We start from the raw sequence: 72,089 nt of genomic DNA, 5'->3' as shown, positions 1-72,089 counted from the left end.
CAACAGTGTCACCATCAAGATTAGGTAAAGCTTCACATTCATATTCTTTAAAAATATACTTATCTCGAAAGCTCTTGTCTTCTCTTTCTAACCTTTTAAATACCTTCTCATATGGAATGGCAGCTTCAAGCATTATATATGTAGCATTCCATCGGGTCTTCACATCCAAGAAAACCATCTTCTTACAATCAATCTTCTCAAGAGCAGCACATTCTTTGAATTTGGTCAACCTAGAGGGAGATCCAGTGACATACTTGACAACTGATATGATCCTGCTAATTGACTTGTGATGCAGCAACACAACATCTCTAACAACAAGCGCGAGAACATGCGCAACACACCTTATCTGATGAAAGAATGAAACAAGGAAATATAAACATGTTGCATATACAGAAAGCATGAAACAAGGAAATACAAAGTGTACAAGCAATGCTACTGATAATTTGTAACAGTAATATAAACATGTTGCATACTGATTATCTAAGTACTCATGCTTTCTAAAGCTACATTCAGGATAAAATAACACTACAACTTAAGTACAAATGCAAACATATTCTCCATTCCATACAACATGACTAAGAAAAATAACATCAAAATATTCAAAAAATACTCTACAACTTTACATAATTAATACATTTCATGGTTGAAATGATCAGTACTCAAATGGCTAAATGAAACAATTAAACTAACAACAAGAAGAAAAACAATCTAACATGCATGTATTCAGCTCTAACTGTTGCTCCAATCCAATTAATGACACTGGTTTGAAGATACTCGATCGCCACATTATTTGCACTAACATTGTCCAAAGTCACACCAAAAATATCTTCTAGCCCCCAATCCAACAAACATTTCTCAAGTGTTTTCCCAATATCCACTCCAGTATGACCCTTGATCTGGCAGAACAAGATGATTCTCTTTTGGAGCTTCCAATGAATATCAATGAAGTGCACAGTCACACACATGTAGTTGAAGTTGTTTGGAGAGGTCCATGTATCAGTTGTGAGAGAGACTTTTTGTTTACTTTCCTTGAAATATTTCTTCAACTTATCTTTCTCATCTTTGTAGATTGTTAAGAGATCTCTGTATATGGTCATCCTTCTTGGCACCTTGAATCTAGGCTCCAACTGTTCACTGTATCTTCTAAACCCTTCTTCTTCTACAGTTCTAAATGGCAGTTCATCTATTATGACAAACTCAACCAATCTCCTTCTACACATATCCTTGTCATAGCTAACATCAGCCAATTGGGATGACTATCCTGGTCTTGGTGGTGGAAACAATAAACTTTGTTGACCCTTCAGCTTCTTGTTTGGATTCTCAGGACATGTGCATAAATGTGTCTCCATGCTGGAGGTGCCATTTCCTCGACTATCTGCTTGAAACTTTTTCTTGCAGTGCTTACATTGGGCTTGTTTGTCATTGAGCCTTGTAAAATCATTCCATACTTTCGACCTCAATTTTCCCTTATTCTTTGGTTCAGTTTCAGCTGCAGGGTCATGTCTAACCTGCTGAGTTTCTTGTGTAGCATCAACTTGAGGTGCTGGTGTTGCAGAAATTGTCACTTTAGTAGACTCAGCTGCAGGGGATTGAGAGGCTCGAGATGCACCTTCCATCTTGCAGCTCGATAATGAAATTGAACTTGATCCAAGCATTACCACCTGCAACAAACATCATTTCCAACACTTAGTTCAAGAAGCAACAATACAATTAGCATTACAATCATAAAATACAATCAACATTACAATCATGGATTTCATCATCAAACTCTAGCCACTAAACTAATCAGCATCATAATTTGTAACTCTAACAACTCAGTTACCAAAATCTCACTTCACAGTATTACACAAATAGTTCCAACAACAATTTCTCAAAGAATAATTCATATAACAACAATACCTAATAGATTTAAACACCCATTAAAACCCTTTTGCTCATAGATTCATAGTCACAGACTCACAGGTCATAAATCACTTCAAGGGTTTTACATCAAAAAAACCTTTTTCATAATCAACACTGAAGATTGAACTCAAATCAAACAGAACAAGTCAAGTGAAGGGTTTTACCTGTTTGATCTGACAATACTCTTTTAATGAATAACTCCAGCTGCTGGTAATTCAATATTCTTCAAGTTCTGAGAATATAAAACCAAAAATAAAATAAAATTATAACCCTAAATTGATTGATAAACAGTAATCGATTGACTTAAAAAATCGATTGATTAAACATATTTCAAACCATCTCGAGTATCAAAAGAAACCCTAAAATAAATAAAAAAAACCCTAAAAATTGATTAAAAAAAATCAATCGAAGAGAAAACAACTTACTAGATCATAGTGATAGAGGTGGTGGTGCTCTTAAGTCTTGAATCTTGATGGAGGTGGAGGAGGCGAATCAGGCGAATATATGCAGGAAGAGAAGATTCTGGTAATGGAGGTGACTGGAGAGAGACGGAGTCGGAGAGGGAGAGAAAAAGAAATGAAATGGCTGCAGAAATAGTTTAGGGTTTCCAGTTTTTATACTCTAGGGTTACCCGATTTTAGACGGTTAGGATTAATCCTAATAGAAATAAATCAACGGCCTATAATAATTGGTTATCAGTTCGGTTAGGGTGCGGTTAGTAGTGGAACCGATATCCGAACCGAATATCCAGCGGTTACCCAAATTAAAACTGACACCGACCGTTGGATTATCGGTTCGGTGCGGTTACGGTTCGGTTAGTGCGGTTATCGGTTCGGTTCTGTGCAGGCCTAATCAAGAGAAAAATGAGAGAGTAGGTCATGTGTGCGATGGTCCCATGAGAGGGCAGTAGGGAAGCACGTGAGAAGCTTGGAATTCTTTATATCACGATGCTGCCCTTAGTGCTATACCTCTACTAAAAAAAAATATCTAAATTTAATGAGGCTAAAATGGTAAAAGTAAATAAAACAAATTAGCAGACAAGAAAAAGAGGTAGAGCGGGTTACGTGTAACAGGGCCCATCAAAGAGTAAAAGAAAAGCACGTGCGAAGCGTGTGCAGGTATTCTAGCACAATAAAAAATATTAAGTACCCTGTTTAGAATGTAACAATGTAGATATAAATGGTATAAATTCCAAAATGATTTACATCGCGGTCTAATCCCGCGGGTTGTACCGCTATCTCACACGAGGTGGGATCCAAACAAAATCCACCCCTTACAAATCCGCCGGGTTATTAGGGTTTTGTTTTTTTGTCTCTTACGGGACAACCCGTGGGATTGGGTTCACGGGATGTCTATCATTTCCGGTATAAATTACTTAAAATTCAAGAGAGTTTAGGTGAATTGGATTACAATGTCAAGAACATGGCAAGGTTTAGTTACTTAAGATTCAGATTCATGAGAACCACCCCTGGTTCTGGTCTAGAGTCGTGACTAGCATTAGACCGAGTGACCACTGATTTTCTTTTGATTTCGGAAGGACTGTATTTAAGCCTGGTTTCGGACTGCTTCTCTTTCAACAAAAATATGTCTGAAAAAAAAATCTCTTTCAACAAAAATATGTCTGCAAAAAAAAAAGTGTTTAGTGAACTTTTAGGAATAAACTATGTAAGAAAAAAATATTTGTTTGGGAATACTTTTTCAAAGTGATTTCTCCACGACCATATACAATTTTAATGAATTAATTTTCTAATTTAACCTCGTTATTATATTGAAATGATAAAATTTACCCTTGAGCATCAAGTTATGAGCAAATAGGGTTTTGATAAGAAATCTAACATAGGGGCGTCACATTTCAGTAGAGGGGATTCACTTAATAGGACAAAAACGGATCACCCGTCAATAATTCCAAAAACCTCTTATCTAAAATATTTTCATAATGATAAAACAAACCTTATTTAGCTAATGTTAATTTTATTTAATTAGCTCATGATTAAATTAACAAATTTGTTATATACTTTGGTGAATTTGGGAGTAAGTTTTGGTGGAAAGATAAACTAGAGAGAAGAAAAAAAAGAAATTTTTTGGAGATTTCTTTTCAAAACCTAGATTTTGATTGACTCCACCAAAATGAGTGAATCCAGTTGCCAATTCGAGGTGGGCAAATCTTTATAAGAAAAAAAATTCCGCCTTACAGATAGATTACGCTTGGGTTATCCCTTCGTTACCAACGGTAACCCTTATTTAGAGTTAGGTTTGGATGAGCTCCAAACCGTAACTGGTACAAAACTGGAAAAACCCAGTCGGAGAAATATTATGGTTTGGTTTCCGGCATTCCGAACCCAACCGTAAGCTATCATGTGCATGGGTATCTATTGCACTTTCTATGTGGTTGGGTTTTTCCATGATTCCAATCGTAATTTATTTTACGGTTAGTTCCATTTGTGAACATTTCCAACTGTAAATAATCTTGTGTTTTAGAGTTTGTTCCTACGGTTGGAAACGTAAAGTTTATGACTGGGAATCTGACCTAAGGTTGGGTCCGTGGATCTTAAAACCTGGACGTAAGTGTAGTTTTCCAGTCTTCATTTGGACTAATGATGTGACATTTTGGTTGATAGATCGTGCTTCCACCTAGCCCAATGCCCAATTCCTGCTCAACCTGATGCAAACGAAATTATAACTGAAGATTATTCCCATCATTATTCGAATGACTTGGTAGGGTTTTTTTTTTTTTGAAACTAATGGAAAGATATGTTGCTCATTCAATTGGAAAATATTACTATATTTTTTTGACTAACTTTGAGTTCTTGGACCATGTAGACATGGGAATCCAAAGAGGATGCAAAGAAATGGGATAGAAAATGTGGCAAGTTAATTATGTGTGTCATAGTTTGTAATGGATCAACAAATGAACACCACTTTCAAATGGTTTGCGAGTGTAGTGGAGAGCATAAAAGTCATGCGAAAAAGGGTACCGAATATAAAGAAAAGACGAAAAGGAATAATACTACTTTCGTTAAGAAGATTAAATGTCCTTTCAAGCTTTAATTTAAAGTCAACTCGCAAAAAAGGTGGTTTTTGGAGAAAGTTGTATGCGGTCGTCATAACCACCTAATACCCGAGACTTTGCTAACCCATCCTTATGCGGCACGACTTAATGATGAAGAAATAATGATTGTAAGTTCCATGACGCGAAAACGTATGAAACCCATTGATATACTCGGTCATATAAAGCGCCTAAACCCATTGAATGTTTCTACTTTTCCAACCATCTACAACGCCAAAGCGAAATTGAAAAATGAGCAATGGGAAAATAGGAATCAAATGCAACAATTAAGGCATCTGGGGGAGAGGTATAATTACTCGGTTTTCCATGATGGAGATGAGGATAAACAAGTAAAGCATCTCATATTGGCTCATCTCGAGTTTATAAAGTTGGCATGGTGCTGCAATCAGGTACTTCTAGTGGATTGCACGTACAAGACCAACAAGTATGAGATGCCGGTGTTGAACATTGTTCGATAAACTTCCACCAACTCTTCTTTTAGTGTCGTGTTTTGCTTCTTGCAAGACGAGCTCGAAGATATTTATGCGTGCGCACTAGAACGAGTGAAGTTATTCTATTTGGAGGGATATACTCAAAAGGTGATTGTTACTTACCGACAAGGAACAAGCATTGTTGAATACAATAGCGAGGGTTTTCCCGGATGCTCATAACCTTCTTTGCATATTCCACCTATAGAATAATATTGAAAATAAATGTAAGACCATCATTTGTCTAATAAAGAAAAGTGAAATGGAGAGAATAAAGAAACTCAAACTAATTCTAAATTTTCTAAACTTAGAATATGGTTTTCCCGGATGCTGATAACTGGAGCAGTTTTCTCTTTGAGATAGAATTAGAAAAGTTTAGGTTTTAAGTTTTTATTTTAGGTAAAGGGTAATTTAGATATTTTGTATTTATATCAGGATTTCCCATAACCACTTTTTTGGTCAACATGAATCCAAGTGAAGTCCCTCCATTGGAATATGACTCCCCTATATTAGGGTTTCTTTGATAAGGTTCCTTGTTTTTCGGTTCTACAACCTTCTTTTGTACCCACTTTTACACCATGTTTGATTCTTGATGATTTCATGTTTTTTGTGAGAAACAGCCCTTCAATTCTTTATCGGAATGGATTTTGTACAGTTTGGAATATCATATCTATCTAGATCAGAGTTATTAGCGATCTTGCTCACAAAAAGTATATCGTAACAACATTGACTGGATGTTGTTTTCTTAGAGTTTGAACAACTAAAAAATTTCTTAGTTAGTTGTTTACATTTATTTAGAATATGGCTTTCAATTCCAGAATGAAAACATCTTTTTTGATAATGTTGTGGAACACTCTGATGTCTAGAAGTGTTGTAGTTTTTTTTATAGGAGTAAGTGGAACTCGAGCTTCCATTGAAGGTAACAATATTTTTCTTGGTGTGTCTATGTAAATATATTTCCTTTTTGAGAATAAAATCATATTATCAGATTCTGTTTCTCTTAGATTTATCCTGAAGGTTGTTTCTCTTAGATTTATCCTGAAGGGATGATACTAGATGAATTTGACATAATATACGACTTTCATCTTCCAACCTTTTGACATGCTCGGATAAAGTCTTTATATCATATTCAAATGAGATTTTTAAGATGTTGTATTTATCAGTTACTAATATTCTTAAAAGATCAGTCTCTTTCTCCTGATGAATATTTTTTCTAAGTCTCTTCAAGAGATTGTATCATCAAAAAAGGAACATTCTTATGAGAAAAGAGCTTTGCTTTTAAGGAGGATAAATCAAGAATGAGTTGATTATTTTACACTTGCTTTGAATCTAAGCAGTTTGAAGTTTTCCTTCTCTTTCTAGTGCAAGATTAAGTTCCTTCGCACAAAAGAGAAATTGTTCGCTTAATATTTTAGGTCAGATGTTTTTATATTCATATGATCAATGAATATTTCATCTCCTAGAAAATGATTTTCAATGTCAGAATCATTGATCATGAATCACTACACCATTTCGTCATTTTTGCAACGTCTATAAATGTCTCACTGATTTTAAGCAACGTTTACATCTATTGCAATAATGGTGTAGCAAATTTTTGTTATGTACTCTAAAATTTATATATACATTGCTAGATTTAGTTAAAGTAACGTATGCATACTGTAACACCCACACTCTCCGCATGCTCATGCACAAATGTGCGCCATGGTATGAGATGAAGCTTCACATCAAGCTTCGGGATGCAGGTTAAGAGGAACATTGGCCAATATCGCGTCAAAGTGGCGCATTATGTTGGGCATATTGGCCAATGATACTATCGCACCAAAAGGGTAAAATTTATGAGTTATACTTTCCAAAAAGCCAATATCGCATTACTATGGCGCATTACGAAATTTATATTTGCCGATGGATAATCTCACATCAAAATGGTGCACTGGGACATTTGGGTAGACGGCCTTGAGAAAACTAGCGCTAGCACGGTTCATTACGTCGACTATTGGCTAAGAGCCAATATCGCGCTGTCATGGCGCATTATCCCATAGCAGGCTGGCCGAAGGAATATAGCGCTACCACAACGCAATATTAAAGTTGGCATATGGGTCATAACGGAAACACAACCATAATAGCCGGTTATTCAGAAATATATGCCAACGACCATGAATAGTGAAGCAAGCACGTCTAAGTTGTTATAGCACTGCTCGGTTGAACCTTTAAGTTTTGCTATTTTAAGCTTTTTATCAATATTAGGTAATCAACACTATTTCTTGATTTCTAGTCTATGAAGTCAAGTTTCGGATATGATAGAATCGTAATTGAGTATTAGAGATCACCCTTGAAGACAGAAGATCGACGAAAACATTTGGAGAACTTCTGTATCAGTTAAGACTGAATTATTCTATTTTACTCACCACATCATCATTCTATCTATTGATACTATGTCGTACGACTTATAGCAGATTAACAAAGAAGATGTTTCGAGTCAAGCTTGTCTTATGAAAAATCTCGAAATATGATTTAGCGATTTGATGTTCAAAAGTCCTTAATAATATAAGTTATATGAATTAATTTGTGGATCAATTGAAAATTTTCATGCAAATGATAATATCACTTGGGAATGTTTTAATCATCAAAAGAAAGATATATGAACTTACTGAATTTCTACTCAGGGTAGGTTGAACTTAATTTGCAAAACATAGATATCCGAGATTCATAAATACAAGAAGGTTGGCAAACTAGTTCGAAAACCATAATTCAGTTGAGAACAGTTCACGAACTTGGTTGGCGAACCTTGGTGAACTGAATTTTTAGGTTGGATTAATTGGCTAGTAGTTGGCGAACCCAGTTCACGAATTATGGTCAACTAAGTTCCGGAGTCTAGTAGGGTTGGCGAACTCGGTTCACGAATTGTTGCACCCTGACTCGTGAACAAGCTTTATGGTTCACGAACTGTTGTATCAACTATCCTGACAATGTTTAGCAGATGCTCAAAGACTTATTATTTTAATATGTTTAGCATTGTTATAACTCTCTTAAACACTTCTAAGCCTTCATTGATTTGTTAAAACACTTAGGTGTTTGAATCATGATTAATTTCTTAGGTGTTTATATGAGAATCAAGTATCTTTTAGTTCTTTGGCTAACTTGCAAAACCGAACAGTTATTATACACGGTTACTGAACTCGGTATAACCGAACTTATTGTATAATCTTCTATCATGGTTTTAAGACCTTTTTTGTTTGCTTGATTCTCAAGTTATCTTAGCTTGAATTCTAAGTTAACCACGGTATTTGAAAAACTATAAATAAATCATCTCAATCAACTAGGAAAATCATTCATGATACTTTATGTCCTGGTTGATTCTAGAGTCGCCTCTATTAACCTTTAGGTCTACGACTAAAAAGACTTCGCTTGGGGATTCGTGAAGCCAGGTACGACTACCTTTACCTTGATAGTTCGTGAATCCCGATCTTGCTTTTCTTTTATCGAGGTTTTCGTAATCTCTTTAAAGCAAGATAGATAGTAGTAACAAAGTTTCTTCGTCTCGGACTTTATGATTCCTCAAGATAGATATATAAAGACTGATGTTAGTTGATCTTTCGACGATTTTTATTTAGAGGTGGTTAAGAATCTAGGATGCTCTTCGGGAGTCGTAAGATCCGGATTCGTGAGGTTTGCTGGCTTGCTATTGCAAACGTATTTCCACACCTTGATCTTTGATCTAAACGAGAATCAAATAGGCTTATCTGTTAGAGGAAGATTGGTACCAAAAGTCTTTACTTCAGCTGAGCAACTCTTCGGCTGTAAAGGACGTCAGCTAAGGGAATCAAATGCGTAAAACCTTGCGAGGTTCAAGAGACGTAAGGAGCGCGACTGTAACTGAATCGCTTGGAGGGTGGATTCGGTCTCAACTATATTTAATTCTGAAGTCTGATAATAGGCTAGTGTCTGTAGCGGCTTAATTAATAAAGTGTGGTGTTCAATCTGGACGAGGTCCGGGGTTTTTCTGCTATTGTGGTTTTCTCGTTAACAAAACTTTTGGTGTCTTGTGTTTTTCCTTTTCCGTATTATATTTTTTATATTTATAATTGGATTTACACGGTTTGTACGTATTCAATCTACGTAGATAAGTCCTTTTAATTATAATCGACTCCGAGACTAGTTTCTTGTAGAATTCATATCTTGAAAAATAGATAACAAGTTTAACAAGTTGGTAGAATTCCTATTGAATTATTTGGATACTGCTAGATTGATCTTGGATATTGTTTTCTTAGATCGTCCAACTACTCTTCTTAACAATCAGGTTCATGGACCTTGTGTCTATATATATCCTGATTGAGTAGAGGTTGAGATATTAACTCTATACATATTCTCAAGGATCATTAAGTTGGTGTTCTTGAAATTGTGTTAAGTTTTGTCTATACGGGTTGTCGAACGAAAAAGTTAGGTGTATTTGGTATCCCGTATATTTTCAATTGGTACCAGAGCAGGAAAATACTGTTGACATAATAAGTATGTGATTGTATTGATCCTATAAAAATCATATCCTACGTGGAACGGCTTGGAAGGTTTCCTTTTTATACCTATAACTTACACCGGAGAGTGTTTGAATTTCTTCAGAAACTCCTTTGTAGAATATCGTCCTCGATTTGTCTAGAAAGTCGTAATTTCATTGAGACCTCCAATATCGAAACTGAGTCTGAAGAATTCAAAGAAAAATATATTACTCCCCAGCTGGCAAGAGTCAAAATCAAGGATACGTCCATCAAGAGAGTCAGGTTTCGCAGTCTTAAAAAATTGTCTATATATCAAACTCTTTAAGGAATGCAACAGAGGAAGATCTATAGACGAAGATCTCTTCTTGGATATAAAAAACACTCTCGAATTCTTGCACTATCTTTCTATGATCATGAACAAAGATGATGTCTCTCATTGTTTGTACTCTAAAAATTTGTGTTTCAATTGTAGACAGGCCGGGCATGTCAAAAAATCTTGTGTTTTTACTAAAAGGAAAATCGTCAAGACGATGACAACTTCCACTTGTCAAGAAACCAAACTTGTTGATCACTTCAAAAGAAGGACTTGTTTTAATAACAACTAGATGAACAAGAAATCAAACTCTTTTGATTATGCCTCAGGTACAAGAGATAACAACTATCATTCTGAAAATATTTGTGAGCATCATGTTGCTCACACAACTTCTTTATACTAAGAAGTAGAATCACCCCTTTTGTATATAGCTTGAGTTGGGGCAAGCATCATATAAGTAATTTTTTGTGTGTTTGGTTTTATCTGTGATCTCTCTTATTGTCTCTTCACTGATCTGTGTTATTTTCTAATATATTTTGGATAATTAAAAAAAAAAGATTTATTTTTATGTTGAGTTTTACTCCATAATTATATTATTCATACATGAGGAAAGCCATGGGGTATCATGAGTTATCTAATTGAGATATTTTTAATACACATATCACTTAATTAAAGGGTCGAGTATGTATATGTTTTCAAATCTATCATTTTTTTTTACTTTATAGTGTTTCAGGAACTGTTCAATCCCTTTTAGGCTTTTTAAGGTTCGGTTCCCGGACTTTCTTATTTTCTCATACTGTTAGCGAACAACTAGAGATAAAAGCTAGGGTTACGGAACCATATTTCCTTTCTTGTATATCTCTTGGTTAAATAATCTCTATAATTTCATGGTTCAAGGAAGTTAAAGATTCAATTGAGGAAGGGTTTTCATCCTAGGTGTTGTTAAGTAAGTTTTCTTTCTCATCCTCTTCAATTTTTTAATCATGGTTAGGATTAGAGATAATAAGAAATACAAGAGAACTCCTAAATATTTGTCTCAAGTTATTAAAAAGCATAATCACAAGGAGATTTGTGAATCTAGTATTCAATTTTCGTGTAGAATAGTCTTTGTGAATAATAATTGTTCTAATGCTTATGGCAAAATTCTTTCAAGAGGTTTTCTTCTTGATAGAAATTGGTCAAGGATCAATTGCATGCTAGAGAACTATCTTGTTTTGAGAAGTATAATCTTGGTGACATCTTTGATGGTTATGGTGAAGGATTTGATGTTCTTACAAGAGTATTTTATGCAAATGTTCAGGATTTTTACTTTGAAAATTCTCTTTTAAAACCATGATTGGAAGAGATGTGATAGAAATGAATAGGGAAGACTGGGTTAGCATTACTAATCTTTCTATGAGATATTTATCCCTTCTTAGACCTAAGGAAGAAAAGCCATCTTGTGAGACTATCTCTAATCAACTTAGTGGAAGTAGTCTTTGTTGTAATAATTGGAAATTTCCTACCAAGGATCTTTCTATTGGTTTAAAAGTTTTTGAAAAGATTGGTATTCCAAATCTTTGTCCTTCTATTATTGAGCATGATCGTTGAGACCGTGAATTTGCGAAATTCCTATATTTCCTTGATGTGGGAGCTCGTGATCTTGATGTTTGTGGCTGGATCATTCAAAAAATGACGACTATGAAACTCTATAATAAGAAGTTAGGTTTTACTTGTCTTGTTTATAGGATTTGTCAAAATTTTGGTATTGAACCTTTTGGCACTTCCTTTGTAACTCCCATTCCCATTCTCAAAAATTCACTTAAACGTATGGGAGGTAATGCTCTCAAACGAAGAAGAAGTCTTTCTCCTTCCTCAATCAGTGCTTGTGATTCTACTCCCTTGGAACTTCTACACAAAATTCTTGGCAAGGTTTAAAAAGTAGACAATAAGGTAAAATGTGTACGTGAACAAATGTGTTTACTTGCTATAAAATTTCCTGAGATTAAGGATGATATGGAGATAATTCAAGCTTCATGGAGTGATTCGGAGAGTGATGATGAAGATCGATCTTGCCTAGATTCTTCATGTTTTTACTAGTTAACTCCTTGTAGGAATTTTGTTCTTATTGGTTAATGACGAACTCTAGTTTTTGGAGTAGTTTTATGTGTTACATTAGCTATTCCAAATATCAAAATCTTGCATAGTTAAAGTTTATTAATTAAAATTTATTTTGGAAGATGACTTGCAATACCTGATCTTCATGGTTATATGCATTGCTTATTTTCTGAGATTTGTTTTATGCGATCATTATTGGTGGTTGGAACATATATCTCATATATTTTCTCATAGGTTCAGCTCTTTCACTCTTGCAAAAGAGGAGTAAACTATTTTGAGAACTACAGCTTTAATCTTCATGGTTACACTGTTTGTGAATAAACTACTACATGATTTCGTAAGATGTTCTTTAGGGATCGACTTATCTCCTTGATTGTGTCAGCACCAGGGAATAAGTGGTGAACTTTAATCTCTACGCTCGTACATGGATAGAGAAGTTATAATTCTTATGTTGAGTCATATCGCACTAGTTTTTCTCTTGTTCATAGCTGGCGTAGATAATAGTTTGTATTGATGATTTTACTCATAAAAACATTGTATCTTAGTGCCTCTAACAATAAGATTGCTATTTTTAACTTCTTTGCTCGTCACTCGCGATAAGAGAAAAAGAATATTGTCTACAAATTTAATTTGTTCGTAACTAGTTTATTAAATTTAAAGTCCAAGAAAATCCTTCTCTTGTGACTAGAGTAAGGTTGCTTCATTCTTTCAGTAATGACATAAGCGGGGGCAAGTTCTTTTTGAACATGTGTTTAATGGTAATATCTTTGTGGGAAGTGTGGATATGGAACTGTAAGAGATGCTTGTGCCTTATGTCTCCTTGACACAAAACGAGATTTCTTGGTTGAAATCGTCTAAACTAAAGGGTGGTTTGTGTTTTCTTGACTTGAAACTCTTTTGAATTAATTCATGATAATCCATATTTTTAAACTTTGCTAATTTTGTTGATAAAAAGGGGGGGAACTATTAAGTAGTATCTTAATTACTACATACATATGGCGCTTTACGAAGCATCATGTAAGAATGAGTGAATTATTATCTATGGGTTTTACCTATTTTGCAAAAGTAACATGTATTGACAAAGGATGAGAACATGTCACCATAGTATTGCTTCAAAATTGTGATGGAATTGAATTTTGAGGAAGGTAATAATACTATGTTTCTGTATAAAAACTAATGAGTAAAGTGTATTTACCTCATTCTATAAAAGATCTAACGAATAATCTTATAAGTTGTTATTGCTACGGATCTTCAACAAAAATGCTGAATGAACACATGCAAAACATTAGAAGAACTTGAAGTATGAAGAATTCAATATGTGTGTTGAAGAACCAAGGAAATCAAGCATAGTGGATTGAGCTGAAAATTTTATTTATTGTATCCATATGTATTGAATAGTTTTGTAACTAAAATTGGCAAAGGGAGAGATTGCTAGAGCATTGCTCGGTTGAACCTACAAGTTTTGCTATCTTAAGCTTATTGTCAATATTAGGTGACCAAAACTATATATGGATTTCTAGTCTGCTAAGTAAAGTTTCGGATAGGTTAGAATTATAGTTGAGTATCAAAGATCACACTTGAAAATTGAAGATCGACAAAGAAATTTTGGAGAACTTATGTATAGTATCAGGTATGTGAAGACTGAACCATTATATTTTACTCGATATACCATCATTCTATCTACTGAGACTATATGGTATGACTTATAGTAGATTAACAAAAAAGATGTTTCGAGTCAAGCTTGTCTTGTAAAAAATCTCGAAATATGATTTAGCGATTGGATGTTCAAAGGTCCTTAGCAATATTAGTTATATGAATTAATTTGTGGATCAATTGAAAATTGTCCATGCAAATGATAAAATCACTTGGGAATGTTTCAATCATCAAAAGAGAGACATATGAACTTACTAAATTTCTACTCAGTAGGTTGGCGATCTTAGTTTGCAAACCGTAGAAATCTGAGATTCAGAAATATAGGAAGGTTGGGTAACCAGTTGTAAACCATAAGTTCAGCCGGGAACAGTTTATGAACCTGGTTGGCGAACCATGATGATTAACTGAATTTTTAGGTTGGATTAATTGGATAGCAGTTGGCGAACTCATTTCACGAGTTGTGGTCAACCGATTTCCGGAGTCTAGTAGGGTTGGCGAACCCGGTTCACGAACCTTTGCACCCCGACTCGTGAACAAGCCTTGCGGTTCATGAACCGTTGTACTAACTACCCTGACAATGTTTAGTAGATGCTCAAAGACTTATTGTTTTAATATTTCAGCATTGCTAGAAATCTTTTAAACACTTTTAAGACTTCATTAATTTATTAAAACACTTAGGTTTTTGAATCATGATTAATTTCGTAGGTGTTTAAATGAACATCAAGTAGATTTTTTAGTTCTTTGGCTAACTTGCCAAATCGAACAGTAAATATGCACAGTTACTGAACTCGGTCTAACTGAACCTATGTGTATAGTCTTCTATTATAGTTTGAAGATCTATTGTGTTTGCTTGATTCTCAATTTATCTTAGATTGAATCCTAAGCTAACCCTGGTCTTTGAAAAACTAGTAAATAGAGAATCTCTATCAACTAGGAAAATCAATCACTGACACTTTTTGTCCTAATTAATTATAGAGTCGCCTCCATTGACCTTTAGATCTACGACTAAAAATACTTCGTTGGGGATTCGTGAAGCTAGGTACGACTATCTTTAGCTTGATAGTTCGTGGATCCTGATCTTGCTTTTCTGTTATCGATATTTTCGTAATCTCTTTCAGGAAAGGTAGATAGTAATCATAAAGTTTCTTCGTCTTTGACTTTGTGATTCCTCAAGATAGATATCTAAATACCTATCTTAGTTGATCTTTCGATGATTGCTCTTGAGAGGTGGTTAAGAATATATGTTGTTCTTCGGGAGTCATAAGTTTCATATTTGTGAGTTTTGCTAGCTTGTTATTGCCAACAGATTTCCACACCTTGATCTTTGATCTAAATGGAAATTAAATAGGGTTATCTGTTAGTGACAAATTGGTGTCAAAAGTCATCATTTCGGCTGAAGCAACTCGTAGGCTGTAAAGGATGCTAGCCAAGGGAATCAAGTGCGTAGAACCCTGTGAGGTTCAAGAGACGTAAGGAGTGACATTGTAACTGAATCGCTTGAAGAGTGGAAACGGTCTCAACCACATTCCTTTCCGAAGTACGATAGCAGGATAGTGTATGTAGCGTCTTAATACAATATGGTGTTCAATCTGGACGAAGTCCCGAAATTTTTCTGCTAGTGTGGTTTCCTCATTAACAAAATTTTCGGTGTCTTTTGTTTTTCCTTTTTCGCATTATATTGTTTATCTTTATAATTGGATTTACTTAGGTTCATACTTATTCAATCTACGTAGATAAGTCCTCTTAATTATACTCGATTACGAGACTAGTTTCTACTATAACTCGTATCTTGAAAGATAGATAACAAGTTTAACAAATTGGAATAATTCCGATTAAATTATTTGGATATGACTAGAATGATTTTGGATATTGATTTTTGAGATCGTCTAAGTACTCTGCTTAACAATCAGGTTCATGGACCTTGTGTCTATATATATACTAATTGAGTAGAGGTTGAGATATTAACCTTATACATATTGTCAAGGATCATTAAGTTGGTGTTCTTGCAATTGTGTTAAGTTTTGTCTATACAGGTTGTCGAACGAAAAAGTTTGGTGTATTTGGTATCCCCTGCGTTTTCAAAAAATCTTCCTAAGTTGAAGTTGTAAAAATATCCTAAACACATATATAGAGAGGGGGTAGTTGGTTGAAGATGCATATGCGGACTATGCACAAGTAAGCTCTATGGCTTAGCCGAAAGAGTATAAATGATGCTTATGTGTTATTTATAGCTACGTAGCTTTGCCAGTGGAGCATATTATGCATGGGAATTACTGTGCCATGTCACTGACTAAAGTATGCATCACCTTGATGCATTTTTACGGAACAACCTATAAGGACTAGGCATTGCTTGGCCATATCCTCGCAAAACGAGTTGGCTTAAGTTGCTTATCCCTTCGATGATGAAATAGGGTCAGTAGTTAATCCCATTGGAGTAGGGAAGGGTACGTAGGTAACCGTAATGAGTTGCAGCACCATCGGTTCAGTACATTGTCGCTCATATCATCTAATTGCGAGAAGTGATTGAGGCATATTGGCCTCTCATATCGTCTGTCTCGCTGATGCGATGCAAGAGATGATTGTGGCCACATTTGATGTGGTAAGTTTCGTACCATTACTGGGATGCTCATATTTCATATCAAGGTGTTCAATGTGGGCATGCACCAATGACGCATTAGATTAAGCTAATTGGTAAGCGAAGTAAGATAATATCCAACAGGCTCAAAATGGCCTATACGCAAGTTCAAGGAATGCCTTATGCATGGACGGTGTCTGGAATCCAATGATGCATGCAAGAGGCATTGGTCTTAGCTTTCAAGGCTTTATACCTTTGTTCCGTGGTAGGTTGGAACGGTGTAGAATTATGCATAATGCTTGTTAAGCATGCTTGCAAAGAAAAATGAATGTGCATCTGCCTAGCACGAAGAGAAGCTTTAAGTCCCGGTTACTAGCATCAGAATGACGCATCGGGGAGTTATGTCCTGCACGCGCTGGCACATTCAGGTATAATTTTCCGGTTTGTCACACATATGTTTCTTAAATAGCTTTGTATCCGCCGCTTAATTTAATTAAAGCAATTAGTAACTTACTTTAAAAAAATAATATATCCTTTTTAAAACATGTAAAATATATATATTATAAAATTCCATATTATGTAATTTCAATTTCAGTATTTTCAGTATTACAAAATCCTACACCTTCAGCCTCCAACCAAATAACTGATCTTGACACAACATTTGTTCTTTTCGACATTGGTCTGTACACTAAATAAAAAAGTTCACAATGTACATTGTGCTAATGTTGTCAAAACTTTGAATACATACCATTTTATTCCCCCGACATGCCATTACTTACAAAGAATCATGACATATTTTAGCCCATACCTTTCTCTTGACTTGTCGAGTAGTTAGTATGAATGCGGGTTCAGTAGTAGATCCCAAACTTCTATTGCAATATCACCTGAAAAGACGCGAGTACATTTAGTCACCATTCTGCTTTATCTCGGCTTTATCATCACCACTCTCAGGAAATCTTTCCAATGCCCCTTCCAAATCATTTTCAAATGAATGTACAACAACAACTAAAGATCCACCTTTCTTAATTTTCATTTTTTGAAAGTCACATCGATCAGAAAAATAAAAACAAGACAAAATAAGTATTTATTGTGATACAATGCCCAAATGGTAAAGCCTTACCAGGTTTGCACTCTTATGGGATAATTTGATCTCGCTTCTTGGCAATGACATCTACTAATTGTATGTCCGTAGCCGCTTTCTAATCTATATTTTAAAACTGTGGGAAGAATACAATAAAACTCATCTCAAAATATGTGTAAATTCTTGAAAACCCATCGCAAGCTTGTTCTCTTTAATTTCTAACCTTAGGATTACATTATACTAAAAATTCACCTAGTCTGAAGCGGATATAAAAAAACTGGAAAGTCCAATGGTGTATCTTGGTAATTATTACGGAACCAACCAAGATACATTAACACCAGAGATGTAAATATCAACAAATCATCATGCTACTGGTCTTCTAGTAGTTTGAGTTAGACGAACCTGCAACACGTACACAATGTTCAATATGCATCTGACAACCAATATGAATCATGGCCAAGGACTCTATCAGTAGAAGTATCAACATCTTTACAATCTTAGATTATTCACTTATTTATATGAAAAAACGCATTGGAATTTAGCTAAAAAAAGCCATGAATCTGAGTACGTGGATATTATGTTTAATTAGTGTATTTTTGTAGAACCGATGAATACTGTACTAGGTTCAATTAATTAGTTTCTCTATACTAGAAGACAATCTGTCTAGGATCAATTAATTGATTCAGATATGAGTCGACAGCCATCATATTAATTCTGGATATTATTTTGGGGAAATTTTCAGACACCAAAGACATCTTTCGAACGACTTTTCGATATATTTTTCTAGGAATTCATCTAATGAACGTACATTACTAGATTCAATGAATTAGTCGCTTTATATTAGCAAGCAATCTGTATATGAGCGTTTAATTTATTCAGATATGAGTTAACAATCATCATATTTGTTATGAATATTGTTCTTTTGGGAAAGTTCACACACCATAGATGAATTCTGAATTCAAAAGAAATGGTGAATCTTTCAGTTTAATCGTAAAATATATGGAATATTGAAAGTTCTACTTCTGCTCCCGAATATTACAGTCATATATTATTAAATTTGATGGTGTTACAGAACTGCAACTCACCTCTCCTGCAAAAGGCGAAAACATGAATTTATTATGATTTTGATATCGATCAGAGATACATAATTTCCGATGTGATGCGATTTTTACGAACATGACCTTCGTCAAAAATCCACTATTAAGATATTATAAAAATATTCATTTTTTTAATAAATAGGGATTTGATATTATCAAAATATCCTTTTATAAAAAAATGGGTCCCACTAGACTATAAAAGTGTTTTTTTATATAAAACGGATCCCATTAGGTTAGTTTAGGCATTTTCTCACTATAAAAAATCAGTTTTCCGGTCCACGCCCCAGTGTAAGAAATTAGTTTTCCGATCCACGCAAAATTTGAAAATCTCATTGGAGTAACACTAAGAGAAAGAGAAAAAAGAAAATCTCATTGGAGTAACACTAAGAGAAAGAGAAAAAATAAGAAGAAAATGAATTTCTCTTAGCTTATTATTATTATCGCCAGTATGATGAGTAAGGATATACTGGTAATTGGACATTTAAGGACCATAATAAATCTAATTTCTGACTGGATCCTGCAACAACTATATATTTGGGATCAGGACCAAATGGGAGTTGATTTAAAATACTAAAATGAAAAAGAATTCTCCTTACAGATCCAAAGAGAGAGTGAAGGAATATATATGACCAGATACACGCACTCTCCTTACACACTTACACAGACTCACACAATACACATGACAGAGTGTAAACAAAGTGTAAGGGAAACTAAATACTATTAATGACCAAATGAGAAATCTCTCTATAAAGTACTGAGTGAACTCTCTCGGTCTCTTACTTTCCTTCTTCACCAAACCCCAATTTCCAGAGATGAAGAATTCTGGGGAGAAAACTGGAAATGGAAATAAGAAGATTGTCGAAAAGCGAAGACCGTCTACTGCTGGTAGACGCAATAATAAAAAATGGATGCCGGAAGAGGAAGAAGCTGTGTTAGATGGTGTTGAGAAGTTTAGAAAGGGTCAATGGATATTTAAATGCGTCCGAACTTGATCTGGAGCCCGTCATCAGGTTTTAGGTGGGGAAGATATCTTATTTTCATGCCTAGATTGATTAGTTCCCTCCTAAAAATCATTAAAATAAAATGACTTAGATACATAAGATCCAAAAATAAAAATAAAAATTCATATGTTGCATACAGTCAGAAGACTCATAACCATTTATGTTTTAATGGGGGTTTACTCAAAAAATATTTTCAGTGATTTCTAAAGACTTTAACGGATTTACAAAGATTGTGTTATTGGTTTTATATGTTTAAAATCTCTTTCAATGTTTAATTTACTGGTTGTAGATTGTATATATTTTGCATACTTACCTATTTTCAAGACTTTGAGTGACTTTTATGTATATATTTACCTTGATTAAAGTCTTGTAAAATATGTAAAATTTTGGAAGACTTCCAAAAAATTTAAAAATATTTTGTATTCACTTTCATAAATATACAATCATGAAAACATATGATAAATGTATATAAATTACTCCATGAAATGATTGCTAATAATATTTTTTTGTATTAAAAGTCTCTTTCAAACATTTTTTATTTATTTGAATTATTATGTGTAAATATATATTTTCACTTTTATTTTTTATTGTATTTTATTAAACTAAAGGAGGATGTTATATATACAATAATAATTTATTTATTTAATTAGTATATATTAGTATAATAATAAGCTATGATGGAGAAAACAAAATGTATTGAACCGATTGGATAAGAAAAAAGATCATCAATAAATGTTGTAAAGAAAATCAAACAATGAAAAACTGATCAAAGAAGTCATTAGATTAAGGAACAAAAAGATGATGAAATTTTCAAGAGAAAACAAGATCTAAAAAACACATAAATAAGAATTTGACAGCCAATGATTTTGATGAAATTAAAATAAAATAAAAAAACATCGCTACAAAATTGAAATTAAAATCGATAATAAGATATATCAAGAAATTCTTAGGGTTTACCTTGATATCTACTTCTAATATTTTCTCTAACATATCGGAGTAAAGTAGCAGGATTTCCTCCCAGTTACCATCACCACTTTTGTCCACACCCTTAAGAACATCATCTTCTTCTTTCTTCGACCACTTCTCATTCTTACGTTTACCAGAGGCTGAAGTTTCTCTTTTAATCTTAGCGGCTTTCTTCTTATACGCTCTCTTTTTCTTAACTTCTCCATATTTATCTCGGCGTTTTTCATTTCTGGAATTGGGGTTACCAGAAGAAAGTTAGAGTTTACTGTATTTATACTAAGGGAGATACGCCAAATTAATTGTTGGATACCTGAGTCCGAGCCCAGCCCAGCCCAAAACCTTCCCAACTTTTTATTTTCCGGTTTTTTCTAGTTATATGCTCACTTTTTGGGCCGAAAATCTAAGAAAAACTCCAGTAGAAAAAGGCAAAACAACATATTATCTATGCTACGTGGACGGGCAAACCATTTTTGGAATTGGAAAAAGGGTTTATCGAGGCTGATGGAAAGTTGCTCAAATGTCAAACTTTTAGCACGAAAAAAACGTTTAGTTTATCAAACTCCATAAATTCAAGTGGTATGATGGCTGGCATGCTCCCTCCCACTACAGAGGTAGGGTTCAAACCCCGTAATTTTCAGAAAGAACTCCTTATAAGGAGTTAAGGATGTAGCACAAGACCATCCTTCCAAACCATCAAAAAAAACAACAACAACAACTTCATTTAACATCTGTACTCACAACATATTCACTTTTCTCTAAATATTTTCACCACCAAAAATCCTTTTACTTCTCTAACTTTTTCAAAACTACCACCATATCTCAATCTCAAGATATTATTCGAAGACGAAATGGAAAATAACCTAGGACTAAACACAGTCAACCTATACCAACCACACAAGACGGGTCAGATAAAGAGAACAATCTCAATCTACTTTCTGGTCAAGAACTATCCACAACTCAAGGTCATCTGACGACAAAAGCAGAGCGAAATAGTGCTTTTCGAAAACCAATAAGTGGTTGGTACAAGTTATCAAAGTTTACGGAAAGGAACCTCATTGTGCTAGATTTATTGTTGATATATTTCCTTGGATTGATCTGTACTATATTAATGCGAAGAAACATTCGAACTAATTGTTGTTTACATTGATGGTAGTATACTACACACACGTTTCTTTTCAAGACTTCCAAATATAGGTATATCAATTATTTTTAGTTTTCATGCAATTAATATGAAAATTATATGAAATTAATAGTTTTAATGTTTTTAGATGATTTAACACCACTAGATTGTATTTCTTACTTGGGATACCTTCTGGTGTGGGAGATGCTTCCATTTTGTCAAGAAAGTTGGTGGTAGAAGACAAATATAAAAATGAATATCCTTTGAACTTTGTTGACACGGGACACGAGAACTTAAGAAGCAGTGAAATTCCTAATTCTCGTTTAAATGCATTTGTATTCAACCAATTGCATGAGAATAACGATTCTAAAAAGTCAACATATGACCAAAAACATACAAGACATTTATTTTATGGTTACTTGGTTCATGTTTTTTTCCCAACTCAAGAATTCGTACTCATATATGATGACTAGAGGCGTTGCGAGATATAGAAAAGTTTGTCACTTATGATTGTGGAACCCTTATAATAGCCAAGTTGCACATTTATCTCGATATCGCATACTTGGGTTCTCAAGCATCAAGGGTTTATGTGAGCCTCCTTGGATACATATGGCAATATATTCTTTTGGCTGTGTACTAGTTAAACAAAACTTTAGCAAGTTAAGCTAATTGTATGTTGTTTACTTCAGCTTTGTTGGTATACATATTCCAATGTTCATTTACCAAGACTTTATGACTACACCAAAAAAGAATCCCAATTATCATAAAGTATGAAGGCGGTAAATGGCATTCAAAGCAAAACAAGTCAGATTGAGGTAATACGTATATATGGAGATACCAACTCACTCTTAGAAACAAAGTTATTTGGATGTGATACGAAGATTTTGAGAAGTTTAGCGGCATTAATGCTCAAAGGATCATTGATTTTTCACTTCAGTACTCTACTATCTTGTCGGAGATCTTGGTGTTTATTATTTTGGGGAAAGACAGTGCTAGATAATTTGTTTTCATCTTCTGATATCTTTTGGACTTTGCTGTTTTTTTCCTTGTCTTTCTTATCGCCATTTGGATAAACTTCTTTTTTTCTTTTGATACGCGAAAGTCGGACCCATGCCTCCTATCCAAACCCAATCAGTTGGATTGACCCCACTACCAAACCAAACATCGCTAAACCCACTATACAACTAATCTATTACAATCCTTTACGGCGATGGAAATGGGATACCACTGGCTATGCTAGTGGACCCTATTTGGATAACTTTGTTTGCCTTCTTTGGGTGAAGAAAAGGAAAAACAACAAAAGAAGTCGTCCATTATTTATAGCCTTCCTCTAAGAACCGGACCCGGAACGTCCAGAACCCGTTTGGCTTAAAATCGGTAAAATCAGAAGGAATGAAAAATTAGATTGACGCCCCAAACGCTCCAACCCAACAACAGAAAGAGGAGGAAAAAAGAGGAGGAATCGAGAAATCCAACAACCCTAATAATCCCGCAGAGAAAAAAAATCATGGATCTTCCATCTCTCACAGAAGCTCAACAGCAACAAATTCAACAATTACATCAACAATTTCAAGAACATCAAATTCAGCGGCAGAAACAACAACAAGAATCAGCAGCAGCATATTCATATTCATCTTACGATCCTTCTTCCCAGCATCATTTTCAATCCTACAATCAATCAATCCAACAATCTTACGATCAATCATATCATCACCCATCATACTCACATTACCCACAACCCCAGCAACAACACCACCCCCACCACCAACACCACCACCACCACCACCAACAACAACAACAACAGCACTACCCTTCTTACTACCACCATGATAATTCAAATGCTTACCATCATCATCCCCAATCATATTCTCGGACAGACAATACTCCTCCTATCCACCCACCAGGAGTTTCCTATGAAGCAGCAGCAGTGGCTAGTCAAAATGTGTATTATCATCCTCACACTCAACCACTTGATAACCACCCATCAACATCTTCTGCTTATCCAGGTTTGAACCCTGCTGCAGCTGCTGCTGTTGAGGCGTTATCAGAATTGACACACTTTGCTGGTAATATGGATGCAGCTGAGAGAGCAATGGCTGCTGGAGTGCAAGACATACATTGGAATCCTAACAATGAACTAGGAGGAGGAGGAGGAGGAGGAGGAGGAGGAATGTACAATCAAATGCCAATGCCTCTTCAGCATGCTCCCTATCCGGTTCATTTTGGGGTATGTGGTTTTGTCTTTTGACTGTTACTAGTTTTCTTTACAGATGAATGTTAAGATCATTTTATTGCCTGTATTTAATCAAACTATGCATATTTCTGAAATTGGATTGTTCTATTGTGGTTTAATCATTCTTAGACTTGTTGTTACCTCTAGGTACATACCGTTTTTTTCTTCTTTCAAGTTGGCACCTAGTTATGGATTTCGCTTGCCTAGTGACTTATGCTGCTTAGATGGTTAATAGGGAAATTTTTTGAGAATCCACTTGCCTAGTGACTTATGCTGCTTACTGCTTAGATCCTTAATAGGAAAACTTTTCGAGGATCCGCTTGCCTAGTCACTTATGCTGCTTAGATTTTTAATAGGGAAACTTTTTGAGGATTCGCTTGCCTAGTGACTTCTGCTGCTTAGATGGTTAATAGGGAAACTTTTTGAGGTTCGCTTGCCTAGTGACTTATGCTGCTTAGATGGTTTATAGGGAAACTTTTCGAGGGTTCGCTTGCCTAGTGATTTGTGCTGCTTAGATGGTTAATAGGGAAACTTTTCGAGGATTTGCTTGCCTAGTGACTTATGCTGCTTATATTGTTAATAGGGAAATTTTTCGAGGTTTGGATATATGAGTAAATGAATCTTTTCATATACATTTACGTTCCTTTAGAGGGTTTCCTAGTTTTTGTTGTTATAAAGTATTGATTTCTGAAAACTATGTTGTTCTGATTTTGGTGCATTTTCTTAAAAAAAACTGGTCTGCAAGTGGTTAGTTCTTGAGATGCTGAACTAATTGTTTATATTGATGCATGCACCAGTTAGGGTTAAGCAGATGTGGTTATGATGTACAAACTTCATATGTGGGTTTTCAGTATTTAGGATTGTAAATTGTGAATTTCCGTGTGGTTTCTTGCATTGCAATGGTGTATCCTTGTTTGTAACCATAGACGGATAAAGATTTAGTATTTCTGGTGCGTAATCTGTATAATATATTGACCCCTTTGTTTCTACATCTATGAACATAGGTATGTCATATTTCTGCATGCATCAACATTGTTGGTGTCCATGGGTGGAACTTTCTACCAGGGGAAAGGGTGCTAGTCGTTATATGTCTATATACAATGTGGCAGCTGATCAGCCTCTAGTGTCAAATACTGTAGTATTAGTAGCTTTATATCTTACCTAAGCGCACTACATGGGCAAGTTGGTACACCTGTTTTTGATGATCACTTCTGAGTTAAATGAGATCCTCATTTTTGACGTTTTTGTTGGATATTCTACCTGAACCAGTATTCTTACTTCTTGGATATTGCAACCTCGAATTTGCTTGAACATTAGGATCGTCAGAAAATCAGATGTGTGGACCTTGTTCTTGAATAATTCTCAAATCCTTAACTTCGTATGCTGCTGATTATTTTCCTAAATCACACCCTACAACCAAATTTTTTTCTGCCGTTTGCATTATTGATTATGTATTGAGGAGCTAGGTGCTGGTATCCAGCAAACCTTTAGCGGTGGTAGTTATAAAAGTGCATTAAGCCATGTTTCTGCTTCTACTTCCCTGACTTCTATGTTTAAGACCACACACATTGAACAAATCTCAGTGGGGTTGAACTGATTGGCTGCAAATTTTTTGGACCAAGCTGGGAGTTTATAAGGGTGCATTTGTGTCAGATTTATTGCAGTGTTAAGATAACAAGGAAAACTGCACGTCCAGACTAGACACATGTTCCAATCAGGCTAGCATTAGTCATTCCATTTTCTGACAAAAAAGTCTCCATTTGCAAGATTGTTGGATGTTGACGTTGTGATTCAGTCAGTTGAAAATACTGTTCAAGTTCGACATGTAAGGAATTTTTGCATAATGTCAGGGAATGAGTGATCCTGTCTTGGAGAACTAGAATTTTGAGCAATGGCCTAATATCCTGAAATTTTTATTCCATATTTTTCTTATTAAATGATGATCATCAAGAATTACCCCTGACCTTATGGAGCAAGAAATACGTTACTAGAAATGCTAAATTTCATCATTTTCCACTAGGAAAGTTGATTGTGGGGCCCAAGTTTTGACTACCATCATTGGCTTCATCATCACCATTCCCTTGTTGGAGTTGGATTCTTGGAATGGGTATGCATCTCTCTCTCTCTCATCTATATTTTTCTCTCTAGGTACCACAATTGCCAAAATGGTTATCACCTTGGGATTTGTCAGAGTTTACTTTCTGACTAATTCCAGTGTATGTTGTATTAGGCCCTAGACGAGCCTAAAGCGCCCAGAAAAAAATTTAAAAAATAAATTTGCTCTCACTTTGGCGCCTTGGGCGTTCTATTGTCTAGGCGCCCCTTGCACGACTCGTGCACCTAGGCGCCTTTTACAACATAGGTTGTTATTCATGCCTGCAATGGCTGCAAATCAACACACCTTTGGTTAATTAGTTGTCTTTTGCCAAATGGCTTAGTTCATGAGTCTTAGTCATGTTATGAAATTGAAGAAACAAATTGTTGTGTTGCTTTGCAGAATAAATTTTTTGACATGATTAATTGTTTTTGATCAGTAACATCTGATTGATGTTCCGTGATTATGTTATCTTTATCTAAATGAGATGAGATGTTTAATTACGTATTTTGCTATGCTGTTTCAATATACATTTACATGTGCCCTGCAATATTTTTTGATTCCAATTGCGCCTGAGGCAATTAAATCCAGCGGCAGATGTGTGTTTACGTAACTTAGTTCCATTATTAAACTTTTATGTACTTCTTTTAAGACACTATAATTGAAAATTCAGCTTTCAACTCATCACTTTAGCCTTAAAGCAAGATTACGAGTTTTACCTTATGGGCTTATGCAGGAGCTTGGTATAATACAAAAGATCACGTTATACAACTTCACTTAAAACAATAACTATGAAATTACAAAACATTTAGTCCTGTGTAGATACGAATCAAAATTAGATTTCGGACTAGGACTTTCACTTCTCATGCTTAATTTATGCAAGTGGCTAGAATAGGATCCGTGTCATGCTTATCATGTGGCCTCCAAACTTACCATAACGAGTTGAAGAGACTCCTCATCTAGAAGGGTTTATGCCACCTTTTGGTATCTTTAATCTATTTTAAACTTAATGTAGCAATAACGAAGATCAGGCTTAAGTACATGTTTAGGAACCTCAACCATCCTAAACATGTACTTAATGTAGAAATAAACACATGTTTCTATACCTTAAATATAGCCAAATGTCAGTCACCTGTGTTTATTTCCATAGTGTTTGCCTCTGAATGAAAAAGCTTTAATTGCATGATGAAGCAATGCTGATTTCCTTGTACCATAAGTTGGTTCCTCCTCTGTCTCTTCGAAGACAGTCATTCTTATCTTACCAATGAATTTCCTGTGGTGTTTTAACTTTTTAATCTCTGTTGTTTGAAATTAGCTTATTCATAATAATCAAACTAATGTTGTGTTGCAATAGTTCATAGTTCAGGTTTTGATATTTCTTGATTTGAAGTCTTGTTGTTGTTTCATGCCATTGTAAGTGGTTTTATCTGAAATTTGGGCAGACATAATTTTTATTAACTTGTTTGTACATTTCGTGAATCATACATCAGCATGCATGTGTGGAACAAGTGTGGTTTTCTTGGTCATTATTATATCTTATATACATAACTGACTGTCAAGGAGTTCACATGGGGCTCTCATATACGATTTCAAACTTTTTACTCAACATCCCATGTCATCTTTCCCTTTCCTCAAAATTAGTTTGAAACCTTTCTTCAATCTAAGACAGATACGGTACTCTTGTCTCACAGACCCATTAAAAGACCTTGCAGGCTGGGAGATCTTCGTATAACAGAGGTGGGGTTAAAAGAGGTGCAAGGACATTCAGAGGCAGCAGCCGAGCGAATTTGGGGAACAGACACTCAAGGCCAGATGGGCCAGTACCTTATTTTCACGGAAGGGGACGTGGTGGTCGTCGCCGTTTCCCATCACAGTGTGATTCATTATCAGCGTTCCCAGAAGCTTCGGCTCAGAAATCAGATGAAGCATCCACACATGTCAAGACAGGTGCGGATGAGCTACCACAAGCCACTCCAGCATCAGCGTCGTCTACAGCAGCAACTACTACAACATCAGTACAAGCAACCCGATCAACTAAACGGCCTCCAGGGATTACGTGGTGTGAGATTTGTAGATTGGATTGCACCACTCCAGATAACCTCCATCAGCACAAAAAGGGGAAGAAACATAATAAAAAACTGCTAAGGTTTGAGGAGGTGCAGAATTCCCGAAACCATACGTCAAACCCAACTTCCTCCCACGATTTGCCCAGGATACAAAGTGAGAAGATAACCACAGGAGGTCAAGAAGCTACAGCACAACTCGAGAATATTCATCCGAATGAAAGCGTCAACCAACCGGATCTAAAATCTTTGGCAACTGAAACTACTACTCCTGATGACCACGCAATGGATTCTGAGCAACAGAATAAAGTGCAGGAGCTGGCTGAGGTCCCAGAGGTGGATAAAGATGAAGGAACCACCGAAGGGCAGAAAGTGGATCAGTTTGACACGAGGAAACGTGGTCCCAAGAGGAATCTGAGAGATGGTCGGGGTGGTAAGCGTACAAGGATGGCCGAGAATAAGATAAGCAGGGTGATAAAGCCTCCCAAACAGGTTTTACCTTTTAGTTGTGATTTGTGCAATGTGAAATGTGATACACAGGCTGTTTTGAAGTTTCATTTGGTTGGTAAAAAGCACCTGTCAAAGGTGAGGCGCTTCCAAGGTCACCAAGCTGTATATGGGCCAGTTGGGCTTCAAGCGCTTTACCCTCCTAACCCTAATACCCAGCCTGTCTTCGTCCCTCAAGAGCATCAACAACAACAACAACAAGCCCATGTTAACATATCTCAGCAGCCGATTGTGGCTAACGGCATGCCTCTAGATGGTCAAGCAGTTGCAGAAATGCAGCAAGGACTCTAGGTTGTTACAAGCTGATGGAATGATGCAAGTATTTTGAATGGTTTTTGGATTATAATTCCTTTTTGGTGTAGGTAATCTGTATTCAAGATGTCAGATAGCTAAAAAAAAATTGTTAACAAAAATAAATCACGTAATAGAGATACGGAAAAGGGAGACAGTTATAGTATTTGTTCCTTTACATCATTTTTAGTGTCATGATATCCTTTTAGCAAGTAAATGCAGTCTTAAGCAGAAGAAAAGTAAAAAATGGAGAACAACAAGGAAAGAATTTGTGGTAGCTGGTTTACATAGATGGGCTGCCTACGCGTAGATATGCACAAATACAAATAATTGATTGATCTGTTTATGAAATGGATCTTTTTTTTCTACTCGATCAACAAAACAGATCTGATTGATGAATATCATCTTGAATCTGAAAATGCGTATGCACTTTCTTTGTCTACATCACTATGTATATCTGGTCGTGTGCGTTTTTAATACAACTTGTTAAATCCAGAAAGCTGCGGAGATTCACCCAGTCTTGGTAAGAAGGCTTCTCTCTCAAGAGATACCTGCAAGCACGTAACTACTTTCACCAGTGATCCCCACAAGAATGGTGCACAGCAGAAGGCGTATGCAAAAACAAAGAGTGCTCTTGCAACCCCATTGGTGTACCAAGGGAATGCCATCACCAGTAGGGAACAGAAAATTCCTAGCCAAGGTGTTAAAACATGAACTGCTGGAAGAAGGAAAGTATTGATAGCAACTGATGCAAGTGATGAAGAGCCGAGCAGGTAGAGTGACCAGCCAAGTAGTGGATGAACTGTCCGAGGGATGAGGAACACAGGAAGTATGTAGGCCACTAAGATGGACCACATTGCTATAAACTTGAGCCCTGTTTGTAAGAATGTGAGATTTTTGTGTGGGCGGTAGCAAAGCTTGGACAAGTTGGGTCGTGCAAGCCGAGCAGCTGCCATCACTCCTAGGTACATTAAAGCCTGGATCACGACTACTGGTATCTCAGCACCATACCTGTTTCAAATCATCCATCACCACATTAAGAAAAATAAAACCAAGCAGATAAAAACTATACAGGAGAGTGAAATGCGGAGCAACAAAATTTTAGACCGAAATAATAGTGAATATACCATTTACAGAAAGAACAACATTAACAGCACTAGATATGCTTTAGAATTGGAAATTGTCAGTAGAGAAAGCTTAAAAGTTCAAATTTACCCAAGTGTTTCTCGGCGTGCCTCGTGCCATGAGAAGCCTAATGGAAGGACAGGCCATGACCACCAATACCAGGGTTTCATCCATGGGGCGCTCGGGAAGGTGATAACACTGTTAGGCCCACAAGGAATTCGCCATGCGAGTTTCAGATCTGAATAACAAAGAGGAAGACATGAAAATCAATTTTCAGAGTTTGGATTCTTACGGAACAGTGAATAAGCAGGAATGAACTTACAAATTGATCGGAGTGTTTAGTTTACTTACAGAAGTAAGAAGCATCCATCTGATAACCTAAAGGAAGCCTGTAATGACCATCTAGTTTGGTTCCATTCAGAGGTGGATGGAACATTGGCTCGTCAAGTAAGTTTGAGAAATATCCAGTGAGAAAACCCTGGTCAGCACCGTCAGGATTGTCTCTCCCGATCTCTATTTCATGAAGCATGTTCTTAAACACCTCCGCCGATGGCTTTTAATATCAAGAACAAGCAAAGTTAGAACTATACTTTTCTATTACTAAACATTATGTTAACAGAACAACAAGAAAATCATATGAATGGGTAAGTTTTTGAGGCATAACAAACAACAGCAGTACTGCAGCAGCGTAATATAAATCATACGAGAGTTCAGTATGGACTATTCATTTGTCTTCACTAATGACTGGAATTACCCCATCAAAGCTTCTAAAAATACTGAATTAAGTGGAAAAAACTAGGGACCTGAGGGGTCATTTATATGCTCCTAAGCACATACAATAACTGCCCCGTCATGATCTCTGTTTCCTAGAGCGTCCTACAGCCTTTGTTACTTCAGAGATTTAATGTTAGTGTTGGGCCATGCCAACCAGCATAGGGAGCAGTTTGAGAATAACTCTGGTATTATTGAAAGTATTCGCTTTATATTTAATCATCAGAATTTTAAAAATAAAAAGGATATGCAGAAGGTGGAGTAAAATAGATAAAGCTGGATGGATATAGCCAGGCATGCTTTTTAAGGAAAACAAGTGGTTCTTAAAAGGTTAACATTTTAAAATCTAAACATTCAGCACCGACATGATGTTGAAAAAGCAATGTGAACAACTAATCAATTCTATGAACGATTGATGGTATTGAAATTAGTTATAGTAGGAGTAGAAATACATACCTGCAGGACAAAAAGGCCGGTATGGAAGATACAAGGGTTAATGAAGACAGCACAGAATTGACCACATTGGAATAACTCGTCCGTCTTCTGTATAAACATATTGTCTGAATCAAGCATAACAACCCTTTCATACTCCACTAGACTCCACGCGTAAAGCTTGTTCAATGTCAGCTTAAACCTGTTGTCAAAATTTTGTTGCTTTTGATATGGATTCTCTACATTTTTAACTATCACCACCTTCGCCCCATCTTCCTGCTCCCTGTAATAATCAACATTAAACACTTTGATTAGTTTATTAGTTAATTAGGATAAGTCGTATGTTTTCTTAATAATATAGTACTCAAAGACACGTTATACCACAATAATCAAGAAATGGAGTTATGTCATCATCTTGATAATGGAAAAAAAACAATTGCGGTGGATGGTATCGGGTAATGGTATTCACAATCAAACAAAACAAACAACATTAGCTGGATTTGAGCAAAGAAAAAAAATAGAACAACAACAACTATGGGGTTATGGGTTTATTGTCTTTTTTCTCTAATAAGCACCTACATGTTTTTCTACAACTATGGAGGGAGGTGTCTTTTAGTACTCTTTTCTTAATTTCCTGGAATTGTTGTTGGTGGGTTTTTACAAAGATAAGATGACTTTCCAAAAACCAAAGAACATTGATGATAACCCATTAACCCATGAATCAACCAGGTTTTAGAGAAAAACAAATCAAAATCAATTAAACTAATTGATGAAAAGTAAACAAAGTGATGACCAGATCAGAGAGAGCAAAGACAGATAATACCAACACACAGACTTGACTAGACCACCAGACAAGACCAAGACCAAATACAACAACCAACCAACTGAGTAATGACACCTTTGCTTTTCTCTATTTCTATTGCAATTTTCTTCCTCATGTGGCTCCCCACCACCATTGTTGACCCAAGAATAACTGGAAGTGTTCTTTCTTCATTCATGTCAAGGAGCATATGTTAATCACCTAACTAGACAGATGGAAAGAAATTGTGATTGATGATGGATTTTCTATGCAAAAGTCCCTAAATCTGTTGAATGCTTGGATTCAATGATTCAAATAAAAGTGAAATGGGGGTTGTGTGTTTTGGTTAATTTGAATCCCCCTTTTGATTAGTAAAGTTAGTAGTAGGGTAACAAAAACCAAAAGGTAAAGTAGAATTAGAGAGACAGGGGGAGAGTACTTACATAGCTTGAATCCATTTGACAGGAACATCAGGAGAAGCAAGGACAACAAGATCTGCTTCAACTTTCAATTTAGTTAAAGATTTAAGCATGACACGAGTTGCAACATAAAACTCATAATCTCTTGGTGTTCCCATATACATCATTGCCACATATGCATTCTTATGCTTAGTCCTGTAAGCAGTAGCAGACGAAGATAATGAAGCCAACGAAGAAGAAGATGACTCCATTACTCCTCCATCAGCAACAGCTGCAGTTGTTGATAATAATACTACTAATAATGTCAGAGTCAACGAAACTAATAAGCCAATCTTCATCTTCTTCATCACAAAACCACCTAATTTCATCTTCATCATCTCCGTGTTAGATCATCAATCTTTTTATACAAGAACTAACAATAACAAGAAGCCAGATAACTTAGGCGGCGTTTTCTAGCTTCTTCTCCGCTCCTCCTTGATTATAACAAAAAAAAAGAAGAAATTCTTCAGCCGGCGGAGGACGGAGGAGGAGGAGGAGGACTCCTTTTAGAGAAAGAGATGGATGCTTTTTTTTTCTTCTTCTTTTTTCTAGAGATGGAATCGGAATCGAAGGGAATGAAAAATGGAATCAATAATACAAAGAAAAAAACAGCTGAGTTGAGAGATTATTAGCTGCTGCTGCTTGTGTTTTGTTAACGTTTAATAATGTATTAATTGATAGACTGGATCAAGCAGGAGATAATAAATAAAGAAAAACTTATTAAATTTTTTTAATTAATGGAGATTTTTATAGTGGACAGAGAGAGTGATGAGGACCCACCCACAGGTCAAGCCGCTAGCGACGGGACCGCGTCCTTCCCAGGACACCAAATGAGAAGAAGAAAACATACCAAAAGCCAAGTGGACTCGGTTACTACTTGCTGGCTGGGCAATGGGAACTGGGAAGGAGAAGAAGGTTCAGCAGCCGCCAAGGCACAAGCCAAACGAACAGCCTCTTTCTTTCCTCCTCTTCTTGGTGAAATATAGGTTTTAGAAACGGGAGATGTCTCACTAGCAGTTTTTTTCCTTTCAAAAAATCGGATGGGTAGATAGATTATGGACTCCATTTCTAGGTGCACCTCACCGTAATTGTCTAATAAATCGACCCCGCGGTTTCTTTTCTTCTTTTTTTCTAACTCTGATCTATCGGAATTTGAATCCGAATCATTACGTCTGATTTAAAATTGTTAAATTATAACAAAATTATAAGTTTTTTTTCTTTTGAATCCAATCAGATGTGTATCAAACGAGACAGGTATAAAATACTGCGAGACTCAAATAATTTCGGAGTCAGATATACCGTATACGGGTCGAATCAAATCTCGAGTCAGACATCATACACATGAAAATATAAACGATCTAGCATCTGATTCTGACTGACTTTATTGCCGAGTCAGATCCAAATAAACAAGATGAAAGCTTCTCTCCTAAGCAGGTTTAGTTTATATATCATTTTATTTGACAACGTATCTCATTGAAGTTCCACCTACTAACCATACGGGGAGGAGTTTGTTTGTTAAAATTGCACTGACTTGAACGAGGGTGATTTCTCTATCATCTTTACTTTAAACCATCCCGTGTAACTACAAAAAACCATTATCTAACCGGAAAACTGGATAAAAGACATGAATCTGACCAAAATCTCTACAAATTTTGCAAATCTTGTTCTTTTCTCTGGGAAACCCATGCATTAACCCGACTTCCATTTCTCTTATTTATTCTTTATTTTTGTTCTGCTAATGATTATGTCTGTTATTAAGCTAATGAAATAGAATTGGACCTTGTTACTTTAGATCAGGAAGATTTCAAAATTCCTTAACACGATCGATACTAAGACACAGATACAGTGGTTATATCAAGTTACCAAGACACCATATTTAGCAATTCAAATTCGTTATTTGACGCTTAAAATACCTTGTTTAATTTAAGACACTAGCTAGACTCTATTAAAGATATCAAGACTCATCTTTTACCGAAGACACAATCATTTACCACTCCGAAAAATTCTATATAAAGCTTGTTTAAGTTCTCCTTAGGATCTTTATTTTATTTTGGAATTTATGTAATCCAACCTAAAGTGGTTTTTGCATCAGTCAATTAACAGTTTATTATAAGACTATCCTTTTGCTTGTTGTATGACTCGTTTGCTGTCATTTCAGGATGATATAATAGCTGCAGACTCGTGATTAAAGAGTTTGTTTTCTTGGTGGTACTAAAGATCAACATAAGACCTTCATCAATATCATTTCTAAAGTCCATGATATAAGGATAAATTTCTCAAAATAAGATTTTTATGTTTGATACAACATAGGTACCCCTGAAATAAGCTCGGTGATGATTGTTGGAACATGAGTATTTTAAGTTGGAACTGCCGTGATTTCGAAAAATCATAGGCAGTTCGAGAACTCCAAAAACTAATTAAAATGAAGTCCACTGATGTTATTTTTTATCTGTGAAATTATGTGTAATACTGACTCTACCACAAGAAATTTTGGTCCCTATGATACCATAATTCCTTTGTTCTTCACTCCAGGGATGAAGGGAGGCCCGTGCTTAACTTGAAATGATAGTTTTGATTTAAATGTCATGTTAGCCAGCAAAACACTTGTTGTTCCTGAAATTCGATTAAGGCTAACACTAAAGTGCAATATCTACTTTGTGTATGGGGAACCTAATAAATTTTTAGAGATAATAGCTAGGAAAGTTTCATGGCTTGGAGTTATGGTTCCACATTGGTGATTGGTGACCTAAACTGCATACTCACATCAAGAAAAATAAGAGACATGTTGCTAACAAAGACACTAAAAAGTTAGAATAACTCATGGAAGAATGAAAGTTGAAAGACATGCCATTATCTTGTCCATCCTTCACATAGACTAATATCTTAGTTTTGGAGAAAATTGATTGTGTCGTGGTTAATGATGTGTGGGAAACTACCTTCCCACACATCATACCCTCTACTTTCCTCGAATTATCTCATACCATTTCATGTCAATATGGAAAAAGGATCCTTCATGCAAAACTGTCATTGAGCAGGTCTGGTTCATTCATGTTAGAGGTTCCAAATCCTTACTACTGAAGCAAAGATTAAATGATGTTAAGGAGAAATTGAGAAAGTTGAATAAATAATCTTTCGTGAACCTAAACCCCTCTTTACTTGAAACAAAAAACAAGATTAAAAGTATCCAAACTCTCTCACTTGGGGATACTTTTTTTTTATTGAACTTAATTAAGGATAAAATAACCTACTTATATTCTTCGGAAGAAATTATATAAAAAGAAAAATCTAGATAGTTATGGCTCAATGAAAGTGATATATACATGCCATTCTTTCACAAACCTACAATGTTTCGAAGAAAGAGAAATCACATCTCTTAGATCAAATCTAGAGATGAAACCTGTTTAAATACCATAGATGTTATAGGGGAAGAATTTATATCCTATTTCCAGCAACTCTATGGTACCTCTAACTCTAATACCAAGATCCAGTTGTTGATACCGTAAAAGTTAAGGTAAATGACCGTAATGATACGCTTTTGGCTCCTATTTGATGAAATAAAGGCGGATGCTTTTCAAGTGAGAGCTAAAAAAGCACATGGGATGATGGGTTTACATGTCTCTTATACTAGACTTATTGGGATATAATCGTAGAGAGTGTTATTCTAATGGCAAAGCAATTTTTTGTGGCCGGACATCTATTAACCTAATTCAACCATACTAATATCGCTATAGTCTTGGAAACTCCTATGACAAAATTTGTGGATCAATTTAAAGTTATTAGATTACAAGATAATCTTTAAGACTTTGGAGAATAAGATAAAGTATTTGATGGATAAAGTGATATCCCGAATCAAAGTGCTTTCATTCGAAAGAGACAAATGATAATGTAGTCCTATCCCATGAACTCATCCATTACATAAAAAGTACCAAGGTAGATTGGGATGTGATGCCATTAAGCTGGACATGTCGAAGGCCTATGATATAATGAAATGTTCCTCTTTAACCAATGTTGATTCCATCATAATTGGGTAAACCTTATTTTGAGCTCTCTAAAATGTGTCTCGTATTCCATTCTCCTTAATGCCAGTCTTTTGGGTCACTTTCAGCCTGAAAGAGGCCTAAGGCAAGGGGACTCCATGTCCCCATATCTTTATTTATTTTCGGAGCAGAGGATTTTTCAACATACATAAAACACTTGGAAGAGTATCAACTAGTTAATGGTCTTAGATGTGTAAAAATAGCTCATGTCATCAGCATCTCCTTTTTTCTGATAATAGTCTCCTATTTACCTAAGACATCATCCCTAATTTTCATCCTATTAAAGAATGTTTGCATAAGTATTGCAAAGCAAGTTGCCAAGAAATATTATTTTTTTCAAGTCTGGATTATTCTTTAGTGGGAAGGTATATCTGAAACATAAGATAGTTCTTAATAAGGTTTTGGACATATCTAATCTAAGTTAGGGGATAATTTATTTGGGCGCCCTAATTACAATCCCCAAACCTAAAACCCAGACTCATATCTATCTTTTTAAATTATATGGAACAACGGATTAATAGTTGGATGACTCGGTTGTTTGCTCAAGCATGACGATCTACTTTTGATTCTAATGCAGGATTATGGAAGGTATTGTGGAAACAAAAGATTCATGTAAGAGTACGAATCTTTATTAGGAAGTCGTGAAAGGTGCCTTACCTGTGAAACAAATCCTACATAATCGTATCCATATCTTGGAGTATGTCTGTCCTATATGCTACTGGAATCAGAATCAATTATGTACTCTCTGGTTAACTTCAAAACCCTCTCAAGAGTCTAGTTTCTGATAGATATTCAAACCTAACGGTTTTTGATCATACCTTTCAACAATGTATTAGATTATGGCTCGAACTTTGGCCATTCAATGACTCTTCTGGAAGAAATGAGAATTTCCCATTAATTGCTTTCCACTTATGGTCGATATGGACCAATCCAAATCAGATTGTCCATGGTTATAGATTCGAAGAACCAATGGCTATTATGGCTAGAGAAAAGTCGATATTACTAACTGTCAGTAAAGCTTCTCTAATTGATCGTATTGCTGCAACCACTGGGAAACAATATGACTCTTTATGGGAGACCCCACCAGAAGGATAAAAATAGCTAAAATTTAATATTAATGGGGATTGGAACCCAAACTCACAGATAGGGGGAAAATGAGTAATTATAAGAGATTCTAAGAATTTATTTATTCATACCGAATCAACTAACTTGACTGGTTTATCTGCAGATGAAGCAAAAGTGCATGCAATTGGGACGTGCTGAAACTAGCTTGGGAAAGGAAAGATGACAAGATCCTGATAGAAAGTGATGTTGCTGAAATTATTACTCAAATTGATAGAAAATATTTTTTGGAGACCAAAGAACAAAACACCTCTTCCAAGAAATCAAAAACCTAATACTTAAATTCAAGTTATTGTCTTTTAGTTTTGGTAATCGAATGGCTAATAATGTGGATCATGGACTTATTCAACTGGCTAAGACTAATGCCGGCCATATGATGTTAGAGCAATGCTCGGTCGAACTCGCAAGTGTTTCTATCTCAAGCTTATTTGTCAAGTTTAGTTGATCAACACTATATACTTGATTTCTAGTTCACCTATAGCTATGTCTCGGATTAGGATATAATGTGTAGTTGAGCTTTAAGACTTCACGGCGTTCACCAATTGAAGAAGAAGATCTACTAAGGAGCTTGGAGGAACTTCATCAACAAAAGGTATGTGGAGACTCTAACTTATCTATCACTCAGAAGTCTATTCTTTTCTATCTTCTAATGAGACAAAGTCGTATAGCTATATAGAATTTTACATTATACACATTTGATATTTCGAGCCGAGTTTATCTCTCTTATCTATTTCTCGAAATATATGTTGAAAGATTTTTGTGTTAGCTATGTTCATCGTATTCTTTATGAGTTTAGTTGGAAACAATCTATTTGTTGGAAATTAAATATTAAGTCAGAAGATGATCATGTGAAAATTACCTTGAACATCTTATATGATTTGTGTGAGACAATCATTTGATGTTAGCTCGGGAATTTTCGTATTGATCATTCGATCACTTGAAAATTACTTGAAGCTAATGCTATGTGTGAGACTACCATTATCGTCTTCCAAGGACGTTTCAATGATTGAAATGAGATTTTAGAACAATTACCCATGTCTGGATACAACACGGTACGCATACCTAGTATGCGAACTGTATTGTGATGATTCGGGTCCGGAAGTCTTGTTTGCGTACCTAGTATGCGAACGGATTTACCCGAGAAGGTCCGAAACTCTAGTTTGCATACCTAGTATGCGAAAGGGTTTACCTGAGTTGGATCCGGAACAGTTGTTCGTGAACCGGGTTTGCGAACGAATTGACTAGGCCAAGGTCCGGAGCTGATGTTCTCTTACCTAGTTTGCGAACATAGTGGTGAATTTCTAAAATCGGTTCTGTATGATGAAAAAGAGGGGGTCAACAACGACACCCAATATTTCGTTCGACAATCTGTATGGACTAACTCCAATATAATTCAAAGAGAATCAACTAGACAGTCATACTCAATCAAGGAAATATATCCAAGAGTTGCATCTCTATTTCTCAATACAATCTGTAATCGAACAGATAGGAATCTGTGTGCCCGATTGATATGATAAATAACTTGAACGGTATCAAAAACCAATGTTCAAGTGTCAATCAATTACTACCCAATAAACAAGGTCGGATTTCCTAATTGATTGAACTACGCACAACCTGTGATATTTCAATTATATAAAATATAATACGGAAAAAAAAAACACATACACCAGAAGTTTTGTTAACGAGACCGAAAATGCAGAAAAAACCCTGGGACCTAGTCCAGTTTTAAACACCACACTATATTAAGACGCGACAAACACTAGCAGACTACAAATTAACTTCGACTGGAATGTAGTTGAGCCCTAACCAATCTCACACTGATCAAGGTACAGCCGCGTTCCTTACGCCTATGAATCCCAACATGACTATACGCACTTGATTCCCTTAGCTAATCTCACCCACAACTAAGAGTTGCTACGACCCAAATTCGAAGACTTATAAACAAATCTGTTTCCCACATAAATGTCTAATCTCATAGATAAATCTGTCTCCCACATAAATACCTATGAGTTTTTGTTCTGTCTTATGATAAATCAAGGTGCACATGAACCAATTGATAATCTGGTCTTATATTCCCGAAGAACAGCCAAAAATTATCAATCACCTCACAATAACTTAACTATATGGTAGTAGAACAAGTTATTGTGGATCACAAAGAATGAGACGAAGAGCTTTATGATTACTTTTAATATCTTACCTATCCGAGATAAATCTCGAGCAAATCTTAAAGAAGATAGTACTCAACACGATAGAACAAGTAAGATCAGAATATGCAACTACAAATAAAATAGTTGGATCTGGCTTCAGAATCCCAATAAAGTCTTTAAGTCATTAACCTATAATGGTTTTAGGAAAAACCTAGGTTAAAGAAGAATGGACTCTAGTCGCAACTAGTATCACACAGGAGGTGTGGGGATTAGGTTTCCCAGTTGCTATAGTTCTCCTTTATATAGCCTTTCAAATCAGGGTTTGCTAAGTTAGCTTAGAAAGAAAACATTCCATATTCACCGTTAGATGAAAATCTAATTTAAGATAAAAGCTAAGTCTGTTTGAAACCAAATCAATATCTCTCCACCGTTAAATGGTCTTAGCTTGTCACACACAAATGAAATATACTTTCATTTAGATATAGGTAACTGTACCTAAACGTGTATATTGAGTTGGCTCAATAACAATTAATCAAAGTTATCCATATGAACACTTTTATCTTAACCACATTCATCTAACACATCTAGATAAACTATCATGATCAATCACTCATTAAATATAATCAAATGAATTTAATTGTGTTTCATAGAGTTGCTCAATTGTTGACAATCACATAGAAGTATATATGATCGAATTGAAGCAAAATCAGAATGATTCATAATGTACAAAGTACAAGATCAGTTCATGAACATTAAGCCACGGTTTGCAAAGATTGCATTCCTTATTTAATAAATATATTTGTTCATGAGTATGTAAACATACTAAACCGATTTTAGAACTTTGAACCCTAAGTTTGCAAATGGGAACGCAAACTTTAGTTCCGGACTTTTGGCCTTGTCCAACAGTTTGCAAATGGGTACGCAAACTATCGTCCCGAACCCAACTCAGGTAGAACCATTCGCATACTGGTATGCAAACTTGGTTCCTGGACTTCAACATTTAAAACCGTTCACATACTGGTATGAAAACTTGGTTTCCGGACCTAAATCATACCAACAAAGTTTGTTCACTAAGTACACATGCTGTGATGTTTTCCAGATATGGGTTTTAGTTCTAAATTCTCATTTCAATTATTGAAACATTCTTAGAAGACTACAATAGTTGTCTCACACAAACCATTAGCTTATTAGCAATTTTCAACTGATCGTATGATCATTACGAAACTTTTCAAGTCGACATCAAATGACTGTCTCACACAAATCATGTAAGATGTTTCAAGGAAATTTCCACATGATCATATTTTGATTCATTATTTAGTTTCCAGCAAATAAATTGTTTCCAACTAAAATCATCAAGAATAATGATGAATGTAGCTAAAGGAAATGCTACCAACACATATTTCGAATCAGCTCGAAATAACAAATGTGTATGATATGAAAGTCTATATCGCTATATGACTTTTGTCTCAATAGGATATAGAATAGAATAAAACATACTTTTGAGTGATAATTAAGTTTTAGTCTCCACGTACCTTTTGTTGATGAAGTTCCTCCGAGTTCTTCGGTAGATATTCTTCTTCAGTTGTAAGCGTCGTGAAGTCTAAATCTAAACTACACAATCTATCCTATTCCGAAATTCATATAAGTTGACTAGAAATCAAGAATATAGTTTTGATCAACTAGATTTGACAAACAAGCTTGAGATAGCAACGCTCGCGAGTTTGACCGAGCAGTGGTCTACTAATCTCCCCCTTTGTCAATTTTAGTGACAAAACTATCAATACATATGGATTACAAAATAAATAAAATTTGTAGCTTCTCATCCATCATGCTTGATTTCCCGGTTCTTCAACATTCCTTGAATTCTTCACCACTCCAAGTATTCCAGTGATTCTGAATGTGTTTGACATTATTGTTGTTAAAGATCCATAGCCAAAACAATACTAAAACAGTTGTTCTCAAATATTGTTATACAGTGTCATAGTATTATTACACAACATCAAAGTCCAATTGCATCACAGCTTTGACAATAATACTATGGTGATATGTATCACTCCCCCTTAGTCAATACTTCATTTCACAATAAAAACCACTCCCCGTTACATAGTGATTCGTAAACCATATGTGAGTAGTGTGAATTACAAAATGATTCTCCCCCTTTTTGTCAATATAAATTGGCAAAGGTACGAAAACTACAGGATCATAATGAAATTCTCATATAGATACTTCATGACTAAAAGAGAACATATCAACTTTGTTTCGATGATTTCACATAGTCGAAACTTAATTAGTGTATTCATCAAGGAGTTAATAAAGATACAAGATAACTCCTACAATATTCCACAACCGCGCTCTCCTCAAAGATTTGGCAGTTAAGCACAAGTTCAATTAAGAACTCTCCCATATAGTATGTCATTCCCTCGAGAGCAACAAGAGCGACCTTACTTTTAACAAGAAAAGAAGGATTTCTTTGGACATTAACAAATTACATGAAACATGAATTTGTATCCAGAAAACTCGAATAAATTAATCCACAAGAGACCTTATTGATTAATTTAATCAGAAATACTCAACATAAGAAAACTTATGGAGCCATATAGTATTTTCACATAAAAGTGGATTAGGGAAAGATCAATACTGCAGAATATTCAAAGTTCATTATATTTTCTATCAATTATTTGCATAATAACACAATAGACTTAACTTTTGACATATATGAGATAATCATAGTTCACGGACGTAAACAAACATATCCCATAACATATTTTTGAAATATATAAAACACAAAATCATCTTCCAAATAACTTAGAATCTAAATAAATAAATCTAAAAACATTGCAAAATGAAAAACCGTTGGCAATAACTATGTGTAATCACAATATTTGATATTCCAAACCATAGTTATCCTTCTTAAAACAAAACAATAAATTCTCAGAAGAAGTTTCCTAGACATTAAGATTCTTGAAAAATTATTTATCGTCCCCGAACTCCTTGTCCTCAAAAGACATTGAGACATAAGTTTCATGAAGAAAGGATTCGATTCCAACAAACCTTTTTGACTGATGTCGAACCAGCTCCTTCTGAATTTCAAGAGTTCTTAAAAAAATGGTCTTTATTTGCTGCATCTCCATACTTGTTTCTTTCAACTCTTCAAGAACACCAGAAAACTTCTAAAGATTTGAGGGGTTAGCCCTTGATTTCTACATATTCTTCAGTTTTCTCTTTAAAGTTGTAAAGGGATGAGATTTACATTTTTCCTTCATGATTGATGGCTTAACAATCATATTAACATCATTTCCATTAGAAGACATGATGCTTGTAGTCTCTATTCAACTATGGGATTGTGAGAGAAATACACAAAACTAGCACCACAAGCAATATTTTGATAAAGAGAGTTTTCAGGGAAGGAAAAAGAATGTAGGGTTACGGAAACTATATACAAAGTAAGTAGGATTCACGTACAAGCAACTATCAACCCTAGGAAGGGTATAATTGACGAATTTATCCCTCTTTTAATGATCAAACATGGTAAACCTTTTCAATACACTTTGAATATGAAAAGGTTTACAGAAAAACAGAAGACAAAAAGAAAAACATAAACAATAAATTTTCTTTTCCTAAAGCCTGATTGTGCATAAACTTTTGTCTCTTGAATTCGGGCATATGAGACAAGATGCACCTTCAACACAGTTAGACTCTGTTGGGATGGACAATAATTTGTCCACTATTTGATTCCTGTACGGAAATTTTCGTCCCCCTTTTCATGGATCGTTTAGACCTAGTTCTTTGTAGAGGTCTAGTTTTTTCTTTAGAAATTAACTTCTTCGAAGATGAGCTAAATGTACATACCTCAGATTGATTTGATTTTAGCACAAGTTTGAGCTTGTTTGCTAGCCGATTTTCTCTCCGTTGCAGTTTGTTGACATATTTTAGTTTATGTTTGTATTTAAAACACATGGAGAGTTAGTTTCCATTTAAAGTACAATAACAACATGTCAACGTAGAGGAAGGTTCCGGCATGGTAGCGGAACATGCTGCTAAACACAGTGAAGTACCTGAAACTTGTGAGAAAAAGTTTTTGTTAAACAAACTAATATCCATTTCATCTTCCAAGGTGGTCGAAGAAGCTTCTCCATAAAGAATATCAAGATTGATATGAGTATTGCTGCAATCATCAAAATTGATATTTTCACAAAGGAGTACTACAGTTGTTTTTTTGTCTTCAGTCGAATCATAGTGATCATACGTTTCATCTAGAGTTACAACGAACCCTTTGATTCCAGTGTATTTTCTACGATTTGGAAACTCATTGGAAAAATGACCAAAACCTTTACATTTGAAGCACTGTGGCATATCCTCGTCATCAGTATCGACAATATCCCTGTTTTTAGGAGGAATGCGATCGTGGGGATTGACTGATGTTCTGGGTTTATACCTGGTGAAACGTTTACTCCTCTTTAACAGAAGATCTTTAAACTGTTTGTGATCAGAGAGATTGATTTTTCAAGATCTTCATCTGATGATTCAGTCTCAATCTGATCATTCACTGGGTTGCCAACACTTTTACTTTTATCAAGTAGTTTAGTGTTCTTTTATTTTTTGAAAGCAATATCCTTTCCAGCATTGGATGTATGCTCATGATCAAAGATCTTTAACTTTCCAACAAGTGTATTCCTGGAAAGTGTTTCAAGGTTATTTCCTTTAACGATGGCATGTATATTAGAATCGTATTTGGTTGGTAACGGTCTGAGGATTTTCATCACAATGTCCTTTTGAGGAATAGTCTTACCCAATGCAAAAGATGCATTTACAATTTCAGACACTTTGTGATTAAACTCATCAAATGAATCTTCATCAACCATACAACGGTTTTCCCAGTCAGAATTTAGGTTTTGAAGCCTAGCTTCCTTTTCAGAGGTATTCCCTTCAAATACAGTTTCTAAGATATCTCAAGCATCTATAGACTTAGTGCACGTAGTCATATGGTGCTGAAGATCTGGGGTAATGGCATGGATGATTGCGTTGAATCAGTCAGAATTTTTCTTTGCAGCGAGAATCTCGACAGGTGCATACTCACCAATATCCTTTGGTACAGTTACATTTCCCACTGTAACTGACCGAGGATCATATCCATTTACAACATGAACCCATGATTGAAAATCACGTGCTTGGAGAAAGGCAGGCATAACAAATTTCCACCATAAGCAATTCAAGCCATCGAAGACTGGCGGTATGTTTACAGAGATAACGCTTCTGTCCATAGAGTCAGATTGCTACAAACACAAACTTATAAGGTCTTTAATGTGTTTTCTTGCTCTGATACCAATTGAAAAAGTGGGGGTCAACAACCACATCCAACATTTCGTTCGACAATCTGTATGGACTAACTCCAATATAGTTCCAAGAGAATAAACTAGACAGTCAGACTCAATCAAGGAAATATATCCAAGAGATGTATCTTTATTTCTCAATATAATGTGCAATCGAACAGATAGGAATCTGTAAGCCCGATTGATATGAGAAATAACTTTAACGATATCAAAAACCAATGTTCAAGTGTCAATCAATTACTACCCAACAAACAAGGTCAGATTTCCAAATTGATTGAACTATGCACAACCTATGATATTTCAATTATATAAAATATAATACGGAAAAAAAAATAACACACACACCAGAAGTTTTGTTAACGAGGAAACCGCAAATGCAGAAAAACCCCGGGACCTAGTCAAGTTTTGAACACCACACTGTATTAAGCCGCTACAGACATTAGCCTACTACAAATTAACTTCGAACTGTAATGTAGTTGGGCCCTAACCAATATCACACTGATCAAGGTACAGTCGCGTTCCTTACGCCTCTGAATCCTAGCCGGACTTTATGCACTTGATTCCCTTAGCAGATCTCACCCACAACTAAGTTGCTACGACCCAAAGTCGAAGACTTATAAACAAATTTTTCTCCCACAGAAATGTCTATTCTGATAGATAAATCTGTCTCTCACAAAAATACCTATGTGGTTTTGTTCCGTCTTATGATAAATCAAGGTGCACAGGAACCAAGTGATAATCCGGTTTATATTCCCGAAGAACAACCTAGAAATATCAATCATCCCACAATTGGTAGTAGAACAAGTTATTGTGGAATCACAAAGAATGAGACGAAGAGCTTTGTTATTACTTTTTACTCCCTCCGTTCCAGTTTAAATGATGTTATAGGAGTTTTCACGCAGATTAAGAAATAGAGAGAGGTAATAAAAAGTTTCATCAATTCCCTTGAGAAAAGTCTTTAAATATTAATTGTTATTAGTGCGTTTGAAAATAAATTTATAGTTCCAAGATAAAAAGTAAGGGTGTTGTTGGTAGTTTTTTGGAAAAATATGAAAACCTTCAAGTATTGTGGAACAAAAATATAACCCTAAAAAATCACCTAAAGTGGAACGGAGGGAGTATATCTTACATATCGGAGATAAATCTCGAGCAAATCTTAAATAAGATAGTACTCAACACGATAAAACAAGTAAGGTCAGAATACGCAACTACAAGGAAAATAGTTGGATATGGCTTCAGAAGCCCAATGAAGTCATTAAGTCGTTAACCTATAATGGGTTTAGGAAAAACCTAGGTTAAAGGGGAATCGACTCACATGAGGTGTGGGGATTAGGTTTCCCAGTTGCTAGAGTTTTCCTTTATATAGCCTTTCAAATCAGGGTTTGCTAAGTTAGCTTAGATATAAAGAATTCCATATTCACCGTTAGATGAAAATCTGATTTAAGATACAAGCTAAGTTTGCTTGAAACCAAATCAATATCTCTCCACCGTTAGATGGTCTTAGCTTATCACACACAAATGAAACATACTTTCATTTAGATATGGGTAACCGTACCTAAACGTGTATATTGAGTTGGCTCAATAATAGTTAACCAAAGTTAGCCATATGAAAACACTTTTTTCTTAACCACATTCATCTAACACATCTAGATCAACTATCATGATCAATCACTCATGAAAGATAATCAAATGAATCTAAATGTGTTTCATAGAGTTGCTCAATTGTTGACAATCACATAGAAGTATATATGATCCAATTGAAGAAAAATCAAAATGATTCATAATGTACAAAGTACAAGAATCAGTTCATGAACATTAAGCCACGGTTTACAAAAATTGCATTCCTTATTTAATAAATATATTTGTTCATGAGTATGTAAACATACTAAACCGATTTTATAACTTTGACCCCTAAATTTGCAAACGAGAACGCAAACTTTAGTTCTGGACTTTTGTTCTTGTCCAACAGTTTGCAAACGGGTACGCAAACTGTCGTCCAGGACCTAACTCAGGTAGAACCGTTCGTATACTGGTATGCAAACTTGGTTTCCGGACTTTAATAGTTAAAACCGTTCGCATACTGGTATGCAAACTTGGTTTCCGGACCTGCATCATACCAACACAGTTTGTTCACTAAGTACGCATGTTATGATATTTTCCAGACATGGGTTTTAGTTCTAAACTCCTATTTCAATCATTGAAACATTCTTAGAGGACTACAATGGCTGTCTCACAAACTATTAGCTTATAAGCAATTTTCAAGTGATCGAATGATCAAAACTTTCCAAGTCGACATCAAATGACTGTCTCACACAAATCATGTAAGATGTTTCAAGGAAATTTCCACATGATCATCTTTTGAATCATTATTTAGTTTCCAACAAATAAATTGTTTCCAACAAAACTCGTCAAGAATAATGATGAATGTAGCTAAAGGAAATGCTACCAATACATATTTCGAGAAATAGATATGCGAGTTATACTCAGATCGAAATAAAAAATGTGTATGATATGAAAGTCTATATCGCTATACGACTTTTGTCTCAATAGGAGATAGAATAGAATAGAATATACTTCTGAGTGATAGATAAGTTTTAGTCTCCACATTCCTTTTGTTAATGAAGTTCCTCTGATTTCTTCAGTAGATCTTCGTCTTCGGTAGTAAGCGCCGTGAAGTCTAAAGCTCAAATACACAATCTATCCTTGTCTGAAACTCCTATAAGTAGACTATAAATTAAGACTATAGTTTTGATCAACTAAACTTGAAAAACAAGCTTGAGATAACAACGGTTGCGAGTTCGACCGAGCAGTGCTCTAACTTATGATTCTCATACTCATGAACTAAAACATTTATGATTTAAGAAATGCAAATTAACTTTGAAAATCGTGGCTTAATATTCATGAATTGATTCTTGTATAAGTATTTTGTACGATTACGAATCAAACCGATTTTGATTCAATTTATTCATATATATTTCTATGAGATAGTGAAAAATAGACCAACTCTATTTGAAACAAAATTAGATTTAGTTGATTATCTATCATGATTGATTGATATTCATTCTTGATCTATAAGTGTTAGATGAATACGGCTAAGACGAAAGTGTTCATATGGCTAACTTAGGTTAACTGTTACTGAGCCAACTCAATATACACATTTGGGTACCGTAACCCATATCTAAATATAAGTATATTTTATTTGTGTGTAATAAGCTAATACCATTTAACGGTGGAGATTAATTGATTTATTTATAATCAGACTTAGCTTGACTTTTAAATCAGGAGTTCATCTGACGGTGAATGTTGAATGCTTTGTTACTAAGCTATCTTAGCTTTGATCGAAACAAACCATGATTTGAAAGACTATATAAGGGAGAACTCTAGCAGCTGGAAAACCTAATCCGGACACTTTCCAGTATCCTAGTTGCAAACTAGAGTTGATTCTCCTTTAACTTAGGTTTTCCAAAACCATTATTAGGTTAACGACTTGAAAACTTCATTTGGGATTCGTGAAGCCAGATCCAACTATTTTCTCTGTAGTTGCGTATTCAGATCTTACTTGTTCTATCATATTGAGTTTTATCTCCTCTAAGATTTACTTGAAATTTATCTCCGATAGGTAAGATATAAAAAGTAATCACAACAGTTCTTCGTCTCAGACTCTTGTGATTCCGCAATAAATTCTTATGTTAATCAGTTAGGTTATTGTGAGGTGACTAATATTTATAGGTTGCTCTTCGAGAGTATAAGACCGGATTATTGGTTGGTTCCTGTTCACCTTGATCTTTGTATCAAAAGGGAACAAAAACAGAATAAAGAATAAACACATCTGCGGGAGACAAATTTCTTTATACGTCTTCGACTTTGGATCGTAGCAACTCTTAGTTGTGGGTGATATCATCCAAGGGAATCAAGTGCGCAATATCCGGCGTGGTTTTAGAGGCGTAAGGAACGCGAGTGTACCTTAATCGGTGTGAGACTTGGTTAGGGCTCAAGTACATTCCAGTCCGAAGCTAACTTGTAGTATGATAGAGTCTGTAGCGGCTTAATATAGTGTGGTGTTCAAATCTGGACTAGGTCTCGGGGTTTTTCTGCATTTGCGGTTTACTCGTTAACAAAATTTCGGGTGTTTATGTTATTTCTTTCCCGCATTATATTCGTTTATATAATTGAAATATCACAGGTTGTGCGTGGTTCAATTAGTTGATAAATACGACCTTGATTGTTGGATAGAACTTGATTGAAAATTGGGCATTGGTCTTTGGTACAGTCCAAGTTAGTTCTCATATCAATCAGGATCGAATATTTCTATCTGTTTGATTTTTTGTTTGTATTGAGAAAGAGATAAAAACTCTTTGAATTGATTCTTGATTGAGTCTCACTTTTAAGTTGATTCTTGATTGAGTCTCACTTTTAAGTTGGTGATCTCGAAATTAAATTGGAGTGTACTCCATACTGATTTCCGAACGAATTATTGGGTGTGGTTGTTATACCCCCGTTTTTTCAATTGGTATCAGAGCAGGCAAACACACTAAGACCTCATAAGTTTGTGTTTATACCAACCTGACTTTATGGACAGAAGTGTCATCTCTATAAACGTATCGCCAGTCTTCGATGACTCGAATTACTTATGGTAGAAAATTGTTATGCGTGCCTTTACTAAAGCGCGTGATTTTCAATCATGGGTTCGTGTTGTAAATGACTATAATCCTCCATTAGTTACAATAGACGTTGTACCTGTTGCAAAGGATATTGGTGAGTATGATCTTGTCGAGATTCTTGCCGCAAAGCAAAATTCTGACGGATTAAATGCTATCATACATGGCATTACCCCAGATCTTCAACACCATGTTGACTGCGTGCACTCGGTCTAGAGATGCTTGGAATATCTTAGAAACCGTATTTGAAGAGAATACCTCTGAAAAAGATGCTAGGCTTCAAAACCTAAATTCTAACTGGAAAACCTTCGTATGGATGATGAGGAGTCATTTGATGAGTTAACTCACAAAGTGTCTGAAATTGTTAATGCATCTTTTGCATTGGGTAATACTATTCCTGAAAAGGACATTGTGATGAAAATTCTCACATCACTACCAGCTAGATACGATTCTAAGAAACATGCCATCATTGTGGGAAATAACCTTGATAGACTTTCCAGAAATACACTTGTTGAAAAGTTAAAGATCTTTGATCACGAGCATTCATCCAAAGTTAGAAAATATACTGCTTTCAAAGCACAAAAGGACACTAAACTACTTGATAAAAGTAAGAGTATTGGCAACTCTGTGGATGATCCTATTGAGACTGAATCATCAGATGAAGATCTTGACAACTCAGTTTCTTTGATCGCAAGATAGTTTAGAGATCTTATTTTGAAGAGAATTAAACGATTCACCAGAGATAAACCTAGATCATCAGTTAAGCCTCATGATCATGTTCCTCCTAAAAACAGGGATACCATCGACACTGATGATGAGGATATGCCACAATGCTTCAAGTGTAAAGTTTTTGGTCATTTTTCCAATGAATGTCCAAATCGGAGATAATACAATGGGAACAAAGGTCTTGCTGCAACTCTTGATGAAACGTCTGATCACTATGATTCGACTGAAGAAAAATAAAGTGCTGCACTCCCTGGTGAAAATATTAATTTTGATAACTATAGTAATACTCCCATCAACCTTGATATTTTTCCTGGCGAAATCACATCGACCACATTGGAGGATGAATGGATTTTTCTATTACTAATGAAAAATTTATCTCACATGTTTCAAGTACTTCACTTTGTTTTGCAGCATGTTCGGCTATGGTGCTTGAACCATCCTCCCCATTGACATGTTCTTATTGTACTATTAAGGGTCATGGAATTTATAATTGTTTCAAGTACAAACATAAAATAAGATAAGTCAACAAACTGCAACAGAGAGCTAATCGATTAGCAAACAAGCTCAAACTTGTTCTAAAATCAAATCCATCTGAGGTATGTTTTTTTAACTCTTCTGCTAAGAAGTTGATTTCTAAAGAAAAAGTTAGAACACTATAGAAAAGAACTAGGTCTAAACGACCTATAAAAGGGGAGGTTGAAAATTCCGTGCATGAACCATGTGGTGGACAGATTATTGTTCACACCAACACAGTCTAATTGTGTTGAAAGTGCATCTTATCTCATGTTCCCGCATTTTGAAAGGAGATAAGTGTTGTACACAGTCGGGCTATAAGATCAAAAACTTTTCTAGTCTGGTTTTTGAGTTTTGTTTTCTGAATTGGTTATTCATTTCATATTGTCAAATAGTTGTATTGAAAATATTTCTCAGTATTTGAATAAAAAAGGGGTCAAAATCGACATTCCTACCCTCTTTAGGGCTGTCTGTGTTGATGGTACGTGAACCCTATTGCCGTATATATATAGGTTCCATTACCCTACATTCTTTTCTTTCTCTAAAACTCTTTCATCAGAAGGTTGCTTGTGGAGATATTGTTTTTGTGTTCCTTTTCACAAATTCCATACTTTAATTGTATGGAGACTCCAAGCAGCATCTCTTCTGATGGAAAATGTATTAATATGATTGTTAAGCTATCAGTCATGAAGGAAAAAGACAAATCCCATTCCTCTACAACTTTGAAGAGAAAAAGGAAGAATATGAAGAAACCAAGGGCTAACACCTCAAATCTTCAGAAATTTTCTGTTGTTCTTGAAGAGTTAAAATAAACAAGGATGGAGATTCAACAAATAAAGGCTATTGTTCTAAGATCTCTTGAAATTCAGAAGGCCCTGATTCGGCAACAATCAAGAAGGTTTGTTGGAATTGACCCCTTTCTTCATGAACCTTATGTTTCAATGTATGTTGACGACAAGGAGTTCGGGAACGGAAAAGAATTTTTCAAGAATCTTAATGTATAGGAAACTTCTTATGAGAATTTATTCTTATGTTTAAGAAGGATAACTAGGGTTTGGAATAGCATTATTTTTGATTACACATAGCTATTTCAACGATTTTCATCTTGCAATGTTTTTTAGATTTATTTATTTAAATTCTAAAGTTATTTGGAAGATGATTTTTGCAGTATTTAATCTTTTTTTATTTCATATATTGCAATTGCTTATGAGATATATATGTGTTCGCGTTCGTGAACTATGCTTATCTCATATATGCTCAAAAGTTAAGTCTATTATGTCTTTATGCAAATATTAATGAAAGATAGAATGAACTTTTGAAAAATTCCGCAGTATTGATCTTTCCCTGATCTACTTTTATGTGAAAGTACTGTATGGCTCCGTAAGTTTTCTTATGTTGAGTGTTTCCGATTAAATTAATCAATAAGATCTTCTTGTGGTTAATTTATTCGAGTTTACTGGATACAAATCCATGTGGTTTGTTAATGTCCAAATAAATCCTTTTTTTTCTCTCGTAAAAGTAAGGTCGCTCTTGTTGTTCTCTTGGGAATGATATCAAATGAGGGAGAGTTCTTAATTGAACCCGTGCTTAATTGCCAAATCTTTGTGGGGAGTGCGGCTGTGGAATATTGTAGGAGTTATCTTGTATATTTATAAACTCCTTGATGAATACATTAAATTTCGACTATGTGAAATCATCGAAACAATGTTGATATGTTCTCTTTTAGTCATAAATTATCTTTTTGAAAATTTCATTATGATCCCGTAGTTTTCGTACCTTTGCCAATTTATATTGACAAAAATGGGATTATTTTGTAGTTCACTCTACATACATATGGTTTACGAATTATTATGTAAGGGGGAGTTGTTTTCATTGTAAGATGGAAGTATTGGCTAAGGGGGAGTGATACATATCACCATAGTATTATTTCAAAGTTGTGATACAATTGGAATTTGATTCTATATAATAATACTATGACACTGTATGAAAATTATTGAGAAAATCTATTTTCTTATTTTTATGGCTACAAATCTTCAACAACAATGATGCTGAGTTGAACACGTTCAGAATTGTTGGAGTACTTGGAGTAGCAAGGAATTTAAGGAATATTGAAGAGCCAAGGAAATCAAGCATGATGGATAAGAAGCTACAAAGTTTATTTATTTTGTAACCCATATGTATGTTTGTCACAAAAATTGACAAAGGGGGAGATTGTTAGAGCACTGCTCGGTCGAACTCTCAAGCGTTGCAATCTCAAGCTTGTTTTTCAAGTTTAGTTGATCAAAACTATGTACTTGATTTCTAGTCTGCTCATAGCTATGTCTCGGATTAGGATATAATGTGTAGATGAGCTTTAGACTTCACGACGTTCACCAATTGAAGAAGAAGATCTACTGAGGAGCTTGGAGGAACTTCATCAACAAAAGGTATGTGGAGACCAAAAATTATATATCACTAAGAAGTCTATTCAATTCTATCTTCTAATGAGACTAAGTCATATAGCTATATATACTTTTACATTATACACATTTGATATTTCGAGCCAAGTTTATCACGCTTATCTATTTCTCCAAATATGTGTTGGAAGATTTTTACTTTAGCTATGTTCATCGTATTCATGACGAGTTTAGTTGGAAACAATCTATTTGTTGGAACTAAATATTAAGTCAAAAGACGATCATGTGAAAATTACCTTGAACATCTTATATGATTTGTGTGAGATAGTCATTTGATGTTAGCTCGGGAAATTTCGTATTGATCGTTCGATCACTTGAAAATGACTTGAAGCTAATGATATGTGTGAGACTACCATTTTCGTCTTCCAAGGATGTTTCAATGATTGGAATGAGAATTTAGAACAATTACCCATGTCCGGATACAACACGGTATGCATACTTAGTATGCGAATTGTATTGTGATGATTCAAGTTCGGAACTCTTGTTTGCGTACCTAGTATGCGAATGGATTTATCCGAGAAGGTCCAGAACTCTTATTTGCGTACCTAATATGCGAAAGAGTTTACCTGAGTTGGGTCCGGAACAGTTGTTCGCGAATCGGGTTTGCGAACGGCTTGACTAGGCCAAGGTCCGGAAATGCTGTTCGCGTACCTAGTTTGTGAACACAGTGGTGAAGTTCTAAAATCTGTTATGTATGACTCTCATACTCATGAAGTAAAACATTTATGATTAAGCAAATTAACTTTGGAAACCGTGGCTTAATGTTCATGAATTGATTCTTCTATAAGTACTTTGTACGATTACGAATCAAATCGTTTTCGATTCAATTTGTTCATATATATTTCTATGAGATAGTTAACAATTGAACAACTCTATTTGAAACACAATTAAATTCATCTGATTATATATCATGATTAATTGATCTTCATTCTTGATCTAGAAGTGTTACATGAATACGGCTAAGGCAAAAGTGTTGATATGTCTAACTTCGGTTAACTTTTATTGAGCCAACTCAATATACACGTTAACGTACGGTAACCCATATCCAAATATAAGTATATTTCATTTGTATGTAACAACTATTTTTTATAATTTTTCTTGCCTTACTCATAACAATTTATTTTTTTTTGTTAAAGGGAGATCAAAAATGGGTCAGAGGAAAGCGAAAATTGTAATTAACTCGCTATACATGACCTAGTCGATACACCTCTCTAACTCTGACAAAACTACCCAAGCTAAATACACACATTGACAAAACAACTCATGCTAAATAGCGAGTCAAATACTGTATTTGCTCTCCTCGGATACATTTTTATTCCCCCTCTAACAAAAAAATCTTATTCAGACCTAACACCGTCTCTGAAACAGATGGATAACGAATTTTATTGTTTATTCAATGTTATTTATCAGTTTAAGTGACATTTTAGAGCTTTGTGAAAATAGTTTAAAAATGACAGGAGTTGTTTTTTTATTCTTTTTGTGCTTTTGATAGTTTAGTTTTTTCCATGAAGTTTTGTTAAAATGGTATTTAAGCAGCTGTTTAAGATAAAACATGATGGAGTTAGTTAAATATTTTGGTGAAAGCTGCATATAACTTGTTTGGTTACAAAGATTATTTTTTTTTTCCCATTGACGGAGGGAGTAAGTGACAACGGTCATAATTTATTGCAAATGCTTCTGATTGAGGAAAAAAACAGTCCTCCACGAGTCCATGACCTAAAACCTATCATGAGTCCATGACCTAAAACCTATAGCAATATTAGAGCAAATCCTATGGGTAGTGTAACCCTTTTATTTTGAAAGAGTGACTACCAATTTGGTCTAATTAGAGACTGTTGTGGGTAGTTTTGGATCTTCTTTTCTCCCAAAACCGTTCATGCACTCGTTCATTTGGTTGGGAGTGGAACACTAGATAGGGGACTATCCCCGTCAGGAAAAATAAGGCTATACGGGGACTGTCTCCCGTCTAGCAAATTTTTTTTTGCACCAAACGGGAAACAGTCCCCCGTTTTCTAAGTTTTTTAGTCCCAAACGGGAGATAGTCTCCCGTTTAGATAATTTTTTTTTTTGACGGGGGACAGTCCCCGTCTAACAAAAATTCCAAATTTTCTTACTGCACTGGAGACTGTCTCCAGTGTAGTGTCTCTTTTTATCTTTGCCCATAATGGATTCTCTCGTTCATTTGATTGGGTGGTCTTTCATATGGGCGAGTTAGTCTCCGAATAGAGACTACCCATAGAATATGATCTTATGTTCTTTATCTCACAGAAGGAAAATTACAACAAAACATTTAAAGGAAAAAAAATTAATCTGCCACCACTACCACTGTAAAAGCCTGTTGGATCATTAACTTCTACCTTCCTTCACAAATTCAATTACCTCTTATCACTTTCAAGAAAGACGAATACGGAATCTCTTTTTCTTGGAGAAGCTCTACGAAATTAAGACAGTTCGATTGATAGGACAAATTAAATAAAATATCGCGGTGGTCATAATCTTGTTGGTTTTACCTTGTGCCGAGTCTGCTACGCGAGTTGGCGAGGCTCCAAAGTCCAAACTATATAATTCTGATCTTCTTCTAGGATATGGACCATATTGGTCCGCTTGTTGACTTGGCCACTTGGGCTATGATCAAGGTTGTTATTTTCGTCCACGCCATAATCCACAAAGTCATATTAAGTGTGCAGTTTGTTTGCACGGTGAGAAAAATGAGTTAATGATGGCGCAGCTGCAGAACGGACGAACTAACCTAGTCATTGGGGAGAAGATGGAATGTTGATTTGTTCAGAGTTGCTTCTGAAATTTTCTTTGTCGTGTCAGGGTAAACTTCTGCACATTTGTGATTATAGGGTAAATTTCGGATCACAAGTTGAATTAGTACTAAAAAGTAGTAGATTGCAAGTCATAGGTAAGTTTGGGTGCAAATAAAAGGTAGATTTTGCACAATACCACCCTTTTAGGTTTAGATCTCAGAAGATACTTTCATTTTTTCAGTTTGGCCTATTTTTAGGTTAAAATGAAAAAGTGAAAGTATCTTTTTTCCAAAAACAGAGGAAATATATCAGAAAGCTTCTCGCAGCGTTTTCGCTTGTTCCGAGCCATGGGGTGTCAACGATACACGTTTGGGACTTTACAAATAGCCTTTTCAAAATAACATGTGACCTTGTACGTAGCCCATATGCAAATTGTTGCAAGATAATTGGTTATTATGGCAATCTCCAAACTCATTATAAAACTCCACCGTTAAAGAACAACATTGTTATTTTAGTTCATTCTAACGTCCCAAGGATTAATTTCTAAATTTATAATTTAGAAGCAAAATTAAGAGAAAAATTAGTCAAAAAAAAGGTGTCTGGGTTTGGATTTGGCCTTCGGAGAAACTTCTAGGAAATGGCCGGGGGATGATATATCTGAACACTGTAAGTCTTTTTGATCACAATTTAACTTTTAATTTTTTTACTTCCTGAAGTTCAAAAAGTTATTTTTCATTGTGTTTCCAAACAAGATCTTAGAAGAAACTTTTAGGAAGTGGGGTGATAACATAATTCAACACTGCCAGTAGGATAATAGTCTGATCACTCCATGTGAACTACACCATTTGTAGTAACATTAGGAAACCAAGTAAAGCCTATTCTAAGAAGGTAATTATCATGATCATGATGACTTCCTCCTCCTCAACATTAGCTTAACATTGATGAAAGTAGATGAATTCAAATTCATGCGAAAATAAATTGAAATGAATTTTTTGTTAGCTAGGCATCACCATCTCTATTTATACATGGCCATTACTAGCTAGTATTCAGTACACCCTTCACCTTCTCTCAATTTGCAAATTTTGTTGGAAAATAATTAATAAAAAATAATTTTTTAAAGTTTTAATAAAAATTATAATTTATTGTTTTCTTTTGTGAATGAAACTTATTAGTCCCACATTGTGGAATTTCCAATTTTTAGTAGTTTTAAGAAACTATATAAACCTTTTAGTCCCACATCGGGGAGTTTTTCTTCTTAAGTTGTATTTGTCAATTACATAAACAAATTCACTACTTTTGTAAAATCTATGGGAAAAGGGTTGCTCTATATTTAGAGGGACCCCTAATGGAAAAAACATTTTATATTGTTTTCTCAAGTGTTCGAGATTTTCCTTTATGGTTTTTTCGGAGTTGCCAAACTCAAGTTAGTAGTAGGTGTAGTAAGGTGTTTTATCCTGGAGATATCCGTCCTGTGAGGGCTATAGCATCACTCTTGAGTGTAGCCGGGAGCTAATGTCTTAAGGGAAACGTGTTGAACACGTGACTCACTCTGTTTTTCCAAAGTTTTGCCTTATTGTTGTTGCGGAGATATGGGGAGCTCGTCCGTTTCATCAAATCGATCACTTCCATTATAAAGGAGCTAAGTATCAATAACTTTTGCTTATTTGATTTTTCCTTGTATGTTGATGATATGCTTATACTTGATACAAACATAGACGTGATTAATTCCACTAAAAACATGCGCTGAATGAGAACGTTGACTTGAAAGACTTAGGCCCTGTTGATGTAATCTTAGGGATGAGGATTAGAAAATAATCTAACATATGTAGTCTTAGTCATTCTCATTATGTTGAATTTGTACTTAAGAGATACAATCAGTGTGATTGTAAGCCTGCTTGTACTCCGTACGATTATTCTTGTAGACTCAAGAAAAAAGGGTAATGTAGTATCTTAACTTGAATACTCAAGAGTTATAGGATGTCTGATGAATTTAATGAACTGTAAGAGTCCAAACATTGCCTATATTGTGAGTAAGTTAAGTAGATATAATTGTAGTCCAGAGCAATAGCATTCAGATGCACTGAGTAGAGTATTATGGTACCTAAAATACTCTATTACCTTTTATTTGATTTATGAAAGATATCTTGCTGTCCTTGAGGGACTTTGTGATGCAAACTGGATAGTTGACTCAGAGGAGTCTACGTCTACGAGTGGATATGTTTCACTCTAGCATGAGGGTTTGTTTTTGGAAGATTTACAAACAAACATGTATTGCTCAATTCATTATGGAATCTGGGAGTATTGAGTTAGATAAAGCACGAGAGGGGGCCGAGAGCCTAAGATGTTTTTTTAGAAGACATTCCTCTATGGCATAGGCCTGTGCCAGCTATATCTATACGTTGTGTTATCCAAGCTATAATAGCTAAAGCTGAAAATAACTAATCTCAATCGCTGCTATTTTAATTGATTGGATAAAGTCTAAGGATAATATCGCGCAACCTTTGACGAAAGGTTTATCCTAAGAAATAGTTAGAAATGCATCGAGGGGGAAGGGGCTTAAGCTCATAAATTAAACTTTCCATGAAGGATACTCAACCTTGATGACTGGATATCCTAAGATCAAGGTTTCGAATGAGACAACTAATTTGTGGTGGGTAAAGGTAAACACTATCAGAGAATTTTATTCTCTGTCCCTTCCCTATGGTGTAGACGTGATAGTGTGACTGCATGTGAAGGATGACTTTTAAGAAGTCTTAATGAGTTCTACAGTTTCAATTTAAGATTGAAATGGGGTGTAGCAGTAACACTATTTATGGAAACTCACCTATATGAATAAGGAAGTGGGACGCTTCCTATGAAAATATGAGCTTTGATTCTCTAGAACATTCTGAGAAACAGGATATGTCCAGGGCCAAATTGGACAAAACGACACGATCTTGGCAGCAACCTTGGAGATATCACCCATGGTTGTTATCGTGAATTACATCAAATGCTAGCAGTTCAAGACATATTTCACCGTCTCTAGCAAGTAATTCCGGTAATATCTCACTAAGCAAAGGTTCAAGACCTCATGGACACCTCTGCCTAAAATGGTATTTCCTGCGCTTTTTATGTGATTTTCGTTTTTATGGTTTTGGTATTACTGGAACTTAGGACCTAAAGGTCACTAAGGGTTCACTAGTTCATGCCTTTTCACTTTGGTGAAAGATACCTATAGTCTCACCATGTGAGAACTAAAGATGAAAGCTCTCAATACTATTATGATTTGTGCAATCCATAGTATGACCCTGGGGTCAACACACTTTTATGTGAGGGAGAGGACGTAGAAATGACTAGTATGATTTCAACACTTGCACGATGAGTCTGTTTGGATTATGAGATTGGGATGTTGATTTACCAAGATCTATCCGTGTTTTCATGTTTTATTGAGTTTTCATTCATGTGGGGGATTGTTCGAAAACGATTAATAAAAAATAATTTTTTAAAGTTTTAATAAAAATTATAATTTATTGTTTTCTTTTGTGAATGAAACTTATTAGTCCCACATTGTGGAGTTTCCAATTTTTAGTAGTTTTAAGAAACTATATAAACCTTTTAGTCCCACATCGGGGAGTTTTTCTTCTTAAGTTGTATTTGTCAATTATATAAACAAATTCACTACTTTTGTAAAATTTATGGGAAAGTGGTTGCTCTATATTTAGAGGGATCCCTAAGGGAAAAAATATTTTATATTGTTTTCTCAAGTGTTCGAGATTTTCCTTTATGGTTTTTTCGGAGTTTCCAAGCTCAAGTTGAGCATCTACTACATATGCTAGTAGTAGGTGTAGTAGGGTGTTTTATCCTGGAGATATCCGTCATGTGAGGGCTATAACATCACTCTTGAGTGTAGCCGGGCGATAATTTCTTAAGGACAACGTGTTGAACACGTGACTCACTCTGTTTTTCCAAAGTTTTGCCTTGTTGATGTTGTGGAGATATGGGGAGCTCGTCCATTTCATCAAATCGATCACTTCCATTATAAAGGAGCTAAGTATCAATAACTTTTGCCTATTTGATTTTTCCTTGTTTTTTGATTATTGCATTCAAAAAATCTCTCTATGTAGCTCTTAAGACTTTTTCCGATCAACAATTGAAGATGGTGAATCAAGAATCAAATAATGAGGTCAAAGGTTATCGTCTTAAAGAATACAAGAAAGATATCAATAACATCTTCAGAGACTGCTCGTCGTTAATGTATCTTTGCTTGTTCCTTTGGATAATATTATCAGCAATTGATGTCCTCCTCAGAACAAATCCTTTTGGAATAATTACAGATTCATCTTGTATTCCAGGTTGGGATGTCGTCGTTAACTTGGCACATTCTCATGTTCTTTCATTCTGGCCCTGTGCTTAGGAGTAGTGTTATTTATGTGGTTAAAAGTAGCCCTCTGTTTCACAAGTACTCTACATGAGGCTGTTATCCGTGCTTGGGTCTTTATTTCTGCAACTACCGTCTTAGTCGCTCAAGTGTTCTTATATATAACAATAGTTGGTAATCTGCAGTTAATGTTAGGTTCCGTTTCTTACACAACAGACTTAACAAGCTTTGTTCTTGCTGTTTTGTGCAGAGTCATGATTTCTATGATAATTTCCATCTTCATCATGACCCGTTTTTCTGTGTGCTTTGGTCATGCTGTTGTTCTCGGAGTCATGTTTTCTCCGATAATCATCCTCTTCATCATTGCCCGATTTTCTGTCACCTTTGTTCTTATATTTGTGCTTGGATCCATACTTTCTTAGGTAATCATCATCTTCGTCATTTCCCGTTATTGTTCTGCTCCCCATTAGAACTCTTTGAATGAGACTCTCTTCTTTGTATTTCACACTTAGTGAGAATCTATTATAAATTCTCTGCATGTTATTTCTTATATATATGTGGTTCTTGGTTTAATAGAATGGGAAAATAATATATTGTTGTTTCACTTCAAAATGTACTCGTATCTAAATTTGATAATATTTGGTGTATTATGAGGACATAATATTGGGGTTCAGAGCCATCTACGTGCTAATCTTGCGGAAACATATTAGCTAACAAGAAACACTTGATCTCTCGGATTGCTCCATGAGCCTTACTATGATCTAGGATAAGAAGAAAAGAAAGAGAACCACATAGATGCAAGCCATAAACAAAGAAACAAGAAGTAAAGTACTCACGGATTTAACGTGGTTCAACAATATACACAATGTGTGTAATATTTTCTACATCCACCAAATGGCTACGACCTTTTTATTCATTATAGAATCACTATTGAGAATTACACAACTGATTGACTAAATCAATCCATCGACTCACCACAATGTGACCGAACATAAGAACTCTCACAAGCACCCTATAACATCCAAAGTAGCATCTTCACCCATACGAGATAATGTTTACCACATTATCTGCCACAACGAGACGATCTTATCTGCACACCCTGATATAAATTATCATGGACGCCTTCAGCTCAACACCAATAATCTAATCCAGCACCACCAAGATGATCTTCTCCTTAACAAGATGTCTTTCTAACATCTCCATATGAATACTCCATAACGACATATCTTCCAACATCGATAAGTATCCCATAAACACCATAATGATGTATTCCTTACACCATTAGGTCTTTCATATAACCACCTCAATAGGTGGGATGAATCCCTCACATCTCTACGAGATTCACATTGAGGATTTCATGACTAAAACACTTAGCCTAGACCTCCTTATATAGGAGTCACAAACTTGGTTCCCAAGTATTAGCCTCCTTGGTTTAGGAAACCAAATCATACTAGGAAACCATGGTCCATTAGGCAACCCATATTATATATGGAAGTTGACCCAATTTAGGAAACCCACCGTTTCCTTACAATTCTCCACCTCGGATCATGCATTCATGCATGAGACGATCAACTGTTAGCCCTCTATCTTCTGAACATCGATTGCACCATTAATGATTGCCTACATATCCTCAAAGGAATCAAACCGAAATATCGTTCATCCAAATTATTCCATAGAACCTCCAGCAGAAGAGAGCAAACCAAACTTGAACGTCACCAACTCAGATTTAACAATCAAACCTACCGGTGATTGTACAAATATCCACCACGGTGAAAAATCTGACCAACTCAACAACTATCATCATATGATCATCCGTTATGCAACATCTTGAGAAACAACTTACTCTTTTATGTTCACAACTCCACATTGATTGGCACCATTCTAGGTGTATTGCATGCCAACTTAATCAGACCATACACGATCGTTGTCCATATGCAACCAATCGAACTTAGTTACAGTCATTATGCGCCTTTGAGCCTTCGCTACCTCTTGAAACTTTCTCCACCATGAGCGAAGCTCCATCTCGGCCTTCCTTGCTCCTCCTAAGTTAATGTTCCACTATTCTGATCCACTAACTCCAAGTTGCGCACCACATCCGTTAGGGCTGACATCCATAACTACTCGATAAGCAAATGAAACTACCACAGTAGCCTCCATGCGTCTGCCTAAGCATTACCTTAGAAGAACCATAGTCTTCATCTTCGTCTCTAAACTCCAGCCGAGTCAATCGATTATTTAAACAACTAATCACATACTTGCTCCTTTCCACGAGCATGTCCACCAAAGCGAGTTAACGAGATACTTTGTGTTAGTTTGTAACAAACCAACCTTTATGTTAGCTTCCAAGAAACTAACCATCTTGTATGTACCAAAGCATATTGAGCATGACCCTAACTGCGCACCAAATACAACCAATCCACGGATCATTGCCACTGCGTTCCAATCTCGAGCTCATATCTATGAATCTTGCTGTACGAGCCTATTCCGATTGGATCATGATTCTACGATCATATTTCCCCAATTCAGTTTTACTCCTTTAAAAAAGCTCATAATATCTCCAACCATTGCATACATACCAAACACGTGTCCAGCTTCACATAGACTTCAACAACTGACACACCAATCGTTTTACTAAACCACTTCAGCAACCTCAACGAGCTTTGACAAAAATGTCCGGTTTTACAGGCATAATTGTCAAGATAGTCTTTTATCAATTTCTTAAGCAAGCATGTAGTTTCGACTTCATGACAGTCAAACCACAACACAATCGATAAAGTCACACATTCTGTCCTATGCATGTCCCTTTACCAATCTTGCTCCAAAAACATACACCAACGTTCGAAATATGATAATCTGTCCTCACACAAAGACCCAATCACACCGAACCATAATCTGAAACCTTCGGTAACTTCCTCAAGCTCCAAAAAATTCAAGACGATGTTGTTTTTATAACTTGACGGAAACTATATCGTTGCTAAACAAAATTTCTTAATAGAAATTTTTACCTTCATCTCTACAGGCTCTGTCACTATCGAAATCAATTTCAATAACTATAGCAGATGAGGAAACCCCCAAATATTATCATTGCTATAGTGTTGCTCTCTCCAACAGAAAGTCTCACACTGATCATCGGGAAATCAAATAGCCAATGCATAATAAAAGGTTGATGGAAAAACACGCCGAAATTGTAGCCCACTCGAATTCCTGCACCATGTTTTCTCCAAGTAGTATGCGCTAGCTCCCGTAGCCACACCACCATACACATTGTAGTATTGTATCTTTATTCTTTAAACTCTTGAAGTGTCCAAGAGATACCTTTTTAATTCCTCACAATGGGTCTTTACCAAAATAAGAACGTATATGCAACACAAATAGACCAACCTGTTTCTCACAACGGTCTTGCACTTCAACTAGCTCCGATCGACTTCAAATGGTGTATAACAAAGACAACTCTTCGATTGAACGTCATCAACAAGAATCAAAAGATCACAAACTATCTAGCTTCTCCATCGGAAACAGTACGAGAGAAACTCAAGAAAACATTGTTCAACCCAATATAATGTCAAACTTCAACACAGATAAACGAACCCTACAAACTGTGTCGACTAAATGCTTCTTATACAATAATAAGAATCCATAGATCCACCACAAACAATATCACATCTCATCCAATTATCAACGTCCTGCAACTTATTTATAGCCACATGCTAAGAATGAAAAATTAAACTCTTCACTTCTGGGACATATCAAACCCTGGCCAACAACCAATACTTCCAAAACGAAACCTATTACGAGATTTCCCATGCATATCCTTATTGTAACAAACAACTAAGGCAGAACGAGTATGAATTCATCTTCACATTCTTCAACTTCAGGTTAAAGAAAATAAGTAACATGATCTAATTGATGACGATTGATAACCAAATTATTGTTTCCCTTGGTATGGAACAATAATGAGACTTTGACATGCTAGTATTCCATCTTTGCTTCCACAAACATACAAACCAAAAATTTGTATCCCAACTATGATATTATTTCCTTCTTGTGTCTTTCCAAGCAAACACCGATTAATTGAAAACCAATCTACGCAGGTCTTTCAAACAGTTCCAAGAATAGTACGAAGTATAGAGAATAAATAAACTTACTTGAAGCCATGCACAGGGTTTACGCTCCAATAAGTATCAATGTTAAATATCCAATGTAGAGCACCATAAACATCAAGACAATAATTCTTGACCATATCGAATGTAGATCACCTGATATAATCCCATTCCTTTCGAAGTATACTTCACTTTGCTTTATTCCCAAAACTGATGAAATCAAATCTCATATTAACTTGAAAACATCAAACTCTACATCTTCGGAAGCTGTAACATCAAATCCTCACATACTTGATGAAACCAAATCCTTCGTCTTCAAAATTTTCTGCGAATCCCGAAAACCCAAAAAAAATTTCTTCAAATCTTCTATCCAACCTAGTGCTATGATACCAATTGTTGAGGCAATTGGTATCTAACCTAAAGCTCTGATACCAATTGTTGGGGTTCAGAGCCATCTATGTGCTAATCTTGCGGAAACATATTAGCTAACAAGAAGCACTTGATCTCTCAGATTTCTCCATGAACCTTACTATGGTCTAGGATAAGAAGAAGATAAAGAGAACCACATAGATGAAAGCCATAAACAAAGCAACAAGAAGCAATGTACTCACGAATTTAACGTGGTTCAACAATATACACAATGTGTGTAATATTTCCTACATCCACTAAACGACTACGACCTCTTTATTCATTATAGAATCACCATTGAGAATTACACAACTGATTGACTAAATCAATCCATCGACTCACCACAACGTGACCGAACATAAGAAATCTTACAAGCACCCTATAAGATCCAAAGTAACATCTTCACTCATACGAGATAATGTTTACCACATTATCTACCACAACGAGACGATCTTCTCTGCACACCCTGATATAGATTATCATGGACGCCTTCAGCTCAACACCAATAATCTAATCCAGCACCACCAAGATGATCTTCTCCTTAAAAAGATGTCTTACTAACATATCCATATGAATACTCCATAACGACATATCTTCCAACATCGATAAGTATCTCATAAACACCATAATGATATATTCCTTCTACCATTAGGTCTCTCATATAACCACCTCAATAGGTGGGATGAATCCTTCACATCTTTACGAGATTTACATTGAGGATTCCGTGACTAAAACCCTAAGCCTATACCTCCTTATATAGGAGTTACAAACTTGGTTCCCAAGTATTAGCCTCCTTGGTTTAGGAAACCAACTCATACTAGGAAACCATGATCCATTAGGCAACCCATATTATATATGGAAGTTGACCAAATTTAGGAAACCCACCGTTTCCTTACATATAAGATTGTTATACTTTCCTGGTGTTTTTACAATGATTTGTGATAAAATGCTCCATTTTGCAGAATTTTTTAATAGGTCGGATGTTCAGCTTTTCCGATACAGTGCGGTTCTGCAGATTGATTTGATACGGCAGAAAACAACTCCCAAACAGAAATTAGTATTTCGCACAATCACACCAAGATTCATGGATCTACAACTATCTAAATTTGCATCACTTCTTCTTTAATATGACTAGTTTGTCTCCCGTGCGATGCACGGATCAGCTTCCTGCTTATGGAATAAATAAAAAATCAATAAGGTAACAGCTGACTTGGTGTGCAAGAAAATAATATTCGGGTTGGTTTAGGAGGCTTACATTTTGATGGCCGCTACTATGGAAACCACTTTTACTTTCTTTTCATCTGGCTACCAAGATGTTTTAGTCCTCCGGGTTGTCTCTTTCCTACGGCTTACCCATTGCTTACAATTTGAAGGGTTACCCTATTTCGAAATCTTATTTGCAACTCCGTGAGCATTTCTTTAAGGTTATACCACTCTATATTTTCTATTTTAATCTAGAATTTTAGATATGTTGCCATGAATTATGGTCAGTGGACCAATGTTGAATCCCGTAAAGATGTTTGGTTAAATATAAACTATCAAAATGCTATATCCTAACATTCCATGTAGGTCCACCCGATCCAACCATCCACCCACTCTCTCGTGCATGTTAAACCCGTCAGTGATAGATCAGACGTGATTGGGCATCTAAAACGTTTCACCAAATCCACATATTTTACCCGTTGTTCACCCGTGGCTTTAAAACTCAATTTAATTTGACAATCAAAGACCATAATTGTTAGCATGATAATGACTTCTGCATGATCCCACCTCTCTTATTTATAAATAAGTCAGTGCATGAAAAATAACCTAGTCTATAAATCTGAAATTGTCAGGAATGTTTTGGTATATCCATCAGGGAAATCGTTTTTCTTGATGACAGTAATTTTATATTGTTAAGGTCCATAATATGCATTTTAAATTACAATATATGTTGGACTTTTATTCCCATCAAAAGCTTCTGATCCAAAGTAGAATCCGGTATTGCGTAAGCATTGTGCCCAACACTGTCCATGTGCATTGCAAAGAATTTTTTTATCGGAAATTGACATCTGGTAAGTGGTATTGTATCCCTTATTTCCACACATTCCTTCTTATTACTAATTTATACCGATAGCAACTGTAATTGTCATTTGTATGTTAGTTTTATGTTTTCCTAGTTTCCTAGTTGTGTTATAATTAACCTTGTGCCCTTAATAATGCCTTGTCTACTGGCTAGCTTAATCAAGAGAATTATCTGCAATCCAGTTTCAATCGTAGTTCATGATGCAACATGTACGTATTATCAACCTTATTTACAAATTCTCTAAGACACAACTATGTCGCTTCCGTGTAGTTTTCAGTAAGAGCTTCTCCAATGAAACATATGTAAAGATAAATGTCTAAGTCCACATAGGATGGACATTCATTTTTCCTAAAATTCTTCTCCAACCCCAACTTCTTAAATCAATGTGAAGATGATGTGGCTTAATTTTTATTAGACATTGTCAAGGTGAATGTCAAGTTTTAGACATTCACCTTGATAATGTCAAGCTATCCCAGTAAGCTTTGCTTACCTAAATTAATTTTAATATACTAAATAACTATTTTTAACTCTAATAAAATTTAAAAATTACTAAAAATGAAATTTACATTTAATTCATAAAGCATTACAAACAACACCATTGGAGATGAACTACTTTTCCTCCCTAAACTTAAGGAGAAAATTGGAATGAGGATGTCTTGTTTGTGTTGCCACCTGGGAAACACGCACAACCATCATTGGAGAAGCTCTAACAAAGATGCATAATTTGTACATAGATATTCGCGTTCCTAACAGTCGTTTCTTTTTTTTCCCGTACATTCCGCAGGGTATCAATTATTTCCTCTTTATATTTGATTTTTCAATATATGGTTTATTTTTATACATGGAATACTTATTTATATTTTTATATATAAATATTTTCATATGTTTATTTTATTTCTACTGTGCAAATATTTTTCATGCAAATTAATATTCCTAATTAGATAATTTCACTCTCGGATATATACTATTTATTTATGCTTCAGAGAAAATATAATATTTATTTAAACAAATCCAATTTTACCCTTTTCTTTAAGAGGAATAGTACCTAATTTAAATTAATGTAAACTACGTCAACATACTACGTATATGATTGTTCTTTTCTTAGAAAAGACATTATTACTTATTACTTACATATATTTTGGATGGTTTCAAGGTTCGGGCTAAAAAAAAAGGATGGTTAAAACCTTCTCTACTGAGTTGATCAGTGTTTGGAAGCTCGGCCCAAAAAAATAGTCCACATAGAAAACGCATATATGATGTAAATTAATTCCAAGTTATTATCCGAAGGGGGAGGGATGATTGTGAATGGGTCATAGACCAATACATGTGCGTGGCATATTAGGAGTTATCTTTAATAACCAGAATCCTTTCTTGAATTATTTTTATTAATCTATGTGCATATAATAATGTTTTCATATGTGCAGACACCTATTGAGAATTGTTATTTAGTTATGTTTCATTTTTCTTCTCCTTCCAAAATTGCACCTGCGAAATAATCACAACAAATAATAAATATAATAAAAATCAATAATAATCAGTTGAAGGAATTTGCCATGGGAGAAAAATGATAGACCAAAGAGATGAGAAATAGTCGAATAGAGAAGAAAAATAGAGGAATAAATGGAATAAGCAATCGACTAGATATTTAATAAAGATTTTTTAGATACCTGCAAAATAACAAACAACACGACAACAGAACTTAAATTGAAAAATACTGAAAAATAAACTAAAAAACAGAACAAACCCATAATAACGAGTTTACTCTGACTAACGCCTTCTATAGAGACCCGAGCATCAAAAAGATTACTCTTGAAATTAAAATTCCTCGGAGACCTCAAAATATCAATATTCTTATTATTTTTGGCAGGCGTATCATTTTTTGACTAATTCGTAAACATTTTAATATTTTATATTATATTCTATAAGCGAAAATCTAAAAAAATGTAGCTTGAATAAAGATTTTTAAACAAGATAAAAAAATCACCTGAGTTGTTCAAAAGAGGGAAGGAGCATCGATCACTTGCTCTGCAAAACTAACGACAATCAAGGATGAAACAAAAACATTAGTTTAAGCATTTATAAGACCTGCAGACCAAAAAAAAAGTTATCACATAATAAAACCCTAAAAGCTTTTCCCGTGAATGAAATATTCAAACCGTTATAAATGATTATCGAGTTGTTCTCGAAGAAGAGAAAGAGCGTTGGTTTCGTTCACTTCTTGGATGATCTAAAGAAAAAAATCCACGGATCAAACAAAAAAATTATGAAAGCACACACAGTAAAGTAGAAAACAAAGCCCTAGAGGAAAAAAAATACCTAGAAGAGAATAGCGGCACCAATGGTTTTGATATCACGTTTTATAGATTGAGGTTGAGCAGAAGAATATTTTGTAATAGAAAATAAGAAAATTATACCGAATTGTTTGGAAATAATTGTATTTACCAAAAATAAGGGGATCCGCATCTATTGGAATAATATTTGAAACATTGTTGGTTACAATATGGGATTTTTTTTTTCTAGGAAACAACACTTTAAAAGTTAGGGAATTTTTGTAATTATGGATATCTACTTTATTCTCATATTTAAAGTAATAAGTGGTTGCAAAATATTTTGATACAAAAAATATATTACAGCACATTTGGTGGCCATATTTGGTAAAGGCCATCACTCGAAACTTACGCCATATTCCTTGAGAACCATATTTGGTGTCCCTGTTTGTTCGAAAAATAGGAAGCAGAGAAATCTTTCCGATCAAATTGCAAGAATTAAGCAAAATTCTGATACACACAATCTCTGCTTTCCTATAAATCCAATTAATGAAATATTCTTATAAATCCAAATAACTTGAAATAAACAAAGTAATTACCTTGAAATAAACAAATTAATACCAATAATCAATTCAAGAAAAAATTTCAATCATGCTCAAAGAAGCACAAAGCTTGACAAAGTGATTTGACTCCGATTCAAGCTACCAAATTAATATGATGATAACTTGTGTTGAATGGATCATAGAAAAAGCCTTGTGTTTCTGATCGGTGATTCTTTCTACATTTAACCCTGCATCCCCATCTTATGAGACCCCGTAGTCCATACTGCAGAAATAACGTACAATGTGCCACTCAATTATCGCAAAGGAAAACTAAAAAAAAAATAGTAAACAAGACCAATAGAAATCAAATATGTGTTGATGGTAGTTACCTTCTTCAAACCGAAACTCCATGTTTTTTGTTTGCTAAGAAACATATTCGCAGCTGTGTTGCAGATCACTTGGCTTGAGCCATTAGTAGGAAAACTCACACATTCCCTGTTCCGATTCCTTCAGTTTACCCTTAATTGAGATCATTTGCAGGCAAAGGCAAGGAGATATCTTGGGCGTTTTCTTGTCGCACAAACCACAAACCATGCAAGGGAATTTGAGAAAGGAAAAAAAATCTAGCGGCAATCAACCCGATTCATTTATTTATGCCTGCAATTCTAATGAAAAGAAAATACACAACCGACTATATTAGAAAATTAACAAAACTCTTGAGCTTTAATATTTATCTAGGTCATCACTCGAACCAGAGAACAAATATAACGGCTTTGGATTTGATTTCGTAGATCCCGGAATAATAGTGAAATATGAGAATTAAAACCGAAGAATACCATAGAAAACAAAACAAAAACATCAAACTTCTGCTATTCGTACTCATGAGCTCCCATTGCCAACTGATTACCCTTTTAATTACATGCAAAACAAATAACAAAAAATGGATTAGACATCAAAACCCTAAATCTCAAGAAAAAAAGAAAACACAACAAAATCCCCTAGAAGTAAAAAGCAAGTACGATGAGGTTCGGTCCCATTGCTCGGATGCTTTATATAGTGAATCAACAAACCCAAAATTACATGAAAATAAAAAATAAACAAAGAACAATATCAATATACATATGATCAATTTTGAGATCGAAGAAACCTTTATTTCCTGATTTAGAAACAGTCGAACCAGCGGCAATCTAATTAGTAAACAAAAATAAGTGCTTCATACATCATTTAGACCTGGAAAATAAAAATAATTATGGTGTTTGGCATAAAAATATTTTCAAGAATTAGTTTATACCTTAGTATTGCGCGGCTAAAACAACTAGAACAATATGATCGAGGAAAACTACAAAACAAACAACGTAAATGGAAAAAACAAATTCTTGCTAATTAACGTATACGACGTGAATGTATTAATTATGACACCTTTCATAAGATACACTTTGAAAAGAAAAGAAAAAGTTGGATTAAGATGGTTAACTTTGCTCTAGTGCAAGTAAATGCGTAATATTCAATTATTGATCAACTGCCATTGAAATAAAAGATATGAGATGCTTCTAGCAGAAGCAAATCCATATAAAAAAAACTTACAATTACAATATACAAATACAATAGAACAAAATAGTAAAACTATTATGTTGTGAATAGACGACCTCATCGCATGTGTTGATCCATCGTCAATACAGTAAGAAGTGTACACCAGCATCTGCAGCAGATCAAACAAAAATCACCATTCATCGATATATTGCTAAGAAAAAATACTGAGAAATAAAAAGTAAAACCTTAGAAGAAGAAAAGAAACACAAAAAAAACGTAGACGACGGGACCATATTTTTCTGGAGTGCTTTATATAGAGAGCATCCAACATAGAATTCCAGAAAAAAATAATCTCGATTTAGGAGAAAAATTCCTAATTTAGGAAATAACACCCTAAAAGTTACTACAAATTTTGTAATTTTGGATAGCTACATTATTCTGACATCACCGTAATTAGTGAGTGCAAAATATTTTT

General features: G+C 35.1%; 2 protein-coding genes across 3 annotated transcripts; one reads left to right on the top strand and one right to left on the bottom strand.

Moving 5' to 3' along the window:
• The first annotated feature begins 23,247 nt into the window (after positions 1–23,247).
• LOC113355471 (probable serine/threonine-protein kinase DDB_G0272282) lies at positions 23,248–29,067 on the top strand. 2 transcript variants are annotated; one of them, XM_026598339.1, is made up of 2 exons: positions 23,248–24,056; positions 27,870–29,067. In XM_026598339.1, the coding sequence occupies exons 1-2, from the start codon at positions 23,337–23,339 to the stop codon at positions 29,016–29,018; spliced, it is 1,869 nt and encodes a 622-aa protein (XP_026454124.1). In that variant the 5' UTR covers positions 23,248–23,336; the 3' UTR covers positions 29,019–29,067. The 2 variants fall into 2 exon arrangements, with proteins under 2 accessions (XP_026454124.1, XP_026454123.1); XM_026598338.1 differs by having other exon boundaries at positions 27,861–29,067.
• A 200-nt stretch (positions 29,068–29,267) lies between these two features.
• On the bottom strand, positions 29,268–33,297 carry LOC113355472 (putative glucuronosyltransferase PGSIP8). Its single transcript, XM_026598340.1, has 5 exons — positions 32,589–33,297; positions 31,371–31,629; positions 30,495–30,696; positions 30,234–30,381; positions 29,268–30,029 (listed from the first exon to the last, which is right to left on the bottom strand). The coding sequence occupies exons 1-5, from the start codon at positions 32,939–32,941 to the stop codon at positions 29,492–29,494; spliced, it is 1,500 nt and encodes a 499-aa protein (XP_026454125.1). The 5' UTR covers positions 32,942–33,297; the 3' UTR covers positions 29,268–29,491.
• Between the last annotated feature and the right edge of the window lie 38,792 nt (positions 33,298–72,089).

This window comes from Papaver somniferum, chromosome 3 (assembly GCF_003573695.1).
Source record: "Papaver somniferum cultivar HN1 chromosome 3, ASM357369v1, whole genome shotgun sequence".
Taxonomy (NCBI): Eukaryota; Viridiplantae; Streptophyta; class Magnoliopsida; order Ranunculales; family Papaveraceae; genus Papaver; species Papaver somniferum.
Note: the sequence above shows the minus strand (reverse complement) of the source record. Positions and strands in the feature narration are given on the sequence as shown.

What these genes read in the sequence shown, in the direction of transcription:
- LOC113355472 (XM_026598340.1), bottom strand. Translation starts at nt 32,941, where the DNA reads ATGATGAAGATGAAATTAGGTGGTTTTGTGATGAAGAAGATGAAGATT. An exon ending in GTCAAATGGATTCAAGCTAT is followed by an intron (nt 31,630 to 32,588) that starts GTAAGTACTCTC and finishes TGATTATTACAG; the next exon opens with GGAGCAGGAAGATGGGGCGA. An exon ending in GATGGATGCTTCTTACTTCT is followed by an intron (nt 30,382 to 30,494) that starts GTAAGTAAACTA and finishes TTTGTTATTCAG; the next exon opens with ATCTGAAACTCGCATGGCGA.
- LOC113355471 (XM_026598338.1), top strand. Translation starts at nt 23,337, where the DNA reads ATGGATCTTCCATCTCTCACAGAAGCTCAACAGCAACAAATTCAACAA. An exon ending in CCTATCCGGTTCATTTTGGG is followed by an intron (nt 24,057 to 27,860) that starts GTATGTGGTTTT and finishes ACCCATTAAAAG; the next exon opens with ACCTTGCAGGCTGGGAGATC.